The sequence below is a fragment of the Rhineura floridana genome, chromosome 8 (genome assembly GCF_030035675.1).
Source record: "Rhineura floridana isolate rRhiFlo1 chromosome 8, rRhiFlo1.hap2, whole genome shotgun sequence".
Taxonomy (NCBI): domain Eukaryota; kingdom Metazoa; phylum Chordata; class Lepidosauria; order Squamata; family Rhineuridae; genus Rhineura; species Rhineura floridana.
Genome location: NC_084487.1, coordinates 94645836 through 94701935, shown reverse-complemented (window position 1 = coordinate 94701935; position 56100 = coordinate 94645836). Strand labels below are relative to the sequence as shown.

At 40.5% G+C, this 56100-nt stretch overlaps 1 protein-coding gene across 3 annotated transcripts; it reads left to right on the top strand.

Annotated features, from left to right (window-relative positions):
* Positions 1–4563: 4563 nt before the first annotated feature.
* On the top strand, positions 4564–50539 carry WASL (WASP like actin nucleation promoting factor). Of its 3 annotated transcripts, XM_061640168.1 has the most exons (12): positions 4566–5371; positions 28523–28657; positions 29283–29369; positions 29858–29954; positions 33773–33796; positions 37502–37670; positions 38763–38805; positions 39135–39288; positions 40193–40210; positions 44645–45165; positions 45559–45667; positions 47729–50539. In XM_061640168.1, the coding sequence occupies exons 1-12, from the start codon at positions 5255–5257 to the stop codon at positions 47788–47790; spliced, it is 1536 nt and encodes a 511-aa protein (XP_061496152.1). In that variant the 5' UTR covers positions 4566–5254; the 3' UTR covers positions 47791–50539. The 3 variants fall into 3 exon arrangements, with proteins under 3 accessions (XP_061496154.1, XP_061496152.1, XP_061496153.1); XM_061640170.1 differs by lacking the exon at positions 33773–33796 and having other exon boundaries at positions 4564–5371; XM_061640169.1 differs by lacking the exon at positions 40193–40210 and having other exon boundaries at positions 4567–5371.
* Positions 50540–56100: the final 5561 nt, after the last annotated feature.

The window sequence follows — 56100 nt, the reverse complement described above, 5'->3', positions numbered from 1 at the left end:
CCTCAACCCATGTAGGGAGTAGCAGGGCTGTACATGCTTGCCTTGTTCCAAACAACTCTACACACACTGACTCCATCTCCTACCTTTCTTGCATTGAATGGGAAGGTCTGGATGTAGTTCTAATCAGAGTTCCTGTTTAAGGCGGAGCTTCTAATTGCATTCAGATGGATGTGCTTAGAATCTCTTTTCAGACCTTACTTAGTATGGGAAGGTCAAAGGTGGTGCATGAACAGAGGCTTGGGGTGAGGAGGGCACAAACAGCCCAACCACCATCTTCCTGGATTAATTTCACCCAGTTTGGAACAACATTTGAAGATGGCTTACAGAGGAAGGCAATGGTAAACCCCCTCTGAATACCGCTTACCATGAAAACCCTATTCATAGGGTCGCCATAAGTCGGAATCGACTTGAAGGCAGTCCATTTCCTTTCTTCCTTATAGATCACACTTCCAATTTGAAAACACAGGTAGAAGCATAGAAATCATCCATGTAAACTAACATTCAAAACCCTGGATCCTCAAAATGTTTGTGTCACACAGGCATTTTGAAGATCTGGGGATTAGACTGTTAGAGTGTGTATCTACGTGGATGTTACCTATTCACCTTTCTGTGCCATATAGTTCCACAATACCATTCTTATGCAAAGCTTTTACTCTGCTTGCTTCATTTTGTGATGTCATGTATAGTACATGCAGTCAGTGGCATGCTCCATCATAGAGAATTTATGTGTTGTCCGAGTAAGCCTTGGCAATGTGACTTGGGATCTCTGTGTTGAACCAAGTTTACATGCACTTTTAGGGCTCAACGGCTACAAGAAGATCTCTGTGTTTTTAAGAACAGGACACTGTACATCTTATAATCACAACGCTTCTATAGTTTCAAGAAAAGTTGTCTATTTAACATGAATCACAGTCAAACGTATGAAGGAATAAAGTTTCAACTAACAATTTTCCTTTAAGTAATATATGTAACTGGGGCCAGAGTGCTATTGCGGCCTATTGCCGAAATAAAACACAAACACCATTCTTTGGGTTAAATCATGGGCCACTTTATTAAACGGAATCAATTAGAATAATGAACCTGCAGAGGGGAAATCAAGTGTGGGAGCATTCTGATGATCCAGGCAAAGCCTGCTTGCAGCCATAGGGCGACCAAACCTTGCCTGAGCCCGGGGCTGCCCTGTGCCAGACCCCAGTTCAGGCCACACCCTGAAGATGTGTAGGGGGTTCAACCCGCATCACCGCCCCCCGGAGCCCTGAAACTCTGAGCGGATGAGGCACGTTGGCCCCAAAGGCGGCCCGTATTCTGCCCCTGGGCCATATAGCCCTGAGCTGCAGGCCTCTGGACCGCTTATCACCCCCAAAGGTGCCTAAAGGAGTCACGTAGCTGCCCTTTCCCTTTTAACCTTTTCCCGCACTTCTTTGCCACAAAAGGGGGACAAGCCTCTGCTTAGTCTCCCTTTACCCCACACCCGATAAGAATCTCATGCAGACCCCTCTGTAGGTCCATCAGGAAGATGCCATCATTGCTTCACAAACTGCATGTCCACACATGCCTGCCACTGAGGGCCTTGCCCTCCATGTCTGACCACAGCAGACGACCCGAGGCTACCGTGGCCAAAACTGCATGTCCTCATATGCCTGCCGCTGAGGGCCTTGCCCTCCCTGTCTGACCACAGCAGACAACCAGAGGTTATTGTGGCCGCAACTGCATGTCCTCACATGCCTGCCACTGAGGGCCTTGCCCTCCATGTCTGACCACAGCAAACGACCAGAGGCTATCGTGGCCAACTGAATGTCCTCACATGCCTGCCACTGAGGGCCTTGCCCTTCAGGAACCTTCCACCCTGAACCCTGCTGGAACAACATGGGCAGGAGACCATCCCAGTGCATACTCTTGTCGACCCAGTCACCAAACCGTGGCGCACCATCAGAGGCCCAGCTGTGAACCAATGTGCGTTTGCGGACCAAAGGCCAGCCTATAAGATCATGCCATGGCTGCAGAGTGGGCTGCGCATCTGCTTCATCCCCATCCAGCAACCTGCCAAAAACAGAAACAATCGTGAACAGTTGGGTCCCGGACCTTCAGACTCGCCCCAGGGGTGAATGTATTCCATGCGCCCCCTACTTCCACCTCCCAACGGCCTGCACCTGCATATACAAAAGCCAAATAGACCGTTCCAGGTAGGCAATTCCACTGCCGGGTAGGCAACCCCAATTCCGGAGGAGCATGTCCCCAAAACCCCCATGGGTCTGCTCCCACGCACTGCGACATTAGACCGAAACTTTATGAGGGAAGATCCCTCCCCCTGAATATCAGGCAACCAGGCCTGTAGCTTCAGGCCAAAAACACCACCCGGCTGTACCAGCGCTCCTACGGCTTTACCTTCGCTGCTACCGCCCAGGCTTTACCTGTGGGCGACTATTCTGCTAAAGTCGGCAGTGGGGGCCTGAGACCAGCTTGACCGTCCCTTAGCACTAGCCTCCCCCCCCCCAGCAAGAGCTCACAAAAACAAATTTAAATGTCCTGGCCTGAGTGCCTGCTGCACCACTCCCAGCCCAGGTCGCTGCCGTGCCTCGCCACCACGCCTCGACGCGGCCGCTACTGCGCCTCTCCCGAGAAGACGAGGGATCGCCGCCGCCGCACGCAAAGGCCTGCCCTAAGGAAAGGCCAGGGAAAGCTCCACGTGTGTTGAAGGCGCCACGCACGCCCTCAGAAGGCCTCACCGCCGCCGCCATTAGGCCTCCCGTGGTCAGAAGGCCTCGCCACCGCCGTTGTAAGGCCTCTCTCGGCCGAAGCCTCGCCGTTGCAAGGCTGCCGAGCCGGGAGCCTCACCGCTGTTGCTGACGCTGGAAGGCCTCACCGCGCTGCAGGCCTTGCCGCGCCAAAAAGCCTCGCCGCCAAAATTCAAAGGAGGGCGGGAGGCTGGTCGAGTGGCCTTAAATGGCCTTTAGCCGCCCCGCCTCCTTTCTGTGTGTCACGCAGTGCTGCGTGCACACACACACACACACACCACACACACCCCTGATAGCGGCCTGGGCTTCGGCTGCGACCGCAAACTCGCCCGGTCACAGAACGGGATTGGGCTGGTTGTACTAAGTCATCTCTCTGTTCGTCCCAGTGTCGCCTGTTTTATATCTGAATTACTTTTAAAGAATGTAGGCATCACACAAAAACAGGGAGAGCCCAGATGTGGAGGACTTGCATTTATGTGATCCCCACTCCTGTTGTGATGCCCAAAATGGGACGCTCAGATCCGACCCATTTGAACTCATATGGCATGCCAGAAACTGCCCAGGTGTAGGTTTCCTTTTGTTTTCTTCGCAGATTGTGGGTGTTCTCTTGGCACACTGAAAACAAACGGCTCAAAAAAGGCCCTAGACTAGAGCATAAAACTTCCCTTGTTCCACTCTAAGGGGTTGTGTTATAGCTTTAAAAATTTTTTTAGCTATTTGTTTTTACAGTATGCCAAGGGAACACATATGCTCCCCCCACCCATTACTGTGCACTGAAGACTAATTATGCCATAGTTGCCACTCCCTTTTTTTGCTTTGGCAACCTCTATTCATATTTTTATATCTTATAGCCCATCCCCCCTTATGAAGAACACAAACGGCTGTTTCGTTCAGCTTTCCTGTTAGGGAATTTTTTTGTGTATGTGTGAGGAAATCATAGCCTTTCTTTCTCCTCTGTGCTGCCTTGTTGAGAGAGATTCATTGGCCTCATTTGCTAGGTCCCAGAAGTTTCAGGTTTTTTAAAACTTTTTTTTAACATTCTACCAAAACAAATGAGAGCAAATATAAAAGAGAGCTGTACTTAACAGTTCAGTTGGGCAGATCACAGACAGTACACTTTACAGTTTATAGTGGGTTTAGTACACGTTTGTTTTCAGCAGCTACAAATTGAGCTGCGCAAATATCAGTTACTAGTCAATCCAATCTTTCTTTACTGAAAAGTAACTCCCATTTCAGTGGATTCATTGTGGTTTTCTTCTAGATTCCCCCCCCCCCCCCCCGGTATGAGGTCTCATTCTTCAAAAATGTAGTAAAAATCTGGACTGTCGTAATCGGGTATCATCATGGTGGGGGGCAATCTAACTTTTTGCCATACTGAGTGCCCGAAGGCCTTTAAGGGGTAAGTACTCCCCCTTTCTCCTGTCATCTTCCTCCCCCAAATACTTGTTTTTCCCCAATCTTTACCTCGAATATAGGCTTAACATTTCAAGAGTGGCACAAAGCACTGAATTTGTGGATTTAATGTGCAAATGCCTTCTGTGATACGATCACAGATTTGGTGTATCTCTATGTAAACATGATGAGGATCCATGCTCTGGATCTAGTTTTTTGTGTACTGAAGTTTTGGACCCATCACACACATGTCCATCAGTTCTTGGTGGGTTTGGAATATATGCAAAAATCATGAGGATCCCATTAAACATTTTTTTTACAGTTTCTTCCCCATCAGGCAGCAGTAGCATCTCCATCCTCTTCTCTGCCGCCGCCCCCCCCCCCAAACAATCCAGGAACTCCTTGACTATTATTGCTGCCGCCACCTCTTCTGATGTCAGCCAGAGAATCTAGCCTAGCCGGTATTTAAGCGGCGCAGGCCGCAAACCGCGCCACACTTTGGCTTGTTCATGCCAGCTCCGGCCTGCCGTGGATCAGCGGCAGCTACAGCAGTAGAACCACCACCGCTAAATTCTCTCTGCATCCTCCTACTGCTGCTCGGGGCCGGCGGAGAAGAAAGAACAGGAAAGCGAAGGAGGAAGAGGACAGAGAAGGACGGGCCATTTGGCTACACGCTTAACGGGGCCGCTGCAACTGTTCCCTGAGCCGGCTGGTTAGCCCGGACCGCCGTTCTCCCCTTTCCACACGCGCCTTTTGGTCTCGTCCGCTCCTCACTCCCTGCCATGTTGGATTTTGCGGCCCCAGCCGGGGAGAAGTTGGAAGTTTAGGGCTTGTCGGGAAAGAGGAGGAGGAAGAAGAAAGGGCGAGGAGGAAGAATTCCCTTTCCACCTCCCTAGCAGGGGCCTGCCGATAGCGGCCTAGTTCACCAGCCTACCCGCCCCTCGGCTCCGTCTCCGGTTGCCGCCCCGATGCTGCTGCAATAGTGAGGGGTAGCTGCTGCTCCGTCGCCCTCCGAGGGGACGCGGAGCCCGACCCCGAGACGAGCCCGCGCAGGCGAGCGACAGTCAGGAGCCGGCGGCAGTAGCAGCGGTGGAGGTCCTGGCCGGCCCTCGCCGGCGTCTCCCGCGATGAGCAACAACCAGCAGCAGCAACCGCCGCCGCGGCGGATCACCAACGTGGGCTCCATGCTCCTCACCCCGCAAGAGAACGAGAGTCTCTTCGGCTTCCTCGGCAAGAAATGCGTGGTGAGTGAGTGGAAGGGATGGGGAAGGGAGGCTTCGCTGGGGCTGGCTAGGCCTGCCGGCTCTAGGTGAGGAGGAAAAGGCAAAACCAGTTAGTGGGAAGGGATGGACTGGGACGCAGAAGAAAGAGGTGTGTGTAAGAGAGAGAGAGAGAGAGAGAGATTTGCGCCTATATACTATTGGGGTCTACGTGTATATATATACACGCGTGGCTGTGTGAACGCGGCTACCGGGAGTGTCGAGGATCAGAAAGAGCGAGGCTTGTTGTGGGTTCTGGGTGTGTGACTCAAGGCTCTAGTCCCCCACTACAGTTACCAAGTTCCATTGCCCAAGGGGGGGGGGGTTTGCTTCGGACTAAATATGCCCAGCGGTAAGACTGTGACTTGGAATTTGTCTGAGAAAAACGGAGAGGGGTGCTGGATTTAGGGGGGTGGATAGAAAAGCTTCGCTGCACCATGCTGACCTTCCTTGGTTCGGGGAGAGTAGTTGAAGGCCCCTTGCCAGGCCTTTCCCACGTAACAGCTGCTTGCTTCCTTTTTTCCCTCTCAGCACCCCTCCTCCACGGTTCCCCGTTGCTGGAGTGGGAAATGAGCTGGGGGAAAGAACAGTGGAAAAGGGGCGTGAGGTGGAGGTGGGTTCCTTTCCTTTCATTCCAGAAACACTGGGGTGAGGAATTAATCGGCCTCTTTTCAGTCCTGTGAGTGGGGGAAATGTTGGGCATAGGTGAGTATAGTTTCAAGCACTACGATCCCAAAAGGAAAAGGAATCAATACTGCCACTGGCCTATCTCTCTGTATTCTCTTCCAGGTGATCCCTCCTCTTCTGTTGGCTCCAGCTTGCACTTTGGCACTGCTGTGAGCTTGCAGAATGAAATAGGGACGAGACTCCAGGGATGAGTCTTTCACAGGTGCATAGTCACTGGGCTTGTGCATTGGGCTTGTTTTGCACAGGTGTGCTAAGAGCCGCAGTGGTGCTGCTTCAGCTGTTGCCTGCTCTTTTAAACTGGTTAGGCTGCCTTCCACTTCCTCTTTGCTTCTATCTTGACAGGTATGTTTTGAAATGGGCTATTCCAGTAATGCTCTGCGGTATATGATGAGCGTGTCAACAACAGAGCTGTTGCAACACTCTGTGGAAAAATTCAACTAGTTAGAGCAGGCCTAAATTGGTCTGCCTGGATTGCACCTGCAGGATTTTGTGAACTTTCAGGAAATGAGGTGGTCTGATCTGGCTAGGCAAAATATGAATGTGCTGTGTTTCGTTTCCCTTTGCACAATAGGTGCACATGGCAGATACAAAATTTCCCATGTAGATGTAATTCATTGAAGGTTCTTTAAAAAGGCTGAAAATCCTTGATTTAATTTTTTGAGTCCTAAGTATTAGTATCATGACTCTTATGCAAGCATTTTCATACATAAGAATTCTGGCATCTGTTATTGCCTGAAACTTTGCACTGAAATCTTTCCCTCTTTTCTGATTTCTTAGACAAAATAAATCCTAAGAAATGTCACAAAATGTTTTGGCTTATGTCATTGCCTGAATTGATCTACTCTTCTGGGCCATTGTTTTATTTTCTAAAATGTAAAAATTAATAATAAATCTGTTTGTAAGTAAACTGCTACAGACACGTTCTGATTCATTTGAGTTGTAATCTTATCAGGAATGAAATAGCATGGGTGAAGACTAACAGTAGCTAGTTATTGATTAGGTGAAAAAAAAAGCTTGAAAAGCTGTATCAGAAGCAAGAAATTAGGGCATTAGAACAGGAATTCACTAATAAGGCTGTTATTTTCCAGTGCTTGGTTGCAGAAAACCAGTAAAGGTAAGCCATGTTAGAGAGAAATGCAAGCTTCAGTAACGATTGCAGTAATATACTGGCATTTGTGGAAGGCCTGATTTTGCCTCTAGATTCACTTGGGTACATGGGGCATACTGCAGCTCATGGTCTCCAGCCATGTTTCAGTAAAGACTGTTTTGTACTGTAGATCTATAATGTCTCTCTCAAATGCCAGTGGATTATCAGCAAATACCAACCATATTCTTCAGTTGTCTCCCCTGCAGTACAAAGAATTCAGGGTCTGAGGTTGTTATTTAGTCCATTAAGATTAATGGTAGCATATGCTAGCACAGGGGTGGGTATTGTTGGACTATAACTCCCATCATCCCTGACCTTTGGCTATGATGGTTGGGGCTGATGGGAGCTGGAATCCCAACATCACAGGTTCCTTGTCACAATTATTGTATTTGGTCACTTTAGGCAGCCTGATCTGACTTCCGCTATTTCTTTATATTATTACTAGAACACTTTCTAGTTACTTTTTGTATTATAATCTAGTGCATGAAGTGTTTTACAATCCTTATCGTCATAGTAGTCCTTAGGTATAGGTTTGGCTGGTAGTTATTTCCCCATGCCTGACTACCCAGTATCCTTTCATAACTGAACAGATATTTAAATTCTGTAGTTCTTCCCCTGGCCCCACCCTAATTGTCCACTGCACCGTGGTGACCCTTATGGCTTTTGCACACTGACATTACATAAAGGGCCTCTAAGTGTATACAAAATGTAATGCCAAAAGTAAAATACAGTGCCTTGCAAAAGTAATCGGACCCCTGACCAATGCTCTCATATTACTGAATTACAAATGGTATATTGTAATTTCGTTCTGTATGATATTTTATTTTGAAACACTGAAACTCAAAAGCAATTATTATAAGGTAACATTGGTTTTATGTTGGGAAATGTTTGTGAGAAACATAAAAAACTGAAACATGTTGCTGGCATAAGTATTCAACCCCTGTGCTGTGGAAGCTCCCAGGTTACACAGATGAAAGAAATTGCCCTATTGAGGACACAATTACCTTACCATTGGCCTCCTTCTGTGAACCATTAAAGTTGCTGTCACATTGTCAGGATAAACCCCCCACTGTTGAAAGATCATTGGTCAGGCTGCGGATCTGAAGGGAAATAAAGACCAAAGAGCATTCTTCAGAAGTGAGAGATAATGTAATACAAATGCATAGATTAGGAAAAGGGTACAAAATAATATCCAAGTGTTTGGATATCCCAGTGAGCACAGCTGGATCAATAATCAGGAAGTGGAAACTGCATCACACCATCCAGGCACTGCTAAGAAAAGGCCGTCCCTCAAAATTCAGCACTCGAACAAGAAGGAGACTTGTGAGAGAAGCCACAGAGAGGCCAACAATCTCTTTGAAGGAGTCACAGAGTTTAGTGGCTGGGAGTGGAGTAATGGTGAGCCAGTCAACCATATCAAGAGCCGTGCATAACACTGACCTGTATGGGATGGTGGCAAGAAAGAAGTCGTTACTCAAAAGGCAGCATCTGAAAGCACGTCTGGAGTTTGTCAGAAACCATGAGAGTGTCCCAGCTGCGAGTTGGGAAAAGCTTTTGTGGTCAGATGAGACCAAGATAGAGCTTTTTGGCCAAAACTCAAAACGCTATGTGTGGCGCAAACCTAACACTCCATGCCTCAAGACACACCATCCCTACAGTGAAGTATGATGTTGGCAGCATCATGCTGTGGGGATGCTTCTCATCAGCAGGGACTGGGCATCTTGTTCAAATTGAAGGAAGAATGAATGGAACAAAGTACAGGGAAATACTGCAAGAGAACTTGCTTCAATCCACTACAAACCTGAAGCTTGAGAGGAAATTCACTTTTCAACAGGACAATGATCCCAAGCAGAAGGCCAAAGCAACATTAGAGTGGCTTAAGCACGAAAAGGAGAATGTCCTACAGTGGCCCAGTCTCAATCCCATTGAGAATCTGGTGCTCTTTGAAAATTGCAGTCCACAAGTGACGTCCAACCAACCTGAATAACCTGGAGTGAATCTGCCAAGAAGAATAGGCCAAAATCCCTCCGATACTGTGTGCAAAACTGGTATATACTTACCCCAAAATACTTAAAGCTATTATTGCAGCAAAAGGTGGCTCCACCAAATATTAAAGTGTGTGGGTTGAATACTTATGCAAGCAACATGTTTCAGTTTTTTATGTTTCTTACAAACATCCCTAACATAAAACCAATGTCACCTTACAATAATTGATTTTGAGCTTCGGTGTTTCAGAATAAAATATACAGAAAGAAATTATAATGTACCATTTGTAATTCTGTAATATGAGAGCATTGGTCAGGGATCTGATTACTTTTGCAAGGCACTGTGTAATGCTAAAATGTTGTTAATACTGTCTGAAGGACTGTGGCTATGGTAGTTTGCTGCTTTTCCCTGGGGAAATGCAGACTTGCCAGGGAGGTTGTAAATTCTTGTTGGGTACCTTACAGTACTATTTATCCTAACTGGGCCAAGTGGCTTAATGCCAACTCCCTTGCGAATTGGTGCAATGCAGGAGAGCGTGCCCCACCCTCTATGTTAATAGTACCATTGGCAACTGTCATTTTTTGCAGGGTCATTACCTTAGATTGAGGACTAGACAGCTGAAATAATTGCTAAAAGTGAGCAGACATTTTTGCAGCTTTCAAGGTTATGAAACTGGGAACTTTGGGCAAAATGTGCAATAGTCACTGTGTTTGATTTTAGTGGTAAAGGACACCTGGCTGTCATAGAACTAGGGTTACATTTACTTAAGTATATTGAAAAATACAAGAACTAAGTGTGGGTTGCGGACATATTTTAAAAGTATTCTCCCCTACCCATCTATCTCAGGAAGGACAGCACAAACTTTGTGAGCAAAAGATTTCATTTAATTCCTGGCATTTGTAGGAGATGGCTGGGAAAGACTGCTGTTTGAAATCCTGGAGAATCATTGTCAGTCTATCTAGACAACGCTGAGGTATATCAAGTAATGGTCTGACTTGATGTAAGGCAGCTTCCTATTCACACAACAAAATGCCTCTTCTAAGAATGTGCATGCATTTATCAAAAAGCAAGGTTTTAGCTTCATAATTTTGTTATTCATATATAAATTTAATAAATGATTGAAGTCTTAACCTGCAATCCAATATTTGTTTACATTGGGTTAAATGGGACTTGCTCCCCAATAAGTGTTTATTGGATTGCATCTTTAGTCAGCTAGGTGTCAACTCTACAGAAAACCTAAATAGATTGTGTGGTTAACTGCAAATAATAAATATTTGGGCTACCTAAAGGCCTCTCACAAATGTGTTATGAGCAGCAATTTTAGAGCAAGTCTAGACTAATTTACCATGAAAATTCGGAGTATTCACTTACTGAATTAAAGAGGAGCTGCAATGTGTGCCAGGTTAGGAGAAAATAAATAAAATACTAGGTGCCAGTTCTTCAGGTCTGAAAGACATCTAGGGAACATGGTATTTGGGATATTTCAGCCCTCCATCATATTAATGAGATTGCTAAAATCCTCTTTGAAACGGAATTTATTTCTGAAAGTTTATATTTTGATGAGAAACTTTCAATTCTGAAAAGTCAAGACTGGATCATCTCTTCACCTTTTCCAGTGCAAATTGCTAGAATTGTAGTACCGTATATTCCGGCGTATAAGACGACTTTTTAACCCTGGAAAATCTTCTCCAAAGTCGGGGGTCGTCTTATACGCCGGGTGTCGTCTTATTAGGGTTGCCATATTGCCCGGATAGCTGGGTTTTACCTGGATTCTAAGCATGCCACCCAGCGCCCGGCTAGCCCCTTAGGTGGCCCGGATTCTCAGCTTTCATTTTTTAAAAAAATTAAGTTTCTAGGTGGTGCGGTTCTCGAGATATATATAAAAACGTCAGGCAGCCCCCCCCCGGTTAAATCTTTTTTTAAACTACTGTATAGCACTTCGTAGCTTTAACCCCGCCCGTTCAGGATTTCAGCCAATCAGTGAAGTGTTTGTTTGGTGGCAGTGTCTGCAATTGCGAGGCCAGAAAATGGTGGTTTCCCCTCCTGTTTATCTGAAAATCTCATAAATTGGGTAGGTATGTACATTTCAGTTTTTTCCCCTGTTGTGTGTAGGAGTCAGATCCTGGGCAGTGTTTTGAAAACCTTCCCAATAGTTGCTTTTGGGGGTAAAAACAGTGCTAATCCCATATGTCCAGAGTAAATCCTATTGAATTCAGTAGGAATTACTTTTGAGTAGACATGATTATGAATGTGCTGAAAATCAATGGGACTTTGGAGTGAATGTAAAAAAGAATTGTGTTTGTGTTCTCTTTCTGCCCCCCCCCCAGTCCTATTTTAAAGCAAGTAGGCAGGGCTTACTTAGGTATTGCAGTTTTTATTCTGTAGGAAACTAATACTGATTTTTAAAAAACTAATACTGATTTTTCTGCAATGACCAGTTGGGTTGACAATAAACTATTATATGGGCTGTATGTATTTATACATCTGCAGTGTGTGCGTGTGTGTATGGAGTCTTTCCAACACCCCTGTGAGGTAGGGTTGGAAACCAAGGCAGCTCACAACAAGAAATAAAGCCATTTAAAACCCAATAACCATAAAAACAAGTATAAACAGTTGCAAAACAGTGTAAAGTGGCATGATTCGGAATTTTGGGTTGTGTGAATGAAGTTGCTTATCACTTGAGGTTGCATTTCTGTCCCTGTTTGAGTAAGCCCCATTGAATACGCTGGGACTTGCTTCTGAATAAATAAATTTAGGATTGCACTATAAATATCTTTACAGTTTGTGTAAATAATAAATATATTTGATAGTTATGCTTATATAAATATTTCTTCATTTATCATATTTTTGGTTTTTGGTTAGGAATCCTGACTGGTTGTGAGATGCTTAGTTTTTTGCCTTATAGGAATCTTGTTGTGGTTGGTATGGTATTACATTTAGGAAAGTGTTACTGCCTTCTGTATTTTCTTTTCCTATTTGCATTTCACTTATCTTTAACCTCACTCCGTTACAGCCATAGAAGCAACAGCAGCATATGCAAGATAATTAACTCCCATTAGTGATAAGAACAAGAATTTATAATTATTATTTCAATTAAAACAAGAGGCTTATCAATACTTTGAAGAGGACCAGATATTTATTGTCTTTCTGAGCCCAGGACTGGGTCTTTCATGATGCCCGGTGTGTGGGGGGGGGGGAGCAGGAGAGTAGTCGATAAGACAGACATCCTGGCATTGATAATCGAATTAGCAAGGTATGTGTGGGGTTGTTGTACACTTCCAGGCTCAGTTTCATTTTGAGTATGGAGGTGGAACCTGTGTAGATGTGGTTGATCAAAGGGAGAAGAAATTTTGAGTTAAGCAAAGCTCTGCTTTTATAAAACCTAAGAAACATACAGTACTTTGAATGTCTGAGTGCCTGCACCAGTGGAATACTGGAGGAACTTGTAAAACTTGCTGCAACAGTATTTAGAACTGAGCATGTGGTGTGAAAGACTCCTTTTCCTAACATTTTGGCTTGTTTTTCTCTGATTGTGTATTTTTATTGTTTTTACTATATTTGTAAGCTGTGCTGAGCTCTGTTTTTAACAGCAAAAGGGCAGGATATAAATTCTCTTAATCAATCAATAAATACTCCATAGTGTTGGAAACTAGAGTCTAGGCATTTAATGTTGCTTTTAAAAAAAAGATTTCTCACATCTTTCCCCAGTTTTTGGTGGTAATTCCTAGGCACAAAAACAAAACAACTGGACAATCCAAATATTAATATTTATAAGTTTATAAGTGACAGTTTTCCTGCTAAGTACCTGCATGTCATAAGCAGGGGTAGTCTTATACAGCGAGTATATCCCAAACTCTATATTTTAACTGGAAAAGTTGGGGGTCGTCTTATACGCCCAGTCGTCTTATACGCCGGAATATATGGTACGTATGAGGGACCATCACTCCAGAGTACAAGCTTGGAATGCAAGGTTAAATCCCTGGCATCTTCCGTTAAAAGGATCAGGGAGTGAGTCAGAGCCGCTGCCGTTCAGAGTGGACAGTATTGGAAAAATAGTGATCTATTATAAGGCAGCTTTTTGTGTACCAAATGAAGACAATTACACATACATAGTCACTCCTTTGTCTTCTGTTTATATAACAAATCTATACAGACAGAATATAAGCATTAATCTCATACTCGAGAAAATTCTTAAGCTCAGTACTCAATACTTTTCTGTCACCATCTGGCCCTGCATCAGTTTTATTCAGGTGTTTCGATTCCCATTTTTCTTGCATTCTTGTTAACTTCGGACTCCTATGCTGCTACTCCCATGGAAGTGTGTTACAGGGATATTTACAGGGATGCTGCTGCATTATTGTCTTTGTTTTATGAAAGCAAAGACCAGTATCGCATTCCCATTCTTTTTTTAAAAAAGAATCTTGTATTTGTGTCACCATTATTACTAGACCCAATACATTGTTGCAACCTATACCATTTTGTTTCATAACTGAAACTATTAAAATGTGGTCTTAGTAGAGTATGGCCACTTTAACAATTGAAATATGTTGAGAAGCTTTAGAATCTGAAAGAAAAATAATGTTGATTACCTCATCCTGCAGGTGAGCGCAAGACACACCTGCACAATATGCATGTGATGTACTAGATTGTCTAAATGATCTTCAAAGGAGCACCGTATAGTCATACCATATAATATCCATCATTTGTCAAATATTGACAGTTCTATCTATGTTGTTGTTGTTGCTATGTGCCTTCAAGTCGATTACAACTTATGGTGACCCTATGACTCAGTGACCTCCAAGAGCATCTGTCATGATCCACCCTGTTCAGATCTTGTGAGTTCAGGTCTGTAGCTTCCTTTATGGAATCAGTCCTTCTCTTGTTTGGCCTTCCTCTTTTTCTACTCCCTTCTGTTTTTCCCCAGCATTATTGTCTTTTCTAGTGAATCATGTCTTCTCATTGTGTGTCCCAAGTATGATAACCACAATTTCATCAGATTCTAGTGACAGTTCTGGTTTAATTTGTTCTAACACCCAATTATTTGTCTTTTTCGCAGTCCATGGTATGCGCAAAACTCTCCTCCAACACCACATTTCAAATGAGTTGATCTTTCTCTTATCCACTTTTCTCTTATCTGCTTTTTTCACTGTCCAACTTTCACATCCATACATAGAGACTGGGAATACCATGGTGTGAGCTTTTCTAGTTCTGTCATAGCTGCCCTCCCCAGTCGTAGCCTTCTTCTGATTTCTTGACTATTGTCTCCATTTTGATTAATGACTCTGACGAGGTATTGATAATATCTGACAAGTTCAATGTCCTCATTGTCAACGTAAAAGCTACATAAATCTTTTGTTGTCATTACTTTAGTCTTTTTGACGTTCAGCTGCAGTCCATATTCTGTCCTTACAGAAACCTCTTGTCCAGAGTATAGCTTGCACATTAGGACAATCAAATGCTGTGGCACCCCCATTTCTTTTAAAGCATTCCATAATTTTTCATAATCTACACAGTCAAAGGCTTGGCTGTAATCTATAAAGCACAGGGTGATTTTCTTCTGAAATTCCTTGGTCCGTTCCATTATCCAACATATGTTTGCAATATGATCTCTGGTGCCTCTTCCCTTTCTGAATCCAGCTTGGATGTCTGGCATTTCTCGTTCCATATATCCTTTGTTGTAGAAACTTGAGCATGACTTTATTTGCATGGGATATTAAGGCAATTGTTCGATAATTACTGCATTCCCTGGGAATCCCTTTTCTTTGGAATTGGGATGTATATTGAATGCTTCCAGTCTGTGCACCATTGTTTAGTTTTCCATATTTCTTGACAAATTTTTGTCAAAGTTTGGACAGATTCAGTCTTAGTAGCTTGTAGCAACTCTATTGGTATGCCATCTGTTCCTGGTGATTTGTTTCTTCCAAGTATTTTAAGAGCAGCTTTCACCTCACATTCTAAAATTTCTGGTTCTTCATCATACGGTTCCTCTGTGAATGAATCTGTCATCCTTGCATCTCTTTTATAGAGTTCTTCAGTGTATTGCTTTCTTCTTCCTTTTATTTCATCTCAGTCAGTTAGTGTGTTCCCCTGTTGATTATTCAACATGCCTATTCTTGGTTTAAATTTCCCTTTCATTTCTCTAATCTTTTGGAATAGGGCTCTTGTTCTTCCCTTTTCGTTGTCCTCTTCTATTTCTATACAATAACTATTTTAATAGTTCTCTTTGTCCTTACATACTAGTTGCTGTATTGTTGCATTTAGGGTTCTGATCGTGTTTCTATCTCCTTTTGCTTTTGCTTTCCTTCTCCCTTTAACCATTTTAAGAGTTTCATCAGTCATCCATTGAGGTCTTTCTTTTTAATGAGAGATATTGTCTTTTTGCATTCTTCCCTGATAATGTCTCTGACTTCACTCCATAGTTCTTCTGGTTCTCTGTCAACTAAGTTTAAAGCCTCAAATCTGTTCCTTATTTGATCTTTATATTCTTCTGGGATGTTATTTAAATTGTATTTTGGCATTAGGATTGCTTTGTTGTTCTTCTTTAGCTTTACTGTTATTTTCGATATGACCAGTTCATGATCTGTACCGCAGTCTGCTCCTGGTCTTGTTTTCGCAGAAAGTATGGAACTTCTCCATCTTCTGCTACCAATTATATAATCAATTTGATTCCTGTATTGACCTTTTGGTGATGTCCCTGTGTACAGTCGTCTTTTCAGTTGCTCAAAAAATATGCTTGCAAGAAAGAAATTATTGGCTTCACAGAATTCAATAAGTTTTTCTCTGGCCTCATTTCTGTCTCCTAAGCCCCATTTCCCCACAATTTCTAGTTCTTCTCTGTTCCCTACTTTTGCATTCCAGTCCCCCATGATTACCAGCACATCTTATTTTGGTGTGTGATCAATTTCTTCCTGTATTTCTGCGTAAAATCTCTCCCAATTCCTTTTCTTCTGCATTTGCCGTTGGAGCGTAGACTTGGATGATGGTTATGTTAATAGGTTTCCCATTTAATCTCATTGATATCACTTGCTCAGACCTTGAGTTGTAGCTCCTAATTGCTTTTGCTACATCACTTCTCACTATTAAAGCAACCGTTTCTTCTTAATTTCTCATTTTCTGCATAAAATATTTTGTAGTTGCCTGACTGAAAATGTCCCATTCCCATCCATTTTAATTCACTCACACCAAGTATTGTAATGTTGATATGTTCCATTTCATGCTTGACAATTTTAACTTCCCCTGGTTCATGCTTCTCGCATTCCATGTTCCTATTGTGTGCACCATACAACTCTGGAGTCTCCTTTCTAATCTGTGTGCATCAGCCTCTGGGCTTCCTTTTGGCTTTGACCCAGCTGCATCATTAGTTACAGCGCTACTCGTACTTGTCCTTTGTTCTTCCCCAGTAGCTCAGTGAGTGCCTTCTGACCCGGGGGTCTCATCTTCCAGCACTATCTCGTGTTGCCTTTTGGATACTCTGTTCATAGGGTTTTCGTGGTAAGAGGTATTCAGAGGTGGTTTACCATTGCCTTCCTCTGAGTTTGGATGCATCTTAGTCTGGTGTTTCAGCTTTGACCATTCCGCCTTGGGTGCCCCTGCTAGGAGTCTAGCCTCTTGGTCTAGACTCCTGACGGCATTGCTTTCAGCTTCTTCAACACTCTCACACCCCCTCACCATGTTAAGGTGTGCATCCTAAAGGGGGTTACACTGCATTATGATTTCTTTATTCAAGATTTAAACAATTACATATCAGTTAGGGCCCTCACCCTTATGGTTAATATATCACTCATACAAAAGGGAAATTTTGAAAAAGCCACTGAAGCACACTCTTTCTGATTGGGAGACAGCTTTTTCTAGCTTCACACATAAGTCAATTCATTGGCTAAGGTCTTGATGAATTTTATGATGTGTATTATTAATTGTCCATTAATGAACATGGGCCAACCAAAGAAATGGAACTAGGTAAGGGCACGGAAACAACTTCTGTAGACTGTCAGTAGCCTTTTCTTTATGCAAGAACCAACTAAGTTCAAATGTCAAAACCAGACAAGGGAGCATCTTCCATAAGGGGTTGATCTGGGCCAATTTTGTGACACATAAAACTACCCTTAAAAAAAAAGAACAAAGGACAACTTCAGCACAAAGCAAAGATCATTCATTCAAGCATGGTCCCAGGAGGTATATTAAAGCAATGAATAGGAAAAAGCTCAGTAGCTCACATCCTAAAGGTGTGCATCCTAAAGGGGGAGTTCTATCTATAGCCTCCCCTTATGAAGTAGCCTTAATAAGCCTTGGTTTCTAGCAGTAGCAAGGATTCATGGCCTGCACCTCTATGTTTTGTATTGTTTGTATCTGGATGCTTAATTCATTCTCCAAATGCTTAACTCCTCACACTTTCACTCTGTTCCTTGTCCTCCCCCTTACTTCTGGCTTCCTGCTATGCTGTGCAAATTTCACATAATCAAAGATGCTTGGATTCTACTGTTGTTGAGATCTGTTGACTGGACTTTATGGAAGCTAGCATTTGAGACACACTTTCAAATGTAGAGACAGCAAGACATTGCTGATTCTTAGATGAGTGGACTCCAGATTAAATTTTGCCAGTCCTTCTCAGTTTGTAGTGGATACACATTGGACTCTTTGGAGAAGGTGGTATTTGTTAATAGACATTATCTTAACCATGAGGTTACTTTTGAAATAGTATTAGCACATGGAATTGAGTGCTGGGAAAGGTAGCTCAAGTTCTTGTCAAATAACAGTCTCAATTTTCTATGAGCAATTTAATGTTAGCATTTAAGCAACAACAGCTGCATATGCAGAGTCCTGAGAGGAAGGTGCTTCAGGCAGTGTTCATGTAGGATTCATGCTTTTTATTCATTGTTTGTACAAATTGCAACAATTGCTCTGTGTCATCTAGACTTTTATAGACCTTTGTAGGATGAAGGATAGAATTTTCAGAAAACTGAGCATGAACTTTTTAGGCTTTGTTTTTAGGTTTTATGGATGCTGTTTTAATTGGTTATGTAAGTCGTTTTGGGACACCTGGAGAGAAAAGCAACCCATTAATACTACTACTGCTAATAATAATAATATAGTCTTGGTGTTAACGATGCCATTCCAGTAGGATTTTAAAAATATCTTTATGTTCTGGTTTTATGTATCAATTCATAGTGGTTGCAGCTTAGCAAGGGGTGTCTATTGTGTACTCCCTTTCAGTATTTTCTGGAGTGTGGGTTTGCGTTGCTTTCAGCATGTACCATTTGCTGCCTTCTTTCTCTTCCATACTGTGAAACAAAGAGTGAGGCAGAGAAGATTTAGTCCTGTTAAAAGACTGGGCAGGTTGTCTTACTTTACAGAAGCCCAGGGTGCGTATCCAACTGCACTTTTTATCAATCCCTGTTTTGTTACATAAAAGTTATTATTTAAAGTATTGTTGCCCTATTCTTTACCTTAAAAGGCTCCCAGAGCAGCTGACAAGTCATTGGTAAGACTGCTGTAATCGGACCACAAACTAAGATACATTGGGGCCTGACAAACCTTACGCTTGCTTGTCCATTGTGCAGGTCCATGATAGGATTGCATTTTTGAATTGCTTGGAATTGGTATTCAGCATCTCTATGCATAATTAGTGTGAGGCTCCCTGACAAAGGAATTACGAATAACAAAGCTGGGGGATATCCCTTCGTATGAGAATGAAGAGTTGGCCTGAAGAACAGGATTGACTTGAGTTTGAACAGTACAGAGTGATGTGCTAAGAACCTTCAAAACATCTTTAGGCTAACAATGCAGTAACATTTTATTAGAAATATCTAATGAGAAAGATTGTTAATTTAGAAAAAGATCTAAAAATAGCTCTCTACTGTAGGTTTGGATGTTCTGGTGTTTTTCTTTCAGTCATTCCAAAATGTTGAGAGTCATTGGCCAAAATACTGGAAGGCCGGAGCTTGGCTTCTCCCCCGTCCCCCTGGCAGTTGGCTACAATCGTGCCTGTATGTTTTTATCTCAGAGTTGGGGTGCTTAAAGATGAATGCTGGAATTTGGGGGAAGGTTACTGGAATAACCCCAAGGGATCAAGGATTCCTCTATTCTGAGTCTGTGGTCCTGGTTGTCCACCAGTTTGATTATGGCCAGGCAATTCCATAAAGCTGAATGCCATTATGTGTTAGCCCTGTTCTCTAATTACATCATGGTGCAATTTGAAAGCAAAGTCAAGAGTAAGGCCTGTAGTCCATGCTTGTAGGAGACAGCTCCTTAATAAATCAGGTATAGGACTCACTCAAGTTTTGCTGCTAGGTTTTTCCTGGGGTTCTAAAACAAAAACAAACTATGCAATGTCTTGCATATAGTTTGCTACATTTATATTTGTATAAAATTGCAATATTAAAAATATAACTGATTAGTTATTTAGAATTTAATTTAATTGCATCACAAGTTAATTAATTTGAATTTTTGTATTAACCTAAGTGTCCCTTTGACACAGTTGTTAAAAATATTTATCTTAATATTCAACTATTTGTCAGTATTTGGGCAATTAATGACTGGTCATGTTGCCAGCCTTAGTTTATCCTGCATCTTAAGGCCTATCCCACGTTTTTAATTAAATCTATTGATTTTTTGTATATTCAGTTACACAACGTTTGCACCATCTCAGTGCAGCTTGATGCAAATCATAAACAATCTAATGAGGGAGGGGATTTTCTAGAACTCTTGCAGGCTCCAATACTCCAATATCAGCAGGGATTTTACCTGGTCTCAATAGCCAAGACAAAATTTCTGGATGCCAAGACACTGCTAACCTGTGCATTTCTACTCAGAAGTGAGTAACAGTTGAGTGAAGTTTATTCCCAGATAACTGCAGTCAAATAGTCATTTACCTGCAAATTCTGTCCAGCTCAATTGGACTTACTTTTGAGTAGATGTGTATAGCATTGGTCACTGATCTCGCACTGCATCTGCTCCCCTCCCCCCAGCTTCAGGTTTGGATCTGGAAACTGGCTGAATAGTGTCCTTGCAGTTGCAGTAGTGCTGACCTTGTAGGGCTTCAGAACTCCAGCAGGACCTTGCTTCCGCCCACACTCTCTAGCTCCAAACTTGCTGCTGTGAAAAGGGAGCAAGGGCTCATTTTTGCACTTGGCAACAAAGCACTCAGAGTACCTTCACTGCCCAGCTCCAGTACAACTTTTCCCTCTGGAGCAAGATAGAGGTTGGGCTTGCTTGTGTAGTTGGCTGCAGAGAGACACCTTGGAATATGTTTTGTTGTTCATAATTCATATGACGATCTCCAGCACAGAGCTGTACAGACAAGCTGTATTGAGGTTCAGAACCATCCAAAGCTCAACACAACTGAGACTGGAGAGGGTTGTGGGGTTGTGCCTGTTATGTCAATGCAGGATAACGGAGCACTTGCCATCATGATTGTGGAGGGCTATTTACCAGGGAGTAAATAATATTGAGAGAGCCAGTGTGGTGTAATGGTTAAGGTGTTGGACTGTGACCCGGGAGCCCAGGGTTTGAATCCCCACACAGCCATGAAGCTCACTGGGTGACCTTGGGCCAGTCACTGCCTCTCAGCCTCAGAGGCAGGCAATGGTAAACCCCCTCTGAATACCACTTACCATGAGAACCCTATTCATAGGGTCGCCATAAGTCAGAGGCGACTTGAAGGCAGTACATTTACATTTTTAAAATCGTATTGAACCCAGTGGGACTAGGTCAGCATGCTTGGGATTGTGCTGTTACTGCTATAATTTGCAAAATAATGTGCCCGTTTATCCATTCTGGAGAGATCCTTTTCCAGCTTTTCACGATCTTTTTTTTTACATGTATACTTACACCCCCTCTCTATCTTTATCCAGACAATTAAGAAATATCACAGTTCAGGGGCCCGTTTCTGTCAGGCAAAAACACTTGAATGCAGAGTAGAGTTGTTGAAGGGCATGGCCTGGGAAGAGCCCTAAGGACCAGATAGAGAGGCCTGCTGGACTGCGTTTGGCCTCTTTGCCTGAGGTTCCTCACCACTGTTACAGGTGCTGATGTATGATTGGGTTATAGGAGTACATTTTAAAGATTGCTGAAAGCTTGAAGCATGACACATTAACAGACGTTAATTTGGACCAGTCTTAAAAATATTCTTAAACTAAGCGTTGGTCCACTCATTTAGCCAAATCATCTTGAAATTGCCTGCTTCATGATTTCAAGGTCAGAAAGAGGCATTACTGTAGAGCAGCCTTTCCCAACCGGTGTGCCTCCAGATGTTGGACCACAACTCCCATCAGCCTCAGCCATTGACAATGCTGGCTGAGGCTGATGGGAGTTGTGGTCCAACAACATCTGGAGGCACACTGGTTGGGAAAGGCTGCTGTAGAGACTACGACAATCTATAATGCCTGTTCTGTGGTTAAAATTGTGAAAGCTGGAATTATCCAGTAGTATTGTGGGTTTGGGTGAAATACCGCAAATTAACTTCCTTTTTCTTTATTAGCTTCCTTTTTCTTCGCAGCTTGGCAGTAGCTTGTACGTATGATGTATGTGACTTTGTCGCTTTGAATAAATACTTCTGCCTTATCTATAGGGAACTTCTTTTAGAAGCAAGTCTTCAAAAGGAAAAAAATGTCTGATGGACTCTCCAGAAAAGTGTCTCTACAAAACCTAGATAAAATTGGTCAAATATCAACTAATATTTTTAATGGTCTTTCTGCTAGGAAATGCCATACTCTGGAGCTCTGTCAAACTATTAATAATTACAACCTTAAGCAAACATCAGTCATGAGACCATTCTCCTACAAAAATTATGATACATTTATTTTTGAATTGCTATGAACTTCATAAATCACTTCGGAGAAAATAAAACAGGGCTCTATATAAAATGAGCCATACTGAGACTGTGTATCTTCGTGGATGGGTTAATTTGCTTTGGTTGCAATCCAGCACATGTCTACTCAGAAGTAAGTTCCATCGTGTTCAATGGGACTTACTCCCAGATAAGCATGTATTGGATTGCAAACCTTAGTCTAAGCCTTAATGCTGAAAAGGCTTTTGATTGGGTAGAGGAATGATATTACACATATGAAAGATTTCTATTTATTGGTTACTGCTAAGCAGTTCCAGTTCCCAGTCAAGTATAATGTTAAATATATACATTTACATTTTAACTTACAAAAAAGTGCTGGAGAGGAGTGTCTAGTGTCACTACTTGTTTTTGTGATCTTTATTGAACTGCAAGCTTTTATTAGAAGATACATAAGAATTAAGGTAATAGCAGTGAGCAGCATATTGATTATTTGATTCTTTCAATCCAGAGTAGGCTTAGATCAGGGGTAGCCAACGACTTACAAATGTTGGAACTGCAACTCCCATAAGCCCTAGGCAATATGAGCAGGCATAATGAGAGTTGTAGTCCAATAACATCTGGAGGGCTACCCCAGGTTTAGATGGTCAAAGCTAGTGGACATTGGCAAGTGTTAGCATATTTTCAAATGTGTGCCTTTCAAAGTCAGTTAGACCCCTCATACAGATCAGATTTTTTTAGCCAAAATCTAAATATTTTATGGCTTGAATGTCCTTTCAAAATGTATCCCTATGATCTGTTGAGCAAATTGCATAATCAAAGTATATAACAAAGGTCTGCCCAAACTTTAATTAGGACAGAAGAACAAAAATTAGCTTAAATAAAACAGTAAATGTTTTTGAAACCAAGTTGAATTTCCTTTCAGTATGAAAGCCTCAAGTGTGCTTTTAGGAAATGTCATTTCCCCTCTTTGAAATACATAATTTCCATTTTAAAAATATTCTTTTTTTACTCCTCTCTTCAGCTGAGAAAAGACTCGCAGAGCAGCTTACAAATACCAGTAAGACATTTGACACTCATTATTGGGTACTGAAATATACTTCTGAAAATATTGAAATGTGTCTCAGTATTGCAGTATACCAGAAGGTACTGAAATATTTGTAAAAATGTATTAGCTGCAACATGAAACCTTGATCATGCAAGGGTAGGGATGTCTCCATTTTCTGCAGGTTTCTTTCTAATTGTAGCTCCCTGCTCTACATTCTATACCATTCTGGCTTACTGATCCACAGAAGTGCTTTTCAAACAGTACTGCAGCAGGAAGGAGGTGGCAGAGCCCTGTTATATGACAACAACCTTTTGCTTGCACTTGTTTAAAATAGTATGTTTTGCTAGTTCGTCAGGTTAAAATTATAACTTTTTTCCGCTTTCCTATAAAAAATGGTTCAAAGAATCCAAGAATTACCTTGTTTATGTCAATGTTCTTCAACTTTGGGTCTGGGTCCAGATGTCGGACTACAACGCTCATCAACAACATCTGGGGACCCAAGGTTGAAGAAGTGATTTAAGCTAGCTAGAATCTAGCCCAGAGCACAAACTGTTGTTCCTAATTGCAGAATTCTTCTTCATTCACTCTTTCCCCTTCTTTAGCTTTGCTGAATATGGCCTGGTGCGCGTAACGCTAAACTAAACCATGGCTTAATGCAAACAAGCAAACATGGGCTCCTGGACAGCTCGACTGTGCTGAACTAAGCCATGGTTTGACTTAACATCCAAACCAAAGCTTATAGTTTACCTGTCGCCAGACAAATTATGAGCTGTAACCAAGGTTTGTCCTATGGTTTACAACTTGTGGTGTGTCTGGAAAGAGCTATACCACAAGCCTGGGTTTGGATGACACGTTAAGCCAAACCGTGGGTCAGCTCAGCACAACAACAAAACAACTGACGAGGAGCAAAGCAGCCAGTCTTCTCTTGTGAACCCATATGTTTGCCCATTTGCACTATGGTATGGTTTGGCTTTGCGTTATATGTGGACAAGGGCAGTGCATCCTTATAATTCGTTTTGAGCTTGAGAAAATGTGCGAGTGGGATTTTTTTTGGTAGTTCAGTATTAATCCAAGAGCATATATAGTAAATGCTGTTTTGCAAACCAGGCTGCGAATGCAAGCCCATGGCATTCATAGCTATGCCAACTCCATCCAATCCCATGTCTGCTGTACTCCCTCCCCCACAGCCAATCACTGACATGCATAACAAATGTGCCCAAGTGCTACACCAATGCACATGGACTCACTGATACCTCAAGTGCACAGTGATCGTAGTGCCCTCATGCATCCCTGCACATGCAGCTGGCACTACATCAAGGAATCATAGCAACATGCACCGGCCAGTACAAAAGAAAGCTTTATTGTAAGCATGAAAATGGGTACGCCAGCCACATGGGCACAGCAACAGCAGTCAAAGGAAACCAAAAGGTTTGTCCCAACAAACTGAAAAGTGAAAAGAAAAAAGAATTGGGAACCAGAAAAAAAACTAGAGACTGCCAGTAATGAAGGTGTGGATACTTGGTAGAAAATTATTTTAAAGAGAAATATATCGCTATTGCAGCTGATTAATCAAAAGTAGATGTAATCAATATATACAGCAATGACTGTTCAGGTAAAATATCACAAGTATGTAACCAATACAAAAACAGCTTCTAAACTGAAATACCTAAAAATGTGACCAAGCATGTTTGGGCATGGACTTCTTCAGTGGTCAACACATGTATGAACAACTACTATATAGTTTAACATTAAATATGATAATGTAATTCAAGATGCAGCTCCTGCAGAGATAAAAAAATGTAGTATTTACATACTGGAAATAAAATATTGATCCAAATAAAAAGTCTGGATAGGACCTTACATACACTCACCCTGTAAATCTACAGAGCTATAGACTGGTAATTTGCTGAATGTTACCCCACAGTGTATAGACAGAGAAGTTCTCAAACTCTGTGGACATTACAGGACTATCCCTTCAGTTAGAACCTAATATAAAAAGTAAATATGTAAACAATAAAAATCCAATATGCTCAACATTCAGTTTAATTAAAATAAAGAAGTAAAAAAAATATTGGTATGACAAACTTATCTAACTCACTTACTCAATAAAATTATTTGCTTTTTAAGACTGCACCAGTATTAAAACATCCTGTAGTTCTGCTTGATTCTAAAATTTATATATGGATTATTTTGAATGTAATCACCTCCGACAGGAAGGAAATATATTTTTAAAGTATATTATGTTATATAAGAGGTACTTGGATGATATATTTATGATATGGGTGGGTCCAGTAGAGACTCTTGAAGAGTTTTTACAGTACGCCAGTGGAGTTCATGAGACCATCAAATTTGATATGAGTTACAATCAATATAAAGTTCATTTTTTTGATGTGGAGGTCTCCATACAAAATAAGGAACTTAGAATTAACCTGTTTTATAAAAATACTGATGCTAATTTATTTTTATAATATGATAGTTACTATCCAATGCACATTAAACTTAGCCATCACCTCCACCAAGTGATGTCAGTTCATGGCAAGCTTCCATCAGGCCTCACAGAAGGTAATCAGTACAGGTCAGAAAGGCTGTGAAGCACCCATCAACTGTACCACACATCCCTCCATGGAAGTAGGTATCAACTAAGCTGCATCACTGCCTTCCCAACACCCTCCTGGATCGTCTGCAGGGCCAGGTTCCAGACAGTCAACATCTTTTGCCATAAATGGCCAGCCTCAACATGACCACACTCCATCTGCACTGGATGGAGCTACCACTGTCCTCTGCAGGAGCTGTGCAGAGTGCAGGTCACATGCCCGGTGGAGGATGAATAACCATCTCCCTGCCCACCTACCCCCTCCAATCTCCATGTCCTACATCTTCTACCGATGACAACTATTGGCCAGCCTCACTCCATCCTTGCTTTTTCTCGGGGCCACCTTTAGTACCAGACCTGCACCCTGTATGGGGACAGTCCCTTCACAGGAATCTCTTGTGGTGACTTTTCTGTAACTACAGTTCTCCAACAGTAGTATGCTGAGTGAATCAGGCAGAACGGGGTTGCCCAGAGTAGTATTGGCAACCTGCCATCCCAGTGGGTATACTGCCCACACAGGAGCCACCCCAGAGCACAGAGGGGAGCCACACAGGGAGTCCCCACTCCCCTTTGGTCCCAAGTTATATAGGGCTTTAAATGCTAAACGCAAAGCCTTGAACTGCACCCAGTAGCATATTGGCGGAGGTGTTATATAGTGTTGATGGGATACCTCAGTCTAGAACCTAGGTGCTGCATTTTTTACAAGCTGCAGCTTCCAGGTTAAGCCCAAGAAAAGCCCCACATAGAGTGCATTGCAGTCTGGACCAGTGCCAAGACCATGGTGACCAAGCTAACGTAGATGCCAGCAGTTGGGGGATCTCTGTCCCAGTGGTGGCATGTGGAATACCAGTGTGACTGCTCCAGAGAAAGGGGCTCTATGGTAACATTTGTTGCACATCACCTTGTGAATGCAAGAGGGTTGAGGAGGAGGACAACTGCATGCAAACTGTGTCCTCTGTGAGGGTGCTTGGCAGGGAACCAAGATTGAAGGTTGGCCTCATAATTAAAAACTCTTCCAATGGTCATTTCTCTTGATCAGCAGACTGATGTTCAGGTATACTTACTTATACAGTATCACAATGGTTAGGAGAGGGAAAGCCTATTTTAACTATATCTCAGATTCTGCCAGTAATGTCTAGACTTCAGTGAACCGTGAAAGAAGAGAGTACAAATAGCATATGCTGTCCAGTCTTGCAGAACCAGAGTTGCAGTGAGGTCTATAATCTGCAGTGTAGTAAATGTTTGACTTTTATAAAACAGAAGCAAACATAATAAGGGTTGGAAAATAATTATTTGGTTACCCTCTGCCACCTGAGAAATTAGTCCCTGGTGCGGGTGGTGGGGAACAGATTTTTTTCACTTATCTGCACTGCTCTTTGTGGGACCAGCTGCCTCCACAGCTGGGCTTCCAGGCAGAGAAATCCAACTCAGGAGAAGCTGGTATTAGTGGTTGTGGTGCAACAGAAACTGATGTAAAGTTCCACCATATTCAGTAGCCGTTCAGGAGCTCAGCGGGGAGCTGCGCACAGGGACCAAAAAGTAAACGCCTGCTCTGTCAAGTACCCCCACTAGGGAGTAAACTCTCTCCATTGACTTCTATTGTATTAATTTTCTTAGACTGACCTTTTCCTCAGCGTAACTTTTGCCTGAATTGGGACCAGCAGGAGCGCTCTGAACATGAGTTGGATATGGCCTAAATCGTCTTACCTCGGCCCCTTGCCTGTCTCACCCCTAGAATGCCCCTTTTTGCAGGCTGGGCTGGGCTGGCTGAACGAGGCTGAGGGACTTAACGCTGGGGTAGCCTGACTGAGCCAGGAGCCAACTGACTCAGCCAGAGATCCACCACATCAAACTCCCCTTAGCCCAGCATAAATGCAAGTTGGATGGCACCTTTAGTTACTCTTCGTAACTAGCAGCCACTTGGGGGAAGGGCTCTCAAATTGGAGGGTATACTCTTCTGGTAAGGATGAGTCTTGACACCTTTCACTTTAAGCATTTCTTGTTAGGATGGGGAGAGGGAAGAAGGAAGAAAAGAGCAGGCAGGATCCTAGCGAGACATTTCCTCTTATTGTTGCTCCAGGTCTGTCTCACTTCTTCCTAGTTGGCTCCTAAATATTGAGAAATTTTGTACCCCTGGTAATAAGGGATATATTACAAAAAAAAAAGACTGTTCCTTTTTAATTGTTGACCTAAGGGCCGGTAGCCCTCAGTCATGTTGGATTCTAATTTTAAATTTTATTATCATTGGTAGCCTGAAATGAAAAGTGTTTTATGGAGTTATGCAGAGAACTTTGTAAAATGTTATTTTCAGCATATGAATAGAAATACTTCAACATGCAATTGTTCAATGTCATAAGGAAAAGTGAGAGGGAAATTGGGTTCCTGAAGCACTTAAGAAATGTCACTTTTGTATTATCTGACTTGCTTACATTCCTACTGCCAGTAAATGAGAAGGTGAATGTTCACCATCTTAAGGACAATGGAAGAACTTGATAACTTGCCAACTAAACAAGTGTTTCTTTTGTTGAATATTAATGTTTGGCTTTGGACTATTAATTCCTGGCTGAATTTCTATGAAACTATGCTACTCAGTAGTTACAATCCAAGTGGGATTTTATAGCACCTTTGAACAGAGGTCTCCATGTTACTATTGATAGTTCTATATCTGTTTAAAATCGCTGGATTTTAAACAGGTCAATGCAGCTGCCTCTTCATATTTGTTACAGGTAATGACTGGTTAGAATTCAATTACTATTAGCCAAAACAAACATTATTTCTAATAACTAATGAAGGGAACAAGTTAAGCCTAACTTCATGAATGATTATATGCTTATACAGAAGATAGCATGATGAGCTCTAAGTCTTAGTCTTAACAAAACTTTTCTTCTTTTTAGACAATGTGTTCTGCAATTATTCAGATTTACGCAGCAGATCGCAATACCATGTGGTCTAAGAAGTGCTGTGGTGTAGCTTGCCTTGTAAAAGACAATCCACAAAGGTCTTATTTTATCAGAATATATGATATTAAGGTGAGGATCTCTTTCTTTTGGCATCTCCAATATATATTTGTTTGTCTTAATTTGTTAATGTGTTGAATAACATGCAGTTACTTTATGTATTAAAGAGTTATGAAACTGTAGAAAAAGAAATGAATGTGTGATATGTTTTGGCTTTGTGGTTCATGTTGGTGACACTTAAAAAGAAATAACTCACGGTTCTGAAGAAAGATGCATACATGGGAGAGAACCATGTGGAAAGCCAGAGCTTTGCTTCTTGATCTTGCTATAGAAGTTCTCACAGCTGAAAGGACAAGAAGCCATGCAGCAGCCTGTCTGGCAACAAAAACCACTGAAGAAAAGGTCAATCTGAAAAACTGTTTTGAGCTGTTAACATTTGGATGTATAACACACATGCAATTACCCACTTCAAAACCCATGATATAAAAATGATTGCAAAGTTGCAGGTTGCCAAGAAACAATGCAAGTTTATGGCTGTTCTTCAGAATAGTGCTTGCACTTTGCTTTCCAGGAAGATAGCATGGAGTCCTCTCCTAAGAATCTGTAACATGCCATCATCTGAGAAAGTCTGCTAACATGCAGAAATGTGGCAGCGTCCACTTCTTTCAAAGTGTCTTTTTTCTTCCCTTTTTTTTAGGATGGAAAACAATTGTGGGAACAAGAATTGTATAATAATTTTGTATATAATAGTCCTAGAGCATATTTTCATACCTTTGGTGGAGATGTAAGTATTTCATTGTGTTTTGCATAGTTTTCTCTTTCTCTTGAAAACCCATAAAATATTGGTGATTTTGTTGTGCTGTCAAGTATATTTGCACCTGCAAGTCTCCTTTTTATTGTCTACTCCAAGTAATAGAAGAACTGTGCAAATTGAAATTATTTCCTGACAATGCAGTTCAATTTATGCAATGCAGTACAATTTATTTTTACAGATTTGTTTTCATTTGGCTTATAACCTCATGGGTAAAATTCAGGAGAAAAGTTAGGCACACCTAATTCATGTTGAAATCAGTAGTAGTTAAGCTCTCAACTAAAACCTTTCCTTTGGTTTCAATGGGGCTAAAGCACATTTTGTTATAAAAATGACATTTGTTTCTTTCTACAAAAGAAAAAGTCTCAAAGCAGCTCAACAGGATAAAAATCTTAAGATTACAAACAATTCATACAATTTCTTCAAAAAGTTATGCTCATAGGAAAATAATTGTTTTTCAGACATGTCAGGTGGGTCTTAATTTTGCTAACGAAGAAGAGGCTAAAAAATTCCAGAAGACAATAACAGACTTACTTGGACGACGACAACGAAAATCTGGTAGATACAGTTTTTCAATACTTTTTTTCTTTGTGTAGAACCTAGGAGAAAATGTTCGTGTTTGTAGCAATCAAAACTAACACCAGTAGGATTTCATACCACAGGAGTTGGGAACCTGTGGCCTCCCAAGATGATGTTGGATGTTATCTCCCATGTGTCCCAGCCAATGAGCAAAGGGGAGAGAGCAAGAACCCTCAATCCTGTGCATTCACTAGAACGGGGCTGGTCTTGCCAGTTTCAATGGCCAACGGTCAGAAGTGACAGGAGTTGTCGACCAGTAACTGGAGGACCACAGGTTTCTGTTATACAATGAGATTCAGTGTACACAGTATTTTACAGGGTTGAAGCCCTCAATGCTATCATGTTTTCTAATAATGAACTTGAGTGGTAGGTGCCAACAGAAATGGAACCATAATATAGAGCAACTGAGAAACAAGGGGGAGGTATCACCAGTCTTGGGGGAACTTTAATAGGTGCAGAAGTGCAAACCATCTAAAGGAACAGCAAACTAAAAACAAAAAACAACCCAGTGAGGAACAAGTGTGCTCAGCAGCTGCATGATGTTGAGTGTCATTTGTGAAAGAAAATGGGTTGGGGGAAGAAGGTTGAATGGGCTGCTGGAGGGGGACATTAAATCCTGAACAGCAGGAGCAGTCCTATTAGAAGTGAGAACGTATTCCAACACTTTGCTGTAAACCCCATTTGTTTTGTTAAGTTGATGAAGTACCTATTGCTGTTCACTGAATAAACACTATCTCGGTTACATTTTGTACGCTGTATATTTGGGAACATTAGCAACCTTCCCCAAATATACATAATGTGCAAATTGATAGGATCACAGCTATAGTCAGCATCTATGATTGTGATGTTAGCAGGTGGTTAAAATTGCCATGCAATAGCTGGAATTCCTGCTGGTTCTCTGATCTTCCAGTTTACATGTCATTTTATCCATGTTATATTCAAGATAATTCTGAAGCATGCAATTACCTGAATTTGCCCATCTCGTATTGTTAGGCTACATTATGAATCAAAAGTCATTCTCTGCCCCAATCCCCCGATTTTATTCTCTGGCTTGGAATGTTAAGTAGGGTTCTGCACATGCATGGAGAGTGTTCGGCAGGCCAGGTAACCAAAGCTGGCTGCTTTGGTATGTGTGTAGAAATCCTTTGATGTTAATGCCTTGTTCGTGATTAGACTTGGTTCATAGAAGAATATATGTAACCAGACCAGATGGCCTAGCATCCTTTGGCTTCATAAACGTTGGTGCAAAGAGAGAGCTCTTTTCTTCTTTCTCCATGCCTGTCATACAGTATATGATTCAGATGTTTATTTTAAAATCAATACTATGTTACATGGGCATTTATTATTGGCTTTTATGCATGCAAGGGTAATCCTGCAGTTGGACTTGACTTATGACAGTAATTGTTTCTCTGTTAAACCACCAGATGGAGTCCTTAGTCTATACTATGCTTCTGGATGTAATTCTTGTTCTAGAATAAATTATTGGTGTGACTCTTCTAGTCTCACAAGGCAGCCTGGAATGCATAATTTGATTTGTAGTGCATTGTATAATACAGCTGCTACTATAACATAAAAGTTAGTTGACAGACAGGTAGTCTTAAGGCCCATGGAGTTAAATCTGAGAGCTGGGACAGTGCATCCAGTGTCTTTTCCAAGCTGCTGTATGATACTAAGGCCTGCTTATTACAAAAAGCAGATAAGGAGATATGCCTGCATCTGGGCTGTAATTACTTCAAACTCCAGGTGGTAGACCGCCATTATGGAATGCTCCTCTATACAGAAAACTCCAGACTTCCCAAAAACTAAATGTCAGGGACAACAACCTCTTAAATATGCATTTTTAATGTGTCAGAAGCCTTTTTATATGGAGGGAGTACTCATAGAACAGAGTTGGAAGAGCCTATAAGAAATACTTAGCCCATGTGAGGTAATCAGAGCCCAAAAACACCCTCATATCCTGTTTTACATGCTTGCTTACCTGTAAGCCTCTATGATGGGAGCATACAGTACATGTTTGCTGTGTTCCACTTTGATTGGGTCCAGTAGGTTTTCAAGAGGATGGAGGGCTTTGAAGCAAGAGTAAAGCAGTAACTGGTGTGACAGTTTCTCACCTTTCACATTGCTGTTGTGTTTGCGCAGTTTAAGGAGCTTTAGTACATAGTTTTAAATAGCAGCAACCTTTAACCTCCACAATACTTATTCAGTGTAAATGAGGAAAGAAAGCCTATCGGGTATTTTAATTAAGTACTGTACTCCAGCTTTAAGCATGAAAACTGTCAGGGTGGCAAGGAATAAAGTGACAGTATTAATAAACAAAGCAGCTTTAAAAGCACAGTAGCAGATTGAATATTAGTTAACAAGTTTGTGGAATTGGTTCGAATTAAAGTGATAAATAGAAAACAATGTTAGTGTATCATCTTCTGAAAGTGAGGGATGCAAACTTAATATTGGACTGCATAGTTACCAAATTGAAATGAAAGCCAAACAGTTGATTGTGTCTTCTAGTTTAATACATAACTGACAGTTTTCTGTAGTTAAAAATGTGTTGAAGGAATGCTACACTTGCAGTTCTCTATTTTAAAAAATGTTTAATTATTAAAGGCAAAACCTATCTTCAGATTTAGTGTCTATATTTTAAAAAGGAACATTCTGTGGAAGCATATTTTATCATTTTTATTAGGGGGGGAAACAATTACAATGGTTTGTATCCAATGATGTTTAATTGACCGTAAGGCTTCTGTCTGCAGAGTGAGAAGGAAGCAGTTTTCCCCCAGCACACAATCCATTATGCCCCATTCCAAATCTTCTCTGGAAGGTCTCCCAACCCATTGGGGCAAATTTAATGAGGGTGAGTTGAGGAGCCACAGGTGGGGGGGGGAAAGGAAAATAGCTGAAAACGTATTCCTTCCCTATTCCACTGATAGAAGTTCTTATGTCAGCCAATAAACACCATTGGCTACTAGCCAGTGTACTTATTTGCTACACATTACCCATATGCATTTCAATACTGTAAATATGCCAGTGTTACATTTAATCATAACACCTCCAAACTCTGCAAACACATTCATTATGATATTAGTATCATTATTCTTGGGTCTAAAATATCAGCTTGGTTTTTTTAAAATGCATCAGTTGTATTTTAACACACTTTTCTTGTACTCACAGAATTTCATACATTTTACTCTTACCTCCTTTAACATGGAGAAAAATTGTAAGCTTTAATATGCTCAGATCTTACGTTAGATGATTAGGTAATTGTCAGAATGGTTTATTTCATTCAAAACATTTCTGCTAGAATTTTAACCACTGTCCGTTCAATGCCATTTTATTTACTTGGCCAGAATTACTTAAGTTCAAGTTTTATTTTTATCCTCTTGAAATACTGAGAGTAATAGAGTGCAGGATAAGCAGTGTATTTTAGATCTAAGAGATTTTGAAAAAAGATTGAAGAAATCTAATAGCACATTCTTTTTTGAATACCACTTTTAATTGTGATTTACATCAAGAGCCTGACTTTCTAAGCCAGTCTTGAAACTGGAGCAATGGCAGCCTGGCTGAGAGATTATTTCAAAGATTTGAGGTCATCCGTAGGCCATTAGAGGAAAGTTAAATGAATGAAAGTTTGGTTAGCTTTTTCCTCTTCAACAATCATCCTTCTAAAGCAAAGTCTGAAATATGAATAGACAAACATGAATAGGGAAACAATTCACATATAACAAGTCTCAGGGGGCTATGAGAAATGCTCTAATATTCAGTTTTGTGCATGAATAGAATAATTTTTTTTTCCTTTTTAACAGAGAAAAGGAGAGATCTACCAAATGGTAAGATTTTTTTTTTTTTGCTTGCAGTAACCATGAAATTTTGTTGATTCATCTTTCGGCATCTTTCACTTACTCCTGTCTCATCACTCATAAATTTAATCGTCTACTTGAGTATTTATGCATACATTAAATATGCAGTGTACTGTTGTGCTTATGATTATCTGTAGGATTGCTCAGTTGTGCTTTAAAACTGCAGTGCAAAAGGTCCAAGAGCAATGGTATAAAGGAGTGAGAATAAAAATCAGCAAGCAAATGTTGATGTAGTAGTGACAAACTTTTCTTCTTAGCATATGCTGATTAATATGGGAATGGTTTAAGAAGTCAGCTTTAAACCATTTGGCATACTAATATTAGATTGTTGTCTGCAGAGTTTGCTCATATGTTTCAGCTGCTAAGTCATGAGCCAAAATCAAAAGTTTCTTCTTTTGAAGGGTTAGACATGGTGCTCTACCTTGATTGGTACACGCCTCAACAGTTGAATAGTTGCACAAATATGCAGTAGACGTTTTGTTTCAAAGTAAGTAAAAACCAGTAACTAAAAACAGTAAAAGTAAATAAAAACCTATTGTTGAAAGGTTTGGATAACATTGCATAGTAAAAATTGTGGGATTAAACGAATTGGCATTACTGGTTATGTAAAATGCATTAGCCTGTAATTTCCTGGGATTTGTGTTTTTCTTCTTGTTAGTAATGGGAAAGTCTCTTCAGTGTGAAGCAATTAGATTTACTGAGCTTCCATCATAATGGTTGGGATGAAAATGGGGATTTATCAGAATTAGTTTTTTAAAGGTTTTGCAGGAACCATGTGGCCCACTTTCATTGGAATCTGATTTAGTCTGCAGTAAACTGCCCTCCAGCAGACAGCAATTGAGGAATATAGAGGATTTTCACAAAGCATTGCAATGTTTTGTACTACATTTTCGGGAAAGACTTCTGAGGATGTAACAGATATCAATATTAGTGGATGCTTAGGACCACTATATTGTCATGTTCTTCCAAATGATGAACTTTATAGGCCACTTTCATCTTCACTAATTGAGCTATCTACAGCTGATGGGGAAGGTGCCTGTGTTATGATGGGAAACATTTTGTTGGATATAAATATGGCAGTGTTAGAAGAAAATGGTGTTCCTCGTGGACAACCAAAACTTAATGAGAGTGGTAAGCATCCTTTTCATTGGCTGAAAGTTATTTCTAATGATATATACTGTTGTGAAGCTGATTAACAAAGAACCTGAGATTGAACTCTTTATTGAGTAAACATGCTTTTGGTTGCATTGTAAAAAAAAAATAATAATAACTTAATACATACAAAGTGATTTTTATGCAACATGGCAAAAAATTAATTCTTATACAATTCAAACTAGTATACAATATCCTCCGTCATCTATAAGTATTACTCATAAGACCCTGTGAAGTTTGATTCCCTTTTTGGCTGTCTGTGTATGATACCTAAAAATAGAAATAGATATGATTTGCAAATTATTATTGTAACCAAGAATAACAAAATGATTAGACTCAGGTTTGATTATAACATCTCCAATAATTACAGGGTTTGAATTTTCCTTTTCTTTCTTTTGTCGTTTAGAATCCTTTTGATGTTATTCATTTTTCATATAAACATCTTTAATAATAAAAAGTTAATATACCAGACTTGATATTGTCAAGGATGCAGAGCCAAAGCCTAACAATTATTTCAAATATAAAAGATTTCTAGTAGGTTGATCACTTAATTTAGATTAACCATTTCTTAGGTTAAAGTGTTACAAGTTAAATATAACATGGCTTGAGTGTATGTGCACACACACACACACACACACACACACTTCAGTATATAGCTTAAATAGTGAATCACAGCATAAATCCATAAATTCTACCATCGTGGGATATCTCCCAAATTTTAGGCCCCTGTTTTTGTTATATGGGGTTGTGTCCTTTGGTGACCATGTGCAAGAAGAATAGACTTCCATTCACACAGTGGGGCTTCATCTCCTTGCAGCCTCTCATGCCCTGTAAACCTGCTCCAAAGGGTTGGGAGCACTCTCTGGAGCAGGTTTGGGGGGGGGAAGCTACAGGGAGAGATGGGAAAGGTCAAGTACTATTGTGCGAATGGAAGTTGTTTACAGTGTTGGATTTCACCCATAATATCACTCACTCACTCACTCACTCTCTCACAGAGAGAGAGAGAGAGAGATTAATATAATACCTATTTTGCAATGGTACCACATAGTCCTGAGGCATGTGTAGAGTTCCAGCTGAACCAAGTTTCTTGGTAACTTATGCATAAAAATACAGTTTAATAACATATCTATTTCACTTGTATCTAGCCCATTTTCAAGGAATTTGTGGAGTCTAGTCGAGGTTTTTCCTCACTTTTATCTTCATGGCAACTCTGTATGTTACAGTATGACAGTGTAATTATTGGCGGGCCATTGTACCTCCACAAAACTAATCCTCTGGTGGTTGTTGCATGAAACCACAGGCTGAAAACACAATATACTTTTTATCACAATAAAAGCCTATTTGAGTGTTGGATATTTGAACCTCAATCTACTACTTTATCTCGCTAATTTAATTATTGGAACTGTCTAGAATAATGTATCCTGTACTAGTAAACATGGATCTGTCAGTAATGATCCATGTATACATTTTTTCTTTTCTTTTTTAAATGAATAAATTATATTTTAATTATTATTCACATTACAATGAAAATAACATAGACAGCAAGTATGTCTTACAAATCAAAATATTTTACAGCAAGTTATTACCTTAAAATCATCATGAAAACCAAATTATTCTGGCAACAACTGATAATTGTCTACTTAAATCATTTTCATTTATGTATGTCATGAATTTCCACCAAATGGCATCAAAACCTGTGCTTTAACTATCTATCTTGCAAGTGCCAAAGTTGATGTGTAATTTGATCTAACACTGCTATATTCCATGTATTTCTATACCACACATATGTCTGATCCTTCCAACGTTTTCCACCTCTGTACTACTGTCCATGTATATATGACATGCACACCTGAATGTTGCACTTTCCTAGTGGCAACTTGTGGAATACAGTGCAGCAGCTAGATTTCTTAGCAATGCTCCAGAAACACAGAACCCAACACTCATCGTTTCCAATAAATATTGAGATTTCATAAGAACTTCTATTACACAATAGCTGCCTGCTCTTGGAAGATAACTTGTATGCCTTATTAATAATACATCTTGAATTTTATAAAGATTGTATCCACACAAGCAAGCATAATGCTGATGGGCTCACATATTTAGAAGAGTAAGAAATATTGAGTTTGAGAAGAAAAACACTTTGGTGCTTATTTTTACTGTAAAATGATGTCAAAAGCTGTCTAATATTTCAGAACAGGAGTTGTCCCTCTAAACAACAGTTTTTGGATTGAAATGTGGGGGAGAGATTGGATTAGAAATGGGGTATTGGGTTAAAAAAAGATCTATTGGGGGAAAATGAATCATCTTAAGGTACTACTTTTATTTATTAAAACAAAAACAGAAAAAGATAGTGATACAAATCCCTGACCCTATGTCTTGTGTTTTCACTGATAGGTGATACATAACTAAAATTTTTACTAAGTATAATTTTGCTTTTGAAACATTCTCTCCTTCAGTACTTGGATAGAGTTCAAGGGGCATAGAGCAGACCAAGCTAATGTGAATCTGTTTGTTTTCCTACAGGTCCAAGTCTACCAATGGCAACTGTTGACATCAAAAATCCAGAAATCACCACTAATAGATTTTATGGTTCACAAGTCAACAATATTTCGTATACCAAAGAGAAAAAAAAAGGAAAAGCAAAAAAGAAGAGATTAACCAAGGCAGATATTGGAACTCCAAGCAACTTTCAGTAAGCGTGCATTATTAGTAGTATTAGTATCATCATCATCTACAAATATGCACAAAAATACAGTTATTGAATTGGAGAAAAAGTCAATTTGATCAGCACCAAACTTGTGAAAAATGGAGCGGTTCAGATTTTTCCCATTGTAATTTGCCATTTTGGAATTGACCACATTCAGTCAGTTTATTTTAAGATGGGCCACCCTTTTGTGCTTTTTTAAAGTGCGAGGGTGGCTTATATGATAAACCATCCGTACAGTAAAACTCAGTATTTAAATCCCCAGAAAGCAAAGTAGGGTGGTGAAATCCAGCAGAACCAATAAAGTCATCAATTTAAATTGATGCCTGTGACTTGCTAGAAAGCATGGGCAAATAAAGCCCGGCCCAGTATCTAATACATCAGATATGCAAGCCTGCCTAGGGAAGGGGGTCCATATGCAGTGATCCACAGTGAAATAGCCTTCCTACAGAGTGTGGGAGCACTCTTGAGGAGGGCTTTTGAGCACAGTTGGCTCTCATGTAGTAGAAAGTGGTCCTTAAGATACTTGGGTCCCAAACCATTTAGGCCACTCTGAATTGGTCCCAGAAATTAACCAACAATACAATGTAGTTGCTTTAAAAACTAGGAAGATATTTCCTCTTAGCCCCAAACACAGCTGCTAGGCTCCTAACTGAAGTTTCTGAAAAGTCTTCAAAGGAGGCATATGTACAACACATTGCAGGAGTCTGATCTGGAGGTTTGCTTACTTAAAGCACTGTTCTTCAACCATGGGTCCCCAGATGTTGTTGGTCTACAACTCACATCATCCTTGGCCATTGGCTAAGCCGGCTGGGGATTATGGTAATATCACACACCACTGACAATATCTGGGAAATGTAGTCTGAGCAAATATCTCAGGTCCTTATTTCACAAAGGCTGTCTCCATTATTATCAAACTATTATAAATGAAAAAAGGATTTGACCATTTTCTGTAGATATTCTTTGTATCAGTTGGTAAATTCTACATGACAATTCATCACCTTGAAGATCACATATTAAGGTACAGCTGCTTTTAACCCTATGTATTTTCTAATTTTGTGTGTTGGCTTTTTCCCCTAGACACATTGGACATGTTGGCTGGGACCCAAACACAGGTTTTGATGTAAGTAAGCATGAGAATGACAACTGTTCCAAAACTATGAGCATTCCTTGGCCACTCTATATTTTTGTGTGTGGATTTACCTTGTTCATGTGAAACAAAAATTGGAAGTTGTAATTCATACGTTTTTGGTCACTGGGGTGTTACGTTTGCATTACAAACCAATTTCAGAATGTTTTAAGCTTCGTGTGCGAAAATAGGAATCCTCCCAGAAACTAAGCAATTTCAGCTGACTGGTGCCTTGCCACAGAGCTTGAGGTTCTAATACAAGAATCTGTATGTTACTGTTTGCAAAACAAAAAAGTAGCTTCTGATAGTTATGTTTCTTGTAGGTTAACAATTTGGATCCAGAGTTAAAAAATCTATTTGATATGTGTGGAATTTCAGAGGCTCAGCTGAAAGACAAGGAAACATCCAAGGTTATATATGATTTTATAGAAAAAACAGGAGGAGTGGAAGCTGTTAAAAATGAATTGCGAAGACAAGGTGAGTCCACTAATCATGTCTTGTAATGCCTGCAAAATGCTGGGTTGGATCCACACTTCTCTTTCCATGGATGGAAAGGCTGCTTCTTCGGGGTGGGGTGGAGTGGAGTGGGGGAGAGACTTTAACTGACTTCCCCTACCCCTGCAGCACCTAGTCCTACCTCCCACATTGTTCAAGACAGCTGGAAGTGTGTGGCGATGGCACTGAGGGAGGGGTGAATTGACAAGTCTCCTCTCTGTTCTCCTCCCCCCAGTCAGTGGGAGCATCTCCTGAGGAGAACTCCACCCAGTACACTCCTGTGGAACTGCAGTGTGAATCCAACCTATGTGAGATCATTAAAATATATTATGGCAGGTTGAAAAACATTCCTCTATTTTTTTTAAAAAAAACGTTTATATTTGCACATTTTGTTAAATATATAACTGTGCCTACAATTGGAGCAATTACTTGGGAGTATATCACACTTAATTGGAAATGGAATATAACATGCTGTGTTTTGACTTAATGTAAGCCGAGAATTCCATGGCCAAGAAGCTTTTCAGTTTCAAAACCATCTTATCTCTTCAGCAGTGGGAACTACTAAGCCAAAAAAAGAAAAGAAGAAAAAAGAGTCTTAAGCAGAGGATGTCCCAGGAGTGCATTAATTCTGTAGAAATTGGCTTATGTCTTTTTGACAAGTAGCTTTAATGGCCAACTATAATTGTAGGTCAGCAAACTAGTGTTATAATTCAATACTTCTGTAGTACCCCACTATACTACAGAACTGGCTGTGTCTCTGTAGTGTAATTCTAATGAGACAGGCAGCAAAGGTCAGAGACAGACAGTTTCATATCAATAGATTATGGAACTAAGCGACACTAGGATGCTTCAGGGAAAGTTAATATATGTTACGTTTGTGATCTAGGTCCACCACGCTGGAGTGGTATGTATGAATTCCATTATTCAGAGTTATTCACATTGCAGTGGTGTGTGATGCACAATACATACACATTTGGGTGATCAAATATCATATTTAGAAATTGATATACAGTGCCTTGCAAAAGTAGTCAGAGCCCTGACCAGTGCTCTGATATTACTGAATTACAAATGGTACATTGTAATTTCGTTCTGTATGATATTTTATTTTGAAACACTGAAACTCAAAATCAATTATTGTAAGGTGACACTGGTTTTATGTTGGGAAAGGTTTCTAAGAAACATAAACTGAAACATGTTGCTGGCATAAGTATTCAGCCCCTGTGTTGTGGAAGCTCCAGTTTACACAGATGAAAGAAATTGCCCTATTGAGGACACAATTACCTTACCATTGGCCTCCTCCTGTGAACCATTAAAGTTGCTGTCACATTGTCAGGATAAAACTCCCACTATTGAAGGATTATTGGATCTGAAGGAAAATGAAGACCAACGAGCACCCTACAATAGTGAGAGATGATGTAATACAAATGCATAGATTAGGAAAAGGGTACAAAATAATATCCAAGTGTTTGGATATCCCAGTGAACACAGTTGGATCAATAATCAGGAAGTGGAAACGGCATCATACCGCCAAGAAAAGGCCGTCCCTCAAAACTCAGCGCTCAAACGAGGAGACTTGTGAGAGAAGCCAGAGAGAGGCCAACGATCACTTTGAAGGAGCTACAGAGTTCAGTGGCTGGGAGTGGAGTAATGGTGCACCAGTCATCATATCAAGAACTCTGCATAACACTGGCCTATACAGAAGGGTGGCAAGAAAGAACCATTACTCAAAAAGTACCATCTGAAAGCACGTCTGGAGTTTGCCAGAAAGCATGAGAGTGTCCCAGCTGCGATGTGGGAAAAGGTTTTGTGGTCAGATGAGACCAAGATAGAGCTTTTTGGCCAAAACTCAAAGCGCTATGTGTGGCACAAACCTAACACTGCCCATGCCTCAAGACAAACCATCCCTGCAGTGAAGTATGGTGGCAGCATCATGCTGTGGGGATGCTTCTCATCAGTAGGGACTGGGCATCTTGTTAAAACTGAAGAAAGAACAGATGGAGCAAAATACAGGGAAATACTGCAAGAGAACTTGCTTCAGTCCACTAAAAAACTGAAGCTTGAGAGAAAATTCACTTTTCAGCAGGACAATGATCCCAAGCACATGGCCAAAGCAACACTGGAGTGGCTTAAGAACAAAAAGGTGAAAGTCCTACAGTGGCCCAGTCAAAGTCCTGGTCTCAATCCCATTGAGAATCTGTGCACTCCTTGAAAATTGCAGTCCACAGGCAACGTCCAACCAACCTGAATGACCTGGAGCAAATCCTCCGACACTGTGCAAAGCTGGTACATACCTACCCCAAAAGACTTAAAGCTATAATTGCAGTGAAAAGTGCCTCTACCAAATATTAATCTGTGGGAGTTGAATACTTATTTATTATTTCATTTATATCCCACCCTTCCTCCCAGCAGGAGCCCATGTTACTTATGCAAGCAACATGTTTCAGTTTTTTTATGTTTCTTACAAACATTTCCCCACATAAAACCAATGTCACCTTACAATAATTGCTTTTGAGTTTCAGTGTTTCAAAATAAAATATCATACAGAACGAAATTACCATGTACCATTTGTAATTCAGTAATATGAGAGCATCGGTCAGGGGTATGACTACTTTTGCAAGGCACTGTATTACCATTTAAATTACAGCTATTTTATATGGGTAGCTGGCAAATATTGTCCTGCGATTAATTTTTCTTAAAGTCACTAACCTGCTCCATTTTGGTGGTTTAACCTATGTATAATGTGCCCTATAAGAAGATATCACTGTTTGAAGTGTGCATGTGCTTTAAGATCTTGATTGGATTATTTTGAACAAAGGGGTCTCTTGTGTTTTGTGTGTGCTAATAACAAGAGCCTCCTTACTTACAAGTGGTGCTATTGATCATGGCTAAACAGAATGCATTTTATAAATAACTAGCTGGTACAACTGTGAACGAACTGATCAATACATGGTATGGACACAAAAGTGTGTTTGACCACTGGTGGGGATTGTGTATGTAGAAAGATTTGAGTCTTACACTGGAATTCTAGACATGTATAGGGCTCTGTTGACATCAACTCCAGGAAATGGAGTTTTAGACCCTTCAGAGGCCCACTGTGAATTGTTTGCAAGGCACTTTGAGGGTAAAGCTGCTCGCCTCCGTAGCAATCTTGATGCCTCATCCACATCTACTGTAGCCCCCAGTGAAGTGTCCAGCATAATGTCTGCTGCAACTTCTTGGGATTGGTTTCAGTTGATGAGACCTAACGATATGGGGAAGGTGCTTGCGACGATGCGGCGAGCAATGTGTCCTCTCGACCCTTGCCCTTGGCTTATTAAAGCTTGCAGAGGGAGTTTTACTGAATGGATCCAGTTGCAGAAGGGAGTGGTTCCAGCCACCCTGAAAGAGGTAGTGATCTGACTGCTCCTGAAAAAGCCCACCCTGGATCCATCGGTTTGTGGCAAGTTGCAACTACCACCCCATTGCAAATACACCCTTTTTAGGGAAGGTGATTGAGCGGGTTGTGGCGCAGCAATTGCAAGCACGCTTGTATGAAACAGATTATCCTGACCCATTCCAATCTGGTTCAGGCCTGGTTATGGGACTGAATTGTCCTTGGTCACCTTAATGGATGACCTTTACCAGGGAAAGGAAAGAAGAGGGGGAGTGCAACCCTGTTATTTATCTCTTGCCGGGTTTTGATACCATTGATCATGCTATCCTTCTGGGCAGACTTAGTGAGGTGGATATCGGAGGCACTCTTTTACAGTGGTTCTGATCCTATCTCCTGGGTCGTTTTCAGAGAATAGCATTGAGTGATTGTCTTTCAGCCCCCTTGGGAGCAGTCATCAGGAGATTTGGGTGAGGTGTCAGCAGTACACTGGTGATACTCAGCTCTACTTCTCTGTAACATCTGAATTGGGAGAGGCCTTACAAGCTGTGGACCGCTGCCTGGAATGAAGACCAATAAATAGAGTCTGAATCCTAGCAAGACAGAGGTTCTGTGTGTTGGTGGTTCCCGAGTTCAGATAATTGGTCAGTTGCCTGCTGTGGATGGGGTCATACTGCCTCTGAAAGAGCAGGTCTGTAGTCTGGGGGGTGCTCCTGGATCCATCTTTGTCGCTAGAGGCCCAGGTGACCTCCGTGACTAAGAGTGCCTTTTACCAGCTTTGACTGGTAAGACAGCTGTGGCCGTTTCTGGACCGGGATAGCCTGACCACTGTTGTCCATGCACTGGTAACCTCCAGGCTGGATTACTGTAATGCACTCTATGTGGGGCTGCCCTTGAGATTGGTCCGGAAGCTGCAGCATGTGCAAAATGCGGCAGCAAGACTGGTCACTGGGGCAGGGTATCGCCAACATGTCATCCCACTACTGAAAGGATTGCACTGGCTACCTATTAGCCACCGGGCTCAGTTCAAGGTTCTAGTTTTGGTGTGGAAAGCCCTGTACAGCTTGGGACCAGGATACCTGAAAGACTGTCTTATCCCTTATATACCCAGCCGATCACTGCGCTTTGTAGGCGAGGGCCTCCTGCAGATACCATCTTATCAGGAGGTTCGTTCTGCACAATATAGGAAATGGACCTTTAGTATGGCAGCACCTACCCTGTGGAATCCCCTCCCTTTGAATATTAGGCAGGCGCCATCTCTGCTATCTTTTCGGCGCCTTTTGAAGACTTTCCTCTTTCAACAAGCCTTTTAAGTTGAGACCTATCCCAGTCTGTGTCTGATGGAATTGCTTTTAATATGTTTTTAACCCTTTTTTAAAGATATTCTTAAAGCTTTTTTAAAAATGTTTTTAAAGTTGTTTTGTTTTAATGTATTTTAAGGTCTGTTTTGATGTGTTTTTAGCACTATTGTTTGCCGCCTTGGGCTCCTGCTGGGAGGAAAGGCGGGATATAAATCAAATAATAAATAAATAAATAAAAACATTTCTAGTATATGAAAAAAATTAAACCATTTTGGGTAACAGTTGGGTAACAGGTAATTTGGAGCAATAGCTTTATACAGGGCACTAAATTTTCAAATTTCAGTGGCTAACTAACAGAATGAGAGCCCACATAGACTCGGTTAGAAACTAATATAATTTTTTTAAAAACTAATGAAATAGTAGCACTGTCACTACATAATTAGTATTGTAAACTGCTCTTCCTTGATGTGATGACTTGATATGCATGCCCTGTATATATCATGTGTGAGAAGGAAGTCAAACTACAAACCAAGTGAGGTTCCCCAGGGAAAAGGTAAAGAATGGTGCTTTTCTGTAAAATCTGTCTCTTCGATGCTATTAATCTTTTGTGGGAAAAGTTCTGCCTCTGTGACTAAACACTGTCCTATGTTTTTGGGTTTTTTTCCAGCTCCACCACCACCTCCACCATCTAGGGGTGGCCCTCCTCCCCCTCCTCCCCCACCACCACATAGCTCAGGACCACCTCCCCCTCCTGCTAGGGGCAGAGGAGCTCCTCCACCACCTCCTTCAAGAGCTCCAACAGCAGCACCACCGCCTCCACCTCCTTCTAGACCTGGTGGTGCAGTTCCTCCTCCACCACCAAATAGGATGTATCCTCCTCCTCCTCCAGTTCATTCTTCCTCTGCACCATCAGGCCCACCTCCACCCCCTCCACCACCATCAGGTGGTTCTTGTGTGCCTCCCCCACCTCCCCCACCACCTCCACCTCCTGGTCCTCCTCCACCGCCTGGTGTTCCAGTAGAGGTTGACCATCAACTTCCAGTTCCCTCAGGAAATAAAGCAGCTCTCTTAGATCAAATCAGAGAAGGTGCCCAATTAAAAAAAGTAGAACAAAATAGTCGTCCAGTGTCCTGCTCGGGAAGAGATGCACTACTTGATCAGATACGGCAGGGTATACAGCTGAAGTCTGTGAGTATCTTTTTGTTGTTGTTGTTCTGGTTACAGTTTCTGATGCTCTAGCAAAATATTGTTTTTTGTGTAATAATATACATGTTGCTACTAAAGAACAAGGATTTTCAGAACCTGTATTTCCTGTATCAAATATACATTTCTAAAAATACTATTGATTTAAAACACTTGCCACTTTCTTCCCCCTACGTTTTCTTTTAGTGATAGACTAAAAGTACGAAGCATGTAATAATCAGTGTATTCCTGTTTCCATTTACTTGAAGGTATGCTTTAGCAGTCTCATTTCTTCAGGCAATCTTCTGCTGATCTTTCAGGCTTCTCAGACATTGACTGTTAAATGTTCGAAGTACTGTATACACTTTAATAGTTTTCTATTCAAATTTTTCTTCCAAGGTAACTGATGGCCAAGAGACTGCACCACCTACCGCTGCTCCCACCTCGGGTATTGTGGGAGCTCTAATGGAAGTTATGCAGAAAAGGAGCAAAGCCATTCATTCTTCAGGTAAAGTATTAAATCAGTCTTTGTACCACTAAATGCAAATTATTATAATTAATATCCATGTTTTATGTACTGTTATATTTGTTCTATGTACTAATATCTAACAGAAAAGGTCGTATGGTTTGGGTTTTTCAGCAGCATGCAATATATTAACATCCTTTCTCTGGAAATGCTTGCATACCTAGCTCTTTCTTTCTTTTTCAAACTTGATTGAAAATAGGCTTGTAACAACTACTAAAATTCCATTAAGCAACTGCTTACTAATTTATACAGCTGTAGAACTCTGCTTGTCACAACCCACACAGTTGATGTAATTTATAGAAGCTTGTTTCTGTTTCCATAAGCCTCCTTTATTCAAGAAGAGTTTGTGCTATTCTTCTGAACTGAATAGCTTGCTTTTTGCAATATAGATAATTTTAGTGATATTGCAGATATTTTGAAGCTGCCTCAGAAGGGTATAATAGTAAGCCATCCTCAAAAGAAAATCATTTTTGTGGCCAAAAGATGAAAAGCACGGGGTAAACATAAATGATAACATGCTCTCCCATAAAGAAAGTAGTATACAAGTACTATATGACTTGGGACCTGGGTGCTTCAGCAACCATCTTTTCCCACATATACCTGCCCATGCACTCCAGCTATAATCTGAAGGCTTCCCAAAGTGCCACCTGGAATGTCTTTTAAATAATGTCTGTAAAGGGGTTTGTACGGTATAGCAAGAAACTACTGAACTGTTTAAAATTCTGAAATCAAAAGCTGACAGAAAGGGAGATCAAAGGAATTTTTTTAACCAAGAGGAGTTAACAGAAGTATGAAAGGTTTGATTTTGGTGTTCATTAAAAGTTAATACATAGGAAAGAACCCCTAATTATAACTGGATGCCACCATTCAGATGTTAATCTATTTTTTTTTAAATCCTTCCCTGAAACAATACATTCTCAGGACAACTAACAATAAAAACAATTCAAACAAAAACAACGTATAGCAAAATAGATAATTAAAAGAGCAAGAATAAAATAAAACAGGACGCAGTCCCAAGGAAGAATAAAACAAATTCAAAATTCAAGTGCTGTTTCAGATAGCCTGTGAAAAGTTCTTTGCCAAATGAGAGTGACCACCAGGTGAGCCTCTCTGAGGAGAGCATAACCATTACTGTAGAGAAGCCCCCTCTCTTCAGTTGCCAGCTGCCTTTTTTTAAAAGTGGTGGTGCCTGGAGAAGGCCCTCAGATTAATGCCTGCAGTGCATGAGTAGTATATGTGAAGAAAAATGGATCTCTAGGTACTCACATCTTAACCCATATAGGCTACAAGCCACATAGAGATTTAAAGGTAAACACTATCCCTTGAACTGTGCTCAGAAACATGGTGGCAGCCAGCAAAAGTGTCTTGTTAGGATCTGTTGTGAATAGCTGCTGAAAATATCAGCTCATTACACACCAGCAGCCCAAAAGGCGAACTAAAAGATGGGGAAGTCTAGAATAGGCATAGCTTTTGTACTTATAGCATAATGTAGTGGCCTTCAAACTATGTTACGAGGAACTCTGAGCTGCTGTAGAAGCTCGTTAAGGGTTGCTGAATGAGAGTTGGACTGTTTCCCACCACTACAGATCATTCCCAACAATGCAGAGTCGCAAGAAGGTGAATGCATTCTAGGATGTGCTCTTGGCTCATAAGGGGAAATGATGCAGCCCAAGAAATGTGGCTTGCGTTGCTGTGGGGACTAAGTAAAATCAAGAGGGTAGAAAATCTCCTGTATCGGAAAAGGTCCAGTTTAGGAAAAAGTTTAGGTGTTAAGATTAGAGAAGGGCATACTAAGTACTTATTTATGCTCTTATGTGAGTCAATGGGATCTGGGATGAGTTTGTTCCTACAGTGAATTAATTGTGAGATTGTTCCATCTAAAGCCTTGTTCCTACGTTTCCACCACTTTTCTGAATATGTTTATATCTTAATGTGCAAATGCCATTAGATACCCACTAAATTAAAAAATAGTAGCACTAGCTTTTGCTGAGTGTTGTCATGTGTTTATTTCTTGCAAAAATAACTAATTTTTCTTATCATTAGATGAAGATGAGGATGAAGAAGATGAAGAAGATTTTGAGGATGATGATGAGTGGGATGACTGATCAATATATTATATATCATATATATTTTTAAGGTGAAATACTAAACTACTTTCTGTCTATGGATTCTGTAAAATTATCATGTAAATGTTCTACCAATTTGCTGTATATTTTTGTTGCCTTTTGCTTTTTTATTAATCTGTGCAATACCTCATTTAATCTGTAAAGGTTTGTCATAATCCTATACAAAGCTACTCCCAACTTAATGTGTACCAGTTTACATCTGGTTGCTCGGTGTACATGTGAATGCTTTCCATTCCATCAATAAGGGAGTTTTAATGTAATACACGAGATTGACAAACACACCTTAAATGTATTTAGTTATAATGCAAGAAGGAAAACACTATTTTCATACCCTACTTTTTCTGTATCTAAATTTTCTTATTAAAACCTAGTATAGCACTACATTCTTTAAGCAATGCAGCTCCTTGTTTTAGCCCCTTCATCTTGGAAACTACGCTACATGGGTAAGGCTGATAAAACGATGAACCATTTCAAGTTCATAACACTGCAGCAGTGTTTCCTGCTATTGGGCAGCTTGGATACCTGTGCTCAATTTAGGAACATCTTGGTTGGTTACAGAGTGTGACATCTTTGATGTAAGCTACCTCTGATTTTTACCAGCTACCTTTCACAATGAAGAGGAGTCTACATTTACGGCAACTGCTGCAGGCATTTATTTATTTTTATATAATGTTTTTTACTGAAGGGCTGTGGTTAATATTTGCTCTGATTAATAATGGATTTAAATTAATTTTAAAATTTGTAGGGCATGAGTGTACTAATAAATGAATCGAAGTGGTGTAATTCTGCAGTCCATATAGATTATGGTACAAACCAATACAATTAAGCACCGGATCTGCCATCTAGATATCAAAATCATTTAGTTAGGGTTGGATGCCTTAAATATATACTTCTCCTGACTGTGACAGGCTTTCCTAAGGTTATGGGAAGAGTTGGTAGCGGAGGGGAGTGGTACAAGCATGAGTTCTTCACTGTTGTTTCCTTCCGCCCTCCTCAGCTTAGTCTCTCTTTGTTTTGGCCAGATAAGAAGAGACTGGATAGGCTCTGTGCCCCTAAGCCTGTTAGTGTTGATGGTACTGAGATCCAGTTCCATATTCCTCACATACTCCTCTATGACTATTCAAGCTTTGTAGGTCACTATTGCCCTGTTCCCTTTGGATTCTAAATCGCCAGAGCTTGAAACCAAGAGTAGGAGGAACTAATTGAACTGCTTGCCTTTTTACCTTTTGGGAGAGGCTCCCTACTACAAAGGTTGTAAACCACTGCTTTTTACATGAACCAAACTTTCATATTGCAATTTATTGTATCCTGTGTTTAGAAATATCAAGGGATGTGATATTAAATGACAGAATGCCCTATGCTTGACAATTGCATTCCAATATATGATGGGAAATTTTCTCATCTTAATTTTCATATTTACTAATGGACTTAATATTTGAAATATCTCCCTATTTTATGTACAGTACTGCATTTAAGATAGGCATTGGCAATGCTAATTCTGTACTGGCAGTAAGAAATAACTTGTCTCACTGATGCAAAATGTTTCAAATGAGGCATATTTGGAGTACAGTTAACACATGCTTCTGCCCCCCCCACCCCCTCTTAGTCTATTCACAGTATATTGGATAACATTGTATTTGCTGAAACCCAGTGTTGGCCTGATCTTGGCAGGCTGGACCTGCACGATGTGGCTTGGATATCTAGTGCAGTTATAATGTATGTCTAGAATTCAGATTTTTAATACGCAAGGAAAACAGGATGAAAAGGTGATGTTGATGAATGAAGGTGTGGAAGCAGAAGCTAAATTTTTCAGATGAGGAAAACTTTTCTTTTAAGCACACGACTTGGGAAAGGAGATTTTTTTAAAAGTGTCTCCTTGCAGTTGTAACTACAGCACTGCATACTGCTAGAAAGACTTTCAACTAGCATTGCTGCTAGTATGGCGTGAGGACTATGAGCAGTGTTGCTGAAGCCAAATTAATGCTATATAGTAGGATTAAGAATGTGCACATGGGAGAGGAGTGTTAATGGCCCAGTACAGCTTTTAGTGTTGTCTCTGTGGTTCTGATATCAAAAGGGGCATTTTTAAAGTGGGTACTGCTCAGGTGACCTCCAAAATGTTACTTATTAGCATGAATTAAGCACATGCTTTTGGAGTTAAGAGAACTTGGAAAGATATATTATTATATGGCTGGGATATTTGTGTGATCCGTTAATCACTTGCCCAACAGGCTTTTGTTTTGTTTGTTTTCCTATAAAGTATACCACATTATTGTACAAAATTCAAATGTTTTACTTTCAGTAGCATATTGTATGGTTTTAATTTAAGGCATGACTGCAGTTACAATTAGGCTAAAAAGTCACAGCTGCATGTTTCTGAGTTTTCCTGTTTCCAGTGTGGTCAGGAGGCAGTGTTTCATGTCATTGAATCACTACTGCTAACGGTTGTAACAAGGCAGCTTCATGTGCCAGTTAAATTGAATGTCCAAGTAGCCTTGTCAATTAGCAAATGAGCCTGAGGCCTGTATCTCAGCACTGCACATAAACAATATCAACTAGCCGCTTGTACTCTGAAAAATCTCAGTCATACAGTTTTCCATTTCATCAAATTGAAATTCTTGATATGTGAATTTTCTTTCTCTTTGGCTTTTTTTAATGTACAGTGAATAGGATGTTGCACTGGTGGCAATTCATCATGGAGCATAATAAAATTAATTTGACTCAATAACACCGTATGGTATGCCTTGTTTGTTATGGGCTAACTCAAGCAACAGACTGAAATACTGATCATGTTGTTCGAAAAATACTTCATTATATTGTGGTTACAAAGTCTCCTTTTGAAGTTGTCTACAATTTGGTCATTGAAATATTTGCCATGTTAAGGTTTTGTGCACACAAGAGCAGATTACTACACAGAGTAACCGCAAAGACAACCAGAAATTTTCTGAACAGGCCCCTAGAGACATTTGCTGACCTTGTAATATTAATGCATTATGAAATTTGCTGGCTTGCAACTGCCGCTGTTGCCATGGGAGGTGCAGGCTAGCTGTCTTATTTGCCCATGGGCTACGGCACTATATTTCCTCCTGAAACTTATTTAAGAACACAGTCCAGTTTCTAATTTAAGATGATGAGTTGACTTGTGTGCCTAGCAGAAGTCATTCTGCCATCAGTGGTTGTTACCTTATCTTGGAGGAATTCCTGGTGCTTGAAAGTTGCAGATCTGCACATACAGTAATAAATGGCTTGTTTATTGTACTAAAGATACAAGAGGTTTAGTAGATCTCTCAGATCTTTTGTTCTAAGTACACAGTGGTGATTTTTGCAGCACTTCCACAACAAAAACACCAAGATTACACTATTCTTGTGTGTTGGGCACCTGAGTAGACTGCACCTTTTCCAACGTCAGTGTTTAACTTGCTGCTAACACACGACTTATAAATAGCATAACTTCTTCTGAATAGTACCATCCATTTTCTGGTAGTGTAAGCTGTATAAGATAGAGCATTTTCTTCCCAAGTTTGAATAGCCAAGCCATTCTTTTACACTGAAAGATTTCTTAGTGACTGAGTGTAGAGAATTTTAGTTAAAATTGATTTTTTGAAGAGCTGTGGGTTGCACATTTGCTCTGTTCAGTCCAGATATACATATTTCGATCCCAGGTCTAAGCTTTTTAAAAAAACTAATAAAAGTTTAAATAAAAAGCTGTAACCACACAATTAGAACAGTGCTAATTGGCTTATCACCGCTTTCCTCCTATCATGGGGAGCAACTATATTTTTAAAAGAACAAATCTTTAAAACAAGGCAACAAACAAATGGATAACACCATGTGTGTTGCCAGTCACCACAAGAAATCTAGATGTACATCGAGGAGATTAGAAATGACACATGAATGGCCTCTGTCCCCTAATTATTGCCCCTAAACCCCTGATTTATGGGGGTGCTGATTGCTTTTGTACTCTGTTACTGCTTAGAATTGGAGTCTGGGAAGCTCAAAATGCAAGCTCCATGAAACAGTCACAGCATTTGGGAAGTTTCCCTATGCCTCTGTGCTCAAAGCAACACAGGGTCTGGGAAGTCTTTGTTCAGTAACCAAAACTATGCAGTTGGTCCCACACTCTTGCTCTGTCAAGTGGGTTTATGGCTTTCTCAAGCGTGAAGAGGTGATGAGCTAATTGGCTTACGAATGTTCTCACTTGGCTAATGTAAACAAATAGCCTGATAAAACAAGCAAGCAACCTTGAGAATGCACCTACATGCTCAAGCCCAAGATGTCATGAGAACAGGATCAGGAGACATCACCTGAGGGGGGAACCAGCTAACTGAATGATGGGAGTCTTTGAAGGATAAATGCAGGACCCCTAGATCAGGGAGATTAAGTCTACAGGCCCAGGGGCTGAAGAAGCCCCAAGATACCATCAAGAAGACTGAAGACTCAACCCCTCCCAGGCAAGATTTATCATTGTGCTGTTAGGAGGTTACCAGCACATAGGGAGACAGATGTGAGATAAGAGCACTTAGATGTGGGCAGGGGAAGAGTGGTAACATGTTAGCTACTTAGTTTAATTTTAGCTCTTTGTAATCCTGGTCTGACAGCTTTTAGCTCCATTTTAGCTGTTTGTATCTCTTTGCTGTAACCAACCCTTCAATTTCTTCACAACCAGCTGTGTTCATCACCTATTGAAATTCCGAACTCAATAATCCTGTGCTTGGCAAAGAGGCTACACCATGAATATTCATGTGGTACTTTAAAATAAGTTGCGCAGCTCTGCAGAATATGGAAGGAAGGGCAAGGTTGACAGTTGAGCTAAAGTTCAATTTGCTGATAGGAACATTTGGTATTTCAGTTGCAAAGATGGCTCAAGATGGGTTCACCTTCAAGCAGAGGGAAGTACTGTGTGATCACTATAAGAGCCCTACAGGATCAGACCAAAGGCTCATCTAGTCAGCAACCTGTTCTCACAGTGGGCAGCCGGCAGTGTGCGCTCTTTCCACTTGTGATTCCTAGCATACTGCCTCCAACAGTGGAGGTAGCCATTGATAGGGTTATTATCTATGAATCTGTTTGAACCCCTTTTTAAAGCCACCCAAGTTGGTGACCATCTCTACAGCTTCTATGGTTTTAACTATGAACTGTGTGAAGAAGTATTACCTTTTGTCTGTCTTGAACATTCCAATTTTGGCTTTGTTGGATAACCCCAGGTTCCAATATTGTGAGAGGAAGAAAACAATGTGTCCACTTCCTCCAAATCATGCATAATTGTATACACTTCTATCTTGTCCACCCCCTTCTTTTACTTGCCTTTTTTTCTAATGTAACCTTTTCTATTCCAGCCTATGATCATTTTGGTTGCCCTTTCTTGAACCTTTTCCAGTTCTATAATACCCTATTTGAGATGCAGCCATCCGAATTGTACACAGTAATCCAAGTGCAGTTGCACCATACATTTGTATATAATGATCCCAATTGTTTTTTGCTGTTGTCATATTAACTTTATATTCCCCCCACTGCTGCTCTGATTTGGTTTTAATAATTGGATTTTATTGATCAGATTGTATTATGTTTTATATGTACACCATTTTGATCATTCATGATAATAGAAGTGAAAAGCAGTATATAAATTCTGTAAAAAAAACAAAGATAGAATTCGCGTACTGCCACATACTATCAACACTTTCATTATCTGCCACAACCCCATAATCCCTTGCCAGTCAGCACTGCCTGAGATCCCATCACTGTATATGTGAACTTAGGATTTATTTATTTATTTTGCCCCGTGTGTGTCTACACTTGATTATATTTTAATTGTATTTGTCATTTTAGCATCTATTTTCCCAATTTGGAGAAATCGTATTGGACCTTCTCACAATACCTTTTTGTTCTTGTCACTCTGAACAATTTGCTGTCATTAGCAAACTTGGCTATCTTACTGCTCACCCCTAACTCCAGGTTGGTTATGAACAAGTTACAAAAACACCAATTACAGAATACCGATCCTTCCCTCCAAGGTGAAAACTGTCCATTTATTCCTATTCTTTGCTTCCTCTAATCAGTTACTGGATCTATAAGAGGATCTGCTCTCTCATCTCATGACTGCTAAACTTACTCAGGAGTCTTTACTAAGAGACTTTATCAAAACCTTTTTGAAAATCTAAGTACACAGTGTCTACTGGATCATAGAACTGTAGAGTTGGAAGGGGCCTATAAGGACATCGAGTCCAACCCCCTCTCAATGCAGGATCATCCTTATGCATTTGCTTATTGACATAATTCAAAAACTAAAAAAGTTTCTGAGACAGGACTCACGGAAACCATCCTGAGAGAACAAGTTTTGCTATTAATTCTACTATTAATGTTTTTCACCATTTTTTTCAGAACCTACATTAAGTTCACCAGCCTGTAATTTCCTAGGTCCTCTTTTAAGACTTGTGCTGCAATCCAATAATGTCTATTCAGAAGTAAACTCCATTGGATTTAATGGGATTTACTTCCTAGTAAGTATGTATTGGATTGCAGCCTTGGTGTTACATTGGCCACTTGGCCACTTCCCATTCCTCAGATATGCAGGCTAATTTCAGGGACAAGTTGCATGTTTTTGTTAAATCATCAATTTCACATTTGAATTCTTTTAAGAACTCTGGCGTGGACCTCATGATATGTCACTTTTAAATTTGTCAGTATCTTGTCACTGCTATTTGCCTCAGTTCCTTAAAATCCCTTCCTGTGAAAGAATCTGCCCAACATCATCCACACTGTAAAGGCAGATAAAAAGAATTCTTTCATCTCTGCAATCTCTTTCAGCACCCCTTTGACTCCCATGTTGCCCAAAGATCCAACACTTCCCTAGTCAGCTTCCTGCTTCTTGTGTATTTTAAAAAATGTTTTATTGTTGGCCTTTTATGTTTTTAACAATGCACTCTTCATTTTTTTTATCCCTTTTTGTCTGCATTTCTTTTTCACCAGTGTTACTTTTTGTGCTCCCATTTAGGGAAGACTTTTGTGTTCTGAAGGAAGCTATGGGTTGATGAGTGTCCCTTGATGGTTCCTTTTCTGATCTGCGGTATACATTCTAGCTAAGCTTCTATTTTTGTCGTTTGATAACCTCTTGTATTTCCTTTTTGGCTTCCTTTTTACTTGTCTATTTTCTATATTATGTCTGTCTTCACCCTTTCAGCTACCTGCCCTTGAACGACCCCTGTGTTTCTGCTTAAGTCACTTAATGATTATGCCACCCCTGAAGATAAGTAAATCACACAGGGTGAATGGATGCCATCACATCTGAAAGAGATGCCCACCTTCAGCAAAGACTGAATGGAAAGAGTCAAGCAGTGCTGTGCGTACTTGGCTCACAGGACAACTCACGTATTTAGTGTGTCACACTTGTGATCCTGACACAGCCTGGGGAATCATTGGTGTTAGACAAATAGAGTATATGCTGCTTGATGTCATTTTTGAATTTGCTTAAAAGTACCAATATGTTCAAAGAAAATAAGGGTATGAGGAAGCACATGGAGCTTATACTGGTCACTCCTTCAAATATTTGCTGTGTAATGTATAAACTGGCATATCTTAATTTGGGAAGATAAAACTGTCACTAATATTGGAAGATTTGGATATTCAAGTAATCATACCTAGTGATAGAGTTGGATAGCATATTTTTCCTGCTTGGTTGAAGTAGCCTTTCCTCCTGTATTATTTTGCGGCTGCGGCTGCTAACCAACCCTATGTTGTACTTACAAAAAAGCCACAACTTTAAAATGACTTGGGAGGAAGAACAATTGAATTGTATGTGAATAACGCTTACTACTGGGTGACTGAAATTAAGTCCTAGCTTCCAAATTACTTATTATACAGCCACGAGAGGGGCCGTATACTATAACCAGCATGGATTTTTCACAGTCTAATATGTTAAATTGAAAATACCCCCCATGTGATTCTGCTGCTCCCCATAAGCTCATTTCAAAACAAACCCTTACAAAACTTGTAGTCCTGAACTCAGAAATGCTTGCTTAACAACCCTCTGAAGTTTTCATGGTGATACACAAAACACTCAGAGAGAATCTAGAGTTGAAAGTGTAAAATGGGGGGGAGGGAATCCAGACCCCTGTTGGACTTTTTTTCTGTCAGTGGTCTCATTTATTTATTTATTATTTGATTTATATCCCACTATATTCTTCCCAGTGGGAGCCCAGGGCAGCATTGGTGATTGTAGCTCATAATAAGTTGAAATTAATTAAAAATCAGACATGTTCACAGAGTACCTGTAATCCTATTACTGACCTTGCC

Excerpts from the sequence above, each read along its gene's own strand:
- WASL (XM_061640168.1), top strand. The coding sequence starts at position 5,255 with ATGAGCAACAACCAGCAGCAGCAACCGCCGCCGCGGCGGATCACCAAC. Across the intron at positions 45,166-45,558 it reads AGGGTATACAGCTGAAGTCT|GTAACTGATGGCCAAGAGAC; the intron begins GTGAGTATCTTT and ends TTTTCTTCCAAG. Across the intron at positions 45,668-47,728 it reads CAAAGCCATTCATTCTTCAG|ATGAAGATGAGGATGAAGAA; the intron begins GTAAAGTATTAA and ends TCTTATCATTAG.